Source organism: Saccostrea echinata, unplaced genomic scaffold (assembly GCF_033153115.1).
Source record: "Saccostrea echinata isolate AGI-Se365-2 ecotype Australia unplaced genomic scaffold, CSIRO_AGI_Sech_v1 ptg000054l, whole genome shotgun sequence".
Taxonomy (NCBI): domain Eukaryota; kingdom Metazoa; phylum Mollusca; class Bivalvia; order Ostreida; family Ostreidae; genus Saccostrea; species Saccostrea echinata.
This window is the reverse complement of record NW_026889803.1, coordinates 50,917,704-50,982,500: the sequence shown is the minus strand read 5'-3', so window position 1 is coordinate 50,982,500 and position 64,797 is coordinate 50,917,704. Positions and strand designations below refer to the sequence as shown.

Here is a 64,797-nt window from a genome sequence, read left to right as displayed (position 1 = left end):
TGCTATATGGTATCTGCTTTGAATTTGCCCTGTCTTAAATTCACCCATTTATGACAAAGAAGAAAGGGGCAAAAATTTCTCTGTATACAATATCTTTAAAGTTCTATTCTATATTGATTTTTGAAAGCCATGGAACATGTGGAGCATGCAAATTTATTCGAAAAAAAAATGAAGATTGTGAGCCAAAGCTCACTAGTAATACCCTGCACTAATGTGAATATATGCTCTCATGAATCCCACCATATGGCATGCCTAAACTGTGTGCTAAAATTTCAAGCATCTGCGATGAGTAGTTGTTGAGAAAACTGTGATGGAAATTTGGTACAGATGTATTCATTGGATTTGTACAAAAATGAATCCCACTATATGGCATGCCTAAACAAAGAGTGTGCCAAAATTTCAAGCATCTGCAATTTACAGTTGCTTAGAAAACTGCAATGAAAATTTGACATGGAAAGACACGCAGACACAGACACACAAGGTAAAACAGTATACCTCCCTCTCCTTTGGAGCGGGGGTATAAAAACAAATTTTTACACACTAACACTAAATTTTAACTGCAGCAGACACTGGCTTCTTACTTGAGTTTGCTGATGTCAACACCAGACACAAGATGCTGAATAAGGATGTCTAATTTACTCTGATCTGTTGGTGTAAAGTTATCTATACACTTGTATTTCCCATCTTCGGGGAGACACCTGGTGGCCCAGTGGAGGAAAAAAGAGTCAGTGTACTCTGGTGATGGGGCTGTGATCTAAAAAAGGAAGGTAATCAAGGGAATTATTCTAAAATCATAACATAAAATGGTCAATGGTATACTCTTTGTGTGCTTTTACTCAGTGTAATTAAATAATGCCCAAATTGATTCAGTTCTTGAGAAAAATATCTGCCATACATTATCATTAATTGAAAATGCAGTCAGTTTTGTGTAATGGCTTCAAAGCTTTACCTGCATTTACATAAAATTTGCAACAATCAAAGAATTTATAAAGATAAATACTAATATTTGAAGGACATGTTACCTCCAGTCCATACAACTGTGAGGCATGACAAAGCATCAAGAATGAAATGTCAAAGAGCATGACTCGAGTCTGTGCCATTTTCCCAGTCTCCCCTTGCATCTGCTTGGCAAACTCATTTATCCTGTAACACATAAGATTTATAACCCTCCAGTATATTGAATTTTTACAATGTTTCATCTAAAGGGCACATTACACATTGTAGATCTTAAGATAAAATTTTTTATTTCTTAAATCCATTTGTAATTTATTATTGTACTTGTTGCTATTGTTTTACAAAAACATATTTTACGTTACTCACTTGTTGGTATTGTACTATATAAAGCCATACTAAATGTTCCTCACTTGTTGCTATTGTACTATATATAGCCATACTGAATGGTACTCACCTGTTGTTATTGTACTATATATAGCCATACTGTATGGTACTCACTTGTTGTTATTGTACTATATATAGCCATACCGTATGGTACTCACTTGTTGTTATTGTACTGTATATAGCCATACTGTATGGTACTCACTTGCTGTTATTGTACTATATATAGCCATACCGTATGGTACTCACTTGTTGTTATTGTACTATATATAGCCATACCGTATGGTATTCACTTGTTGGTATTGTACTATATATAGCCATACCGTATGGTACTCACTTGTTGTTATTGTACTGTATATAGCCATACTGTATGGTACTCACTTGTTGTTATTGTACTATATATAGCCATACCGTATGGTACTCACTTGTTGTTATTGTACTATATATAGCCATACCATATGGTACTCACTTGTTGTTATTGTACTATATATAGCCATACCGTATGGTACTCACTTGTTGTTATTGTACTGTATATAGCCATACTGTATGGTACTCACTTGTTGTTATTGTACTGTATACCGTATGGTACTCACTTGTTGTTATTGTACTGTATATAGCCATACCGTATGGTACTCACTTGTTGTTGTTGTACTGTATATAGCCATACCGTATGGTACTCACTTGTTGTTATTGTACTGTATATAGCCATACCGTATGGTACTCACTTGTTGTTGTTGTACTGTATATAGCCATACCGTATGGTACTCTCTTGCTGTTATTGTACTGTATACCGTATGGTACTCACTTGTTGTTATTGTACTGTATATAGCCATACCGTATGGTACTCACTTGTTGTTATTGTACTATATATAGCCATACCGTATGGTACTCACTTGTTGTTATTGTACTGTATATAGCCATACCGTATGGTACTCACTTGTTGTTATTGTACTATATATAGCCATACCGTATGGTACTCACTTGTTGTTATTGTACTGTATATAGCCATACCGTATGGTACTCACTTGTTGTTGTTGTACTGTATATAGCCATACCGTATGGTACTCTCTTGCTGTTATTGTACTGTATACCGTATGGTACTCACTTGTTGTTATTGTACTATATATAGCCATACCGTATGGTACTCACTTGTTGTTATTGTACTGTATATAGCCATACTGTATGGTACTCACTTGTTGTTATTGTACTGTATATAGCCATACCGTATGGTACTCACTTGTTGTTATTGTACTATATATAGCCATATCATATGGTACTCACTTGTTGTTATTGTACTATATATAGCCATACTGTATGGTACTCACTTGTTGTTATTGTACTATATTTAGCCATACTGTATGGTACTCACTTGTTGTTATTGTACTATATATAGCCATACTGTATGGTACTCACTTGTTGTTATTGTACTGTATATAGCCATACCGTATGGTACTCACTTGTTGTTATTGTACTGTATATAGCCATACCGTATGGTACTCACTTGTTGTTATTGTACTGTATATAGCCATACCGTATGGTACTCACTTGTTGTTATGTACTGTATATAACCATACTGTATGGTACTCACTTGTTGTTATTGTACTGTATATAGCCATACCATATGATACTCACTTGTTGTTATTGTACTATATATAGCCATACCGTATGGTACTCACTTGTTGTTATTGTACTATATATAGCCATACCATATGGTACTCACTTGTTGTTATTGTACAATATATAGCCATACCGTATGGTACTCACTTGTTGTTATTGTACTATATATAGCCATACTGTATGGTACTCACTTGTTGTTAATGTACTTTATATAGCCATACTGTATTGTACTCACTTGTTGCTATTATTCTATATAGACATACTGTACTGTATATTACTCACTTGACCAGTTTGTTTGCCAGGCTTTGCAGTTTCCCTGTGGAGGCAGCCCCCGCTAAAATAAAATCCAAGTTCCTCCCTGACATTAACAGGCACAGAAAACTCATCATGTCCCCTGGGGTCTTTGAAGAGTCAGAATTATCCAGGGTCTGATACAAAAACAAAATTAAATCACTTTTTGTCCTGAGTTCTCAGTTGACAGTGTGTTGAAGAGGAGTTTTCGGCATGCAAAGCAGATAAGGTGAGATTGTTAGTGTCAAACTAGAGATCGTTAGAGATTACCACACAGTAGAGATGTTAGTTAAGATCAACATCTACATACATGAATACTTGACAAAACAACTCTAGAAGCAGGATAAATTCCAGTAACAAAATGAGCAGCTGTTAGTTTAAAGGAAGTTCATGTTTCCAAACATGATTTTGGTTTGTACACCTACTACATTTGTACATACAGTAATTTACCACAACTGGCAAAGATAATCAAATGAATGATTTAAATCAATATTCGGAAGGTTAGAGAAAAAAACTGAAGGTATTCTAAAATTTAAATTAATACATGTACCTACAAGTAAAAGTAACCCAGCCTTCACTGTATCATACTAAATAAATGCTATGGTAGACCTCTACATGTAGTATAAAAAAAAAGAAGTGCTCTTATTTTGAACCTGTGAATGACAGACAACCTACGAACAGCTCACCAATAAAACATGCCTTAATTTTTATATTGAGCATGCCCCATTATATAATATGAGTGAATAAAATTACATCAAAGAATTCACAATGTTTAAAATGTGGTTTCCATGTTATTAATTTTTCTTCATTTTTTTTCCATTTACAAAATTAGTCAACAACTTTTTAAATTAAAAAAACAATAAGAATGACAGAGAACAAATGTTGATCAGAAGAACTCTCTTGCCTAAGGCTTGGAGAGCTGAAAAGCTAAAATATATGAACGTACAGCAGTTTCCTTTCCTGAATCAAGGTGTGAGAAATTACTCAGGCCCTGCAAAAAAACCAAAACAATCACAGCAAGCCAACCACTGACCATCCATTCCATGTCTACACTGCAGAGCAAACGTTAAAACTACATATAATTTTATCCCCCTCCCCTCCATCCAAAGTAAATACCTAGAAATTGAATACTGTAGATTCCTAAATATACACGAGGAATAAATTATCGCATAATTACGCAAGAAGCATCACTCATGAAATAGAAAAAAACGCTTTTATTTTTATGGTGCTTTAATGTATGTAAAATTTCTAGATAAATCGCCCATTCGCGAATTATTTTTCTCGCGATTTGACGCCCTTGGGCCATTTTGTGATATTAAGTACTCACGTAAAATAAAGAATCTACAGTAGATACTGAAGCCGAAATCTATGGAAAATTATAATATTGGTTGGATTGTCTGTTTTAGTAGCAACAACTATTGACTTTAAACTGCAAGTAATGGAGACTGATATGAATGGTCACGCTGAATCATATACAAGTATAATCAAAGCTGCCTACATGTCAACAAAGTTAGGAGAAACAAATTGTGCAGAAGCCACAGTCAATAGCTATAAGCATTCAGTTGATCAAGAATACAGTGGCAAACTAGGTCTCACTTGTGCTTGTAAAATAGAACATGTATAGATATTGGTATAAATCTCAGTCTATCACACATGAATAAACTTTCATATTTCTCCTATATAAAACTGTCCTTCATTTTGTGGTTATTATTAAGCTAACAGATAAACGTAAATACTGTAATTATAAAATGAAATTTAAACTTTGTACTTTACATCTAGATGTAAAACTGGTCACTGTTGGGATTCTTTGAATGTACCAGCCCCACAAACATCACACTTAGCACCATATTATAATGAAAACATTAAAGACAAGTTTGAAAAGAGTACAAAGTCAAGCTCAAGTTACATCACACTTCATTATGGCTGACAGCAGTAGACCTCTAAAAGTCTAACAAGTAGCACGATTTCTACAAAAACCTTTATGATTCTCGGAAGCTGTTGTTCATTCCGCAGGATTAGGATCGGAGATGACTGTCCACTGGTCTCAATCTTGTTTCCAGAGTTAGTATTCCTAAAAATTTATTTCATGACAAAAAATAAATTTTACAAAATCAGTACATGAACAGAGGTTATAAAATTTACACAGTACAAAAACTGTACATATAAATGTAGTTACAAATGCTCTTGAATACTTTATACTTGTAAAATGATAGTGTAAATTTACACTATAGAAGTTTTAGCTGTAATGTCAGTTACATGCAAAGTTTAAGATAAAAACCATGTCCTCAGTTTACTTTCAAATACATGTAATACTTTTTAGCTTGCTTTCAAAGATCTTACCTTCTGTTCAGAAGCAACTGTGTCTGATTTTTATCCAGTAAATCATTTTTGCTGAATTCCCCAACTAAATATTTCAGACATTCACACCTACAATTTAGTAAATGCTAAAGATTAGTGCAAGAAAGACTATATGGACTTGAAATGATGAACATGTACCTGTGCTTCAGTCATGACTTTTGTTTTAACCTTCTGATATCAATCAAGGATATAATCATTAACTTTGATTCTTACAGGGTCAAGGTCACTTACTTAAGTTTGATGTCCACAAGGTCAAGGAGAGGTACAGAGTTCATGAGTTCACTCAATCCCTGGAACAGATCCTCCCCAATGTCCTGACTAGGGGACTGCTGCTTCATAAACCGCAGAATCTGGGGCAGCTACGTAATCATATATTGTCAAATACATGTACATGTGGTTACTGATACATGTGCATGTGTCATACAAATCAATTAATATAAATTACACATCAAATAAATCCACTGTTCTATATTTGAACTTTAAAGACTTATTGTATGCACAAACAGCTAAAAATTTTACCAGACATTTTTCAGTGAATGTACCTAGAAATCTTTGTACTTATAACATGCCTCAGTGAATGACTTTCCACATAAGTATTCCATTATAAGCTTTAAAATATGCCTATTTACCTTAAGATATGTAAAAGCTGCCCACTTAATTTCTTCAGGAGTGTCTACACAATTATTTAATCCCATAAAACATGCCCTGATGATTTCACAATACAAGAATGGCCTTGGTAGATGCTACATGTATAATAGGAAAATAAAGGAAATGAAACCAAACAAAAGATTATCTTTGAAGATTATCACAAAAATATTATAATTCATAACTTATAATACATAATACAATTAAGAAACATTGGAAATATACAAAAACATTTGAACATGCATTATTTCTACTGTAACTTTGACCTGAAGAGTCAGACCATGTGGATAAAATCTTTTTGATTAAATAAACCACTGTAGTTTACATGATCTGACTCTTCTGGTTATTGTAGTAATGATGGGTTTATTAGATAAGTTCTATTCTTTTGGAAAAAAATTAATAGGTTAAATTAAAGCTTTTGAATACATAAAAAACATGGAAATTATGTATGTGTATTTAAATGAATTTATTTTTTTTTCCTTCACTGTGCAACACTATCAGTTTGTATGTCATATTGTGAGGCAGTCATTTAAGAAATGAATTTAATTTTTAAAAATTCATGAGGACATAAACTAAGTTTTATGGTTGGATATAAAATCTATTTCACAAGTGGGATAGGATTTTTTTATTTTATATTTTCATGAGCAAGAAGAATGCAAATCAAATTACAAAACATTGAATCTTCTGTTTATTACATTTTCTTTCGTTTTCTTTTTGGCTCTGTCTTTTCATAATGCAGTGTCAAAGGTTGTGAGTGGCATATGTAGGCAATTGTGAAATCAAAAATTATAAACATGGATATTAAAAACAATTTGGAGAAACTTTCGCTGTGTCAGGTTGGTTCATTTACTCTCGCTATCTTATATAAGAAAGTTTTTTTCTTTACAAGGGAATAAAAATCTCGAGTTTTGCTGCACTTTTGATATTTTCAAAGTAAAAAATATCATTTTTAATATATTTCACTGTGAAAAATATCACTTTTATTCAATGGATAAATTACAGTATTTCACTGTTGAAAATGTAATAAAATACTACTACTACTGATCATTATGAATTGATTTCAAAGATCTATAAGGACATCAAAGGATGAAAAAAAAAAAACTGGACATATAAAAAATCAAACTGTGTTATTAAAATGTCATCAGTGTCAGTGAATGTTGACATGGCTCTAGAAAACCACAGATTTTTTATCCAGACAGTCGGATCAAACTCTGTGAAATCAGCAATATTAAGAATGGTATAACAAATATTAATAAATTCTTTACCATTGTACTCAGAGGTTTATGAATTCAATTAACAAAGAATATAACTGTATAAATGATTTTATTACCAGAACTCTCTCGGACACACATAGTTGATCAATGAAGGGTTGAACATCACTGGTGGGATTCAATATGGCCTCCAGGGTTACTAGAGTGTTAATGGTGGGGCAGATACCAAGATGTGAAACTTCACACAGAGCCTGACTAGGAAGGGTCATGTCCTGTACCCTACAACATAAAGGATAGGGATGGGTATCAATAAATATTTTGTATTATGATATATCATGATTTTTTCCAAAACTATTACGATAATATCATGAAATTTTTACATGTTTTTAGTTGAATTTCCAAAATTTTTCTAACAGATATATTGTGAAATTATAATTTTACCTCTTTAATCTTTAATTTATATACATCTATAAATAAAGCATATTTGAATGCTAGGATGTCATTGTTTTACTGTTTTACAACATTTTTACAATTCTGTTAATTGGACATCAAAAGTTTGAACAAAAAAATTATTTATTTCTGGAATTCATAATTACATATTAAATTAAGATAATATTTAACTTTTAATCTTTTTAAATTTATTTCTACACTGATCATTTCTACAGTAGTGAACTTCAACAAATGGTCATACTTTGAGAGTGTCTGCAGAGCTATCCCTACTTTCTGTTTTGTCTGTGACGGCAACATATCTGATAAGGATTGACTCAATGTACCCCGCACATTAATAACTGTCTGCTCATACTCTCTATAGTTATCTGTAAAGAAAAAAAATCAGTCAATATCACAGCTAATCTTGACAATGCCGTGCACAAATACCACAATACATTTAATTTATGTCCCAGGATAATTAGTTGAGAGGTGCACCTTATGATTTTTATAAACATGGACAATATACATGACACTGTTGAAAATTTTCCTCATTCTTTTTTTCTTATCTTGTAAGAATCCATTATGCTTGAACTAATTTCAACCAATTGAATAAAATTTTGAATTAAGAAATAAGTACAGTCAAACCTCATTATCTCAAATTGATGTATCCAGAAAAATGTCAAAATATCCAAGGCTTCAAGAAATTGAAGTTAAAATACATAAATATGTGTGATTTCCAACTCACTTTGAGGTATCCATGATGTTGGATATATATATTTATTTCAAGATATCAATGTTAATCTGTATACAGTTAAACTTTGGTATCTTGAAAATCAATTTGTCATAGGGAGTAGGAAATTCAAACCAATTTTTCTTTATGTTTATTTATTTTAAACTTAATATCTCAAATTCTCTGATATCCTGATGTTTTTCCTAGCCCCATCAAATATGAGATAACAAGGGTTGACTGTATACATACAAACCACAAAAACTTCTACCTTGATCCTCAGACATGGCCACATACAGTAAAGCCTGGACAGTGGGGTTCTCTGCAATCTTGTGGGCCGCCACACTTGCACTGTCAATAATGCTGATGTACTCCTGTTGTTGCTGCATGTCTTTCATCGTTTTCAGGGACTGAAGTACACACATCATCAGCCAGTGGAGGGTCTTCTGTAGACATTTACACAGAACCACACTAGATTCTAATCCACTGGTGAAGCTGAAATCAATGAATACCAGGGGCTAAGAATAATATTGAAAAGTCTAACCAATTTCTAGTATACACAAACAAGAGGTCCATGGGCCACAACGCTCACCTGAGTATATTTGGCTATGCTGTTTTTCACCAGATTTTCCCCCTAATAATACCTATTGTGGCCCCGCCCTTCCCCCTGGGGTCATGATTTGAACAATTTAGAATATCCACCACCCCAGGATGCCTCCACATAAGTTTCAGCTTTTCTGGCCTCGTGGTTCTTAATAAGATTTTTTAAAAGATTTTTCCTATATATATTTCAATGTAAAACTTGGATTCCCTATTGTGGCCCTGCCCTAACCCCTGGGGTCATGATTTGAACAATTTAGAATCTAAACTACCCAAGAATGTTCCCACATAACCAGGGGTCAAAATTAAAGGGAAATACTCGCTAAATGTGAGTTAAAAACAGAAATTGTGGGTTAAAAGTGATTTGTGGTCACCAACTTTTGCGAGTATTAAAAACGTCTTTTTCAGTTTTTTTTGTTTATCCCAGGGATGTGCAATTGGCATCGCTCCATGCCCGGGGCTACCATTTTTGGGGGGTCGGAGCAGCCCCTCGGGCTAGTAAAAATTAAAATTACCCAATGGCATGTAAAACACATGAAAAGCACTAAAGGTATTTTCATTCATTCTTTCTTTGCTATTAAATTTCCAAACAATGAAAAAATTCCAGGCAGTATGCTTCTATAAATAGTTAGTAAATCTCCATAATCTTGTCCATTTTGCAGTACTACCTGACTTACCTACTTCCAAGAAAACGATCGTTTTTTCCTAATCCAAATTTCCTCCATTCCCTGTTTATGGTAAATACATGCACATATCCCTTTAACTTATTTATGATCACTCAATCAATTAGAGGAAAAGTGTTATTTGTTTTACAAAAAATATATTTCCAGTGTATTTAATGATTCAAGATGAAAAAAAAAGATTTTTGCTTCAATTTAAATGAGTTAGTGCAATGACCAGAAAAAAGGAAGGTAATTTATGTAAATTCATTTTTATTATTTTCAATCGTAATTATTAATTTATACACAATTCAATTTTTCTACTGAGAATTAAACTTTAATTATAAGAAGAATGACCCTGACTTTATCAACGATAAACTATTTTTCTTTCGGTGTAGTTGTTACTTTTTTTTCCTACATAAGAACCAGTGACTTTTTACTTGAGACTAGTGATTTTATCGCTGCCAATAGTCTGTGGACTAGTGCTTGAATTTTTTAATTGCACACCCCTGTATCCATTCAGATTTGAAGCTTACCCTAATTTTGTTTTGTGCAAAACGTCTTGTATAAAACGACCTAAATGCTCTCAAGGTGTATATTAGTTTTCTATGAAATTATTCAAATAATTTCTATGTTAAGACATTACGTTGAGAAGAAAAATGCTAGTGAAAATTCAATATTGCTAGTAAAAAAAATTCCACTAGCTTAAATTTGCTAGTGGTCAAAAAAGTTAATTTCGATCCCTGATAACTTTCAGCTTTTCTCGCCAGTGGTTCTTGAGAAGAAGATTTTAAAAGATTTTTCCTATATATTTCAGTGTAAAATTTGAATTCCCTATTGTTGCCCCGTCCTACCCCTGGGGGTCATGATTTGAATAATTTAGAATCTACGCTACCATAGGATGCTTTCACATAAGTCTCAGCTATTTTGGCCCAGTTTTCTCATATATTTCAATGCAAAACTTTGATTCCCTATTGTGGCCCCGCCCTAATCCTCGGGTCATGGATTGAACAATTTAGAATCTGCACTACCCTAGGATGCTTCCGCACAAGTTTCACCTTTTCTGGCCCAGTGGTTCTTGAGAAGAAGATTTTTGAATGACCCCACCCTATTTTTGTCTTTTCTTGATTATCTCCCCTTACAAGGGGGCTTGGCCCTACATTTTAACAATTTAAATTATTCTTTACTCATGAATGCTTTGTTTGGTTAAAATTGGTCCAGTGGTTCTTGAGAAGTTGAAAATGTGAAAAGTTTACAGACGGACGGACAGCTAGACGGATGGACAACAGACAATGGGTGATCAGAAAAGCTCACTTGAGTTTTCAGCTCTGGTGAGCTAAATAAAAAAATAATAAACCAATATATACCAAATTGTGTAAGCTACATATTTTTGAATAACTTAACTGCATACTAGTATAAAATGCAAACATCAACCTTACAACATTAAGATATGAACTGATTTACTCTCTATTTGGTTAAAATAACAGTGTATTATCCTGATGTTACGATAACAGTACATGTATATTATACCTGATGTTACAAGCTATGACTTCTGTAACCTCAATCAGCCCAATGGTGCAGTATGGTTTACTGATATCATCATACTTTTGTACCAAACTCAGAACAGAACAAGGTGGTATCATCTGACATGCATAATAAAGCTTTAAATTGTAGAATACAATTACACTAGAGATTTTAAAAAAATCAAGGTTATAATATTAATTAAACCTCTGTGTTGATTTACCTGTGACAATACAGTGTGTTTTAGATAACCTATGATGAGAACATTGGGATTGGGTCCAACTAATGCCTGCTGTAAAAGGATTTCTGAAACAGAAATACAATAAACTGGTATATGTAGTTCAAACTTACGTACTGGTTCATTCACATAGTTATTTTCCACTCAATGTACTGTAAATGTATTTTACTTTAAATGTACTATATTTGTTGGAAATTGATTTTTCAATAACTAAGTGTAGATTTCATTAAGCACTTTCTGAATGTGCTTTAAATAAATACAGGTAACTCTCGATACCTTGAAGTCCACGGGACTGAGAAAAAACTTCGAGAGATCAAGAGTTCGAGTTTTCAAGAGTACGGAATTTTCTGGGTTTGTTGACATGTTTGAAAATTAGTCTTACTGGATGTAATGATTTTCATGCAGTGCTAACCTTTTACACGTGGTTTTTATAAAACAACGATATTTTTTCGTAATTAAGATGAATATTTCATTACACTGAGTAAAGCAAAAAATGTGTATCGTCATTTCATGTATAATTATTTATTCTTTGTAATACGGACATCATACTACGCATTCGTTACATGAAAACGACATTTTACAGCGGCGTACATAGCATTGACTATTCCAAACATTATCATTGAACGCCGTTCTGTAAGTATTTGTCCAATAACAGTCGTCATATTGACATTGAGGCTGTTTCTGCTTTTTCATATTTCGTTTAACTTTGACACAGACTCGAAATAAAAATTAAATTAGTGTTTCATCTTTTAATCAATTCAGTACTACTTTTCACTGACACAGTGTGTCTAAATTATCGTAAGTCAGTCGATGATAATTATTTTAATTAATAGCATATAGGCAAAATATGATTAATTATAAATCAATCAACACCTTGCAGCATAAATGTCACCTGGCTAAACATCCCGTTCCTCGAGACCCGCGTCTTCTGCCTGGGGCCATTTAAATGTCCAGGTATAGGTGATAATTACATAACCATGTATACATATAGCCACTTCGAGGTATCGAGGGTAAATTCTAATAGAATATGCATAACGGGACTACATTTTGACTTCGAGGGATCAAGGGTTTCGAGAGATCAAGAGTTCGAGAAATCAAGTGTAAATTTGCTTAATTATATAGGGAAAAAAATCGGGACCGGAGACTCACTTCGAGCGATCAAGAGCTTCGAGAGATCGAAGTTCGAGCCATCAAGAGTTACCTGTATATATACTCAAGAAATTTAGCAATGTACATGATTTAGTCAAAGCTGCTTTCCACAAAAAGTGCTAACTGAAATAGAATACACAGCCAAATGTAATATATTTACAGTATATGATAAATTTCTCATATCAGAAAGTTCAAATACTTAACAGTGTGGAAGTGGTACTAACTCTTATATCTAACACCATGTAAGTTGAAACTGACCTGGTAGCTCTTTAGTTTCTCCATTACTGCTGTTGACCACAGCCTTGAGATGGAGTCCCCATTGATGTTCTGTCCATCTCTCTCGCCATGCTCTCATCAAAAGTGCTTTTACCTTACTTGCAAAACTTGATGAAACTGTTTTATTAGGAGAAGAACCAGTAGTCTCCATTCTTATGTTTTAAGATAATGTAAACATCTTATTTTTCCAGCAATCTGAAAAAAGAGCACTAAATAAAATACAACAGGTTGGGGCCAATTGCCCAAATGGGATATAATAGCCCGTTTGGGATATAATATCCCAAATGGGATATAAATTTACAGTGCCAAAAAATAAAAATTTTTATTTTGGCTATAAATTTCATAAATCTGCATCAAAAAACTTATAAAGGAATAACTTTTGGTTAACAAGTTTTTCTGTATGCCCACTGTTTAGGAGATTGATCCCTTGGAAGTTCCTGAACTTCTTAGGGATCAATCTAACAAACTGTAGGGTTGCAAAAAAACTTGCTTGCCAAAAGTTATTCCTATTAAGTATTTTGATGCAAATTTATGACATTTACAGGGCTCGACATTAACGCTTGTCTGCTTGCCCGGTACCAGTGAAAAAAAATTACGGACAAGTGAATATTGCTGGGCACTTGTCCGATTGGACAAGTGCATTTTTATGTAAAGGAGTCTCTAAATAATAATAAGAACGACTGTGAAAGATAATCGGTAGTTTCAAGACGGAAGCTGTACATAAAAACCGGACTTCGATCCCGATAGGGATCGCTACTAATTGTGTTCACATTGATTCGGGATCGAAGTTCACTAATTGCATACTACTGAAAAGGCATGGAACTTACGAACTTAACGAAGTTTTGTTCACTTGTGGACATTTATGTTGTCAGGACAGAAAGCCTCGATAAAATTTCGTTTTATGTGTTTGTTGTAAATATCAATAACATCACGAATCAATCAAGCACATGTCATGTGTAATGGACTTATTTTAGTTTTCAACTTGACAGTATTAGATCTTTATTGAAAAATTTTCGGACAAGTGAAGTTGAAGTTCGGAAAAGTGAATGTCTTGGTCACTTGTCTGAATAGACAAGTAAGAAAAAAAGTTAATGTCGAGCCCTGATTTATAGCCAAAATAAAATTTTCATTTTTTTGCACTGTAAATTTATATCCCAATTGGGATATTATACCCTAAACAGACTATCATATCCCATTTGGGCAATAGGTCCCAACCCGTACAACATGGCTAAGCAACAGATTTAGTCAAATGTTAAAGCTTTATCACAAATTCTTCCTTTTGTTCGGTTGATCTTGAAAAAAAAGATTTATAAACAGACATGGACACAAAAATGGCAGGATGAAAATTTCCTTTTTTGATTTAAATTCCAAATTTCCTATAACATCTATGAATTCAGGTGACGACTTAAACCAAAATAAGAATGCACACATTTATGATTCCATACATAATGATTACCTGAAAACATTTAGCCGAGGAGAGAGAATATGAATTAGGAAGTGATTTACGCTACATAAATTTAAAACCGAGAATGAACAATTTTTATCCGAAAATGATCATATCCAGTATTAATTTCCCCATATTTCAGTTTATCGAGAACAATCCTTTAGGCCTAGCTCAGTATATTTGGAAAGTTCACACTTGAGGTAATTGACGGCATTCTTCTTTAAAAATAAGATTTAGTTTCATTCTTAGGAGTTGCCTCTTCATGCTCTCTATCTTACATGTAGTAATACAAAAGCAGTGGTGGCTGGATCTGTGGAGTCTATGGCGGCATGTCAAACGTTGCAATATTCGATCTTTTCCAATTGTATTGTATAATTTTCCATGTGTTTTGTATAGTTTTTCATTTGTATTGTACATAATTCTTATTTGCATTCTGAAAAAAAAAAATACAATTCGTAAAAAAAGAGGAAAATTACACAATACAAAGGGAAAATTATGCAATACAAATGAAAAAATGATATTATGCAAATGAAGAATAATAATGAAATAATAATTATAATGGGAAATTATAAAATACAAATGGAAAGTTATAAAATACATATGGGAAAATTATACGATACAAATAAAAAGATATAATATACATGTAAATGAAAAATTGTGGAATGCAATTGGAAAATTATAGAATATAGAAATAAAGATTTTACAATACAAATGGAGAAGATAGAATATTGATATGCCAAAGGAGTCGGCTGCAGAATTATATATAAAAGTATTAAAGACACGGCTTTCGTAGAAAATAAACGTTAAGATGGTGCTTTTTATTTGTTACGCACGGTGTTGGTGTCACATTTGGTAACGTTATAAATGACGTTTAACGTCACGTAAACGGGACGTAAAAATTACTCATATCAATCAGCGACTTAGAAAAACTTTCATAAAGGTTTAACTGCATACTGAAGAGTTCTAACTCCATATGTTTTATGAAGTTAAAGTGATCTGCCCTTTTATGTAAGTTGGAATAAATGGAAATCTTCAGTAAATGACACAATTTGAAATAAAATGAAAGTAATATTGACCAAAAAAAACCTGAATACATTAATTGCATGTACGTAAACATGAGCGAATACTTCATTTTCTTTAAACATCTTTATATATTTTTTCTTGGTGAATGTTGTAGCTAGGTACTAGTACCCTTGTTGAAATTGAAGTATCTACACGTTTATATAAAAGATCTCAAAGTAAAAAAAAAAAGTTTTCATTAGAATTTACAGTTCCCTTAAATCCATTTCTTTGTTAAAAGTAAAAAAAAAATGAAATGAAAAGAAACTAGAAGTTTAATGAGTGAATATGTTTATTATGTTGCGTGAAAAACGTTCATGTCAAAAACAGGCAAAACTGTTCTTTACCGTATTAATTAACTTTCTTTAAATTTGTTAAAAATACAGGTTTAAAATCAATTCTAAAAAATATTTAGATGCCATTTAATATCAATTTAGTGTGTTAACACGCACAAATCGACGCATTCCAGGATATCTTCATTTTCCTCTTCGGTTAGGTGAAGAATTTCGTTTTGTATAGATACATTTTGGCATATAAACAGTACAGATGCACTTGGAACCATGGCTACTGGGCGTTTTATTAGCTTATAGTCCAAGATGAGTTTTCCTTTTTAGCAAAATATTTTCCGTGGATGACTGTTGACCCTGCAACAAACGATCCACCCCACTTGTCTGTTTTGGCTTTCCGTAGAGTTTTGCTCTTTGATGTGGCTTGTAAAAGATAAAAGTCATTGTCGTCATCCCCTGTGCACAGAACAGCAAACACTGTTCCTTCAGTAATAAAATCTGAGAGTGTTTCTGCCTCGGTATATTCTTCCTCAGAAATGTCAGGATCCTGATATGTAGATTCGCTATTCGACTTCATTTTCATTTCTTTGGAAAGTCCAACTTGAGTTAAATTTTCACACTTTTCCCCTTCTAGACAATTGTCGCAGTAACACGACATATTACGTTATATGATTTTCCCGTCTTTAGATGTTTCTGCTCGATGTACGGCTCGAATTCCTTTAATTGGCTGAAAGTTCTCTTCAAACCTCGGGATTTCTTCAATATATTGAAATATTCTTCTTTTGCAGGCATGAGATCGCGGTGTCCTGAGATTAGCCTCTGCAAAATTAAATAAATCAAGCGCAGATCTTATTTGAGCTTTCCCGCGGATAACGGCCATATCAGCTTGGTTCTTAAGCAAACCTCCCGCTGCATCCTGTGGTCCTTTACCATGGCTACTTTCAAAATAATTTCGTATCATTTTCTGATATCCAAGCTCGTCAACGGAATGAACGAGATTTCCCAAACAGTTCCTGCTTTTATATTGGCTTTGACATCCGTCACAAAACTCATGCATTGTAGAGAGCGGGTAATTGATGGACTGCAAATATTCAGATATCAATTTCCGAACACATTTAACAAAATGATGGTCGTGCTTTTCGTCAGGAGAAATAAGAAAAAATGTTCACAAATAATATAAGGGTCATCGGGGGTGCTCGATACACCGTCAACTTCTAAAATAGCATGTCTATAAATCAGTGAAATGTGAATGGAAACCTCAGTTCGTTGAAAATAGTTTGACTGGATTTCAACCTGCTCACTACATCGGTAGTTTTCCGAGAAATCATGAACTGTTAAACATTCGTTTTCCGGTAAGTTTTCGGCAAGATTTTTCAGCTGATCCGTTTGCCATTTGGCCCTGAAATGATGACCTGGGAAAAACCCCAACACCTTCTTAAAATACTTTATCATCTCACCGGACTTTGTTATTTTGTCTACCAATGTCAGTTTCTTCTTGGTACCATTTTTTGTTTTGATGTCAACATACTCGAATTTTTTCCAGTTTACATCTGGCGAATCGTCAGACATATCTAATTCAGCGTCACAAAATTTCAGCAAATGAACACCGCATTTTTCACAGTTTCTTTCTAAACAGTCTTTCAAATGTAAATTTCCATCCTCCGTATGGCACATCGTATCTTCACATAATTCCGAAATTGTTCTGTAAACCTTAAATGTGTTTTCGTCCAGCAACCCATCGTTTGCCAACTGATTTCTACGTACCTTGAAAGCGTTGAACAAAAACTTGCTCTCTAGATGATACCTGCAGCAGCATGTTGTTCTATCCTTTTTCCTTGCAGATCGGACAAAATATGGCTTACATTTTTCAAATGTTCTCTGTGAAATCTTAATTTCAGGATACTGTTGGTTAAAAGACATGAACAGTTCACTCTTTGTTTTTTCTAGAATTTGAATAGCATGGCTACAGTAAGTTTTTGGACCTATTCGGACACGCTTGACATCAGTTTTATTTCCAGTGTGCCGCGAATTTTCGGGTAGACACCAAAAATCATATACTGTTTTTTGAACTTCTTCAGTTAGTTTATCTGACCTTGTTTTCCTTTTTGTAAACTCAAAGGATGATTGTTCTGAATGCAGAACTCGTTGTCGGATTCGAACACCCTTTGAGATCCTTCTAACTGGCATTCCGAGTTTTCTCGCAAGGTCAACTTTGGCCCTAGATTTTTGAACTAATGGTCCTGATACAGATGCAGCTAGAATGTCGACGACTTCCCGCGACTTATCACTTCTCTTAAATTTCACCGAATTCAAGAAAGATTTCACATCCTGTATAACCGATTCATTCATTTCCAATTCTTTGCGTTCTTTCGGTGATGGTACAACCTTTCTACGCTGTAGTTCCTTAACCGTGGGTGATTTCTTTGAGGACAAGTACGCCTTTACAGTTGCAATACGTTTTACAGGTGTCCTAGGAAGTGCTTCCTTTAACTTTCTTATTGCACGGGATTTACTCATTTTATTTTGAAATATTTGTTGTTCCTCTTGTGTGAGCGGAAGATTGTTGCTTGAGTATTTTTTTCTTTTCTCGCCATCGTCTTTGTTTCTCTGTGTTTTTCTTGCGTTTTTCTTCCTTCTTTAATTTCTCTTGAATCTGTTTACTCTTAAGGGCTGCCCTACTTTTCCGCTTTCTTTCTGTAGCTTGTCCTTTTTCACGTTCTTCCTCTTTTTTCCTCTCTCTCAAGCCTCTCTCTCTGCTGCCTCTTCTTTACAGCAGCTATAGATTGAGACAACTCCTTTGCTGGTCTCAATAATTTTTGTTTTTGTTTCCATTTTCTCTTTTGTTCTCTGCGTATTTCCTCTCTCTTTTCTTTGATCGTTGAGCAATTTGACATACCTGTACCAATATATGATACAAATTTTATAATTTATATGTAAACTAATATATTAAGGAACGGTAAAAATAGTTATCAAACAATATATCTATACATATGTCATCCAATAAGGAATGAAATTTGAATTTATTATTGAATGTTTCATAGACAACATAATGGCTGGGGGGTCCTCTTTTAGGTACATGTGAAACAATATCATTTAAGATTACCCCACCCCCCAACAAGGGGAAAAATAAGGAATACTTTTAGATCAATTTTGTTTAGGGCCAAGAAAATTAAATTTACCAAATATGTTTAGAAAAAAAATAAGGGTTTTTTAATTCTTTTTTTTAATTCTTTAAAAAATAATCATGTAATCCTTAATTTTAATGTATAATATCTATGCTATCAAATCCAAAGAGCCGTAGGCACACCTGGCGCGGATTAAAATGGGGTCTCTGAGGAGACTTCACCCCGAAATATTTTAATGTAAAAGACTGAATAAAAGAGAGAGAGAGAAACTATTTTCTTCCCTTTACTAATGCATGTTTTTGAATGATAATAATATACTTTATTTCCAAAACATTTTTTGTTCTCGTCGAATTTTTCTGTCCTAAAAATTGTCTTAATTTGATACCTTTTTACCCCCCTCCCTAAACTTTTTAAAGCCGATTCTGCATCTCTGTATATCGTACTGAATCGAACGGGACGGGAGCGTTGCTAGCAATTCAACATTGATAACACCATTTCTTTTTCTTAAAACACACTGAAGAATTAGTATATAGGCCTTAGTTTTGTCGACATGAAAAATTGCGCTGGTATGCATAATATATTGTTGTTTTAAATTGATTACCTTTTAATGAAAGCTATACATGTATTTCTTTGATTCGCTCCCTTCATATTGTCTATGACAACTGTATACAATAACCCCTTATAAACTGTTCATTTGCCACAATTCAGGAAAAACATACATTTATATCTAATGTAATCAAATTCATATTTGATTTAGATAGCAGAAATTTTCGGTATTTGAATTCAATTTGCCGACGGTAATTGGCAATATAAAAAAGATATGCATACCACGTATTGTTCCGATTTTTTAAAATTTAAAGTTTGTCCCATATCGTTATCTGTTTATAATCATTCTGTAACATGTGCGTCATTCCAAGGGCGGATCCAGAGGAGGTGGTCAGAACCCCCCACCCACCCACCACCACCACCTTCATCTTTTTGCAGACAAAACTACACTTGAGAAATGAACAAAAGCCTTCATAAAAATAAGTATGTACTGATGAATAGCAACTTTCCCATGTCTCCCAAAGAGGAAAAAGAAATGTAAATGGGATGTAGACTGTAAAAAACTGTCTAAGCAGTCAGGTTGTGAATTCCCTCTACCCCCCCCCCCCTCCCCCTTTCATTTTGTGCATCCCCTCCATTTACAATTTTCTGGGTTTAACAATGAATGTGTTGATGTGTCTTAATTAAGGTGAATCTAAACCGTGAACATCTGCGCTTTTTTGTGGCGAGACGTCATAAGTGCAGATCACGTCAAAATCCTGTAGATGAGACAAATTAGTAGAACAATTAAACTTCTTCATTAATTCATTGAATATCATTTCTGTTGCAAAACAAAGAAACAGGAAAGTCTAATATGGGTATAATTTTTAGAGAATAAAGAGTTTTTTTGAAAACTTATCAAGTGTTTGAAATAATTGTTTTCAAAGAGTACGAGTTCGGTACCATAGCATTTAAAATCACAGAAAAAAACATTAGAAACACTGTCGAGGACATTTGAGTAGACAGAGATTCAGTTAGAATTTCCTATCATATTTTGAGACAAAAAACGTTTTGGAACCAATTAACAAAAAGCATAGTAGGAGAGTATAGACCATGAGTAAAATAATAGGAATTGAAATATAAATAAGTCTTATAAACTTGGACTAAATAGGGCTAGTTTATATTATGAGACGCCATGAAACCGTCAAAGATTTCCTGTGACGGACAAGTAAAAACATGCGAAATTCCACATGAGCTATTTTTATGCATTGAAATTCATAAAATAATGTTTAAGCAGATCCTTGATACACTCCTTTCAGAATTAAATTGCATATTTTTTCTGAAATTTATACGACGGATAAAAAAATCAAACAGTAAGGGTTATATGGAATCACAATGTTTAAAAAAAAACATAACGTGACATAGTGGTTTTATATGGTATGAGTTTCAAATAAATGCTAAAATGTTTGAAAAGGATTTAAAAATGAACCTAAAATTTTTCAAGAACTCTTGTACATGTAAGCATCTGTTTTTGATAGATATTTGTGTAAATCAAATTTCCAGTACTTTAAAAATATATAACACATCTCCATAAACACCCTTACCTGATCAAACTTTGAATTTATCCCCTCTTTTTTCCGAAGTCTACCTTCTATCTTCATGCGTTAATAGAGGATATTCAATGTTTTGTAGATGAATATGGAATTTATTTCACGAGTGGGACAAGATTTTTGATATTTTCACGAGTGCGAAGCACGAGTGAAAATATCAAAAAATCTTGTCTCACGAGTGAAATAAATTCCAAATTCATCTACAAGCATTGAATTTTCTGTTTATTACATTTTCTTTGATTTTCCCTTTGCCTCTGTCTTTTCTTAACACAGTGCCACAGGCTTGACGTCATAGTTGAGCGGTTGAGACGTCATGCATAGCTTAGCAGTTGTGTGATTGAAAACATTACATAGCATGTATTTTAGCAACATATTTGTGAAGGAATTTGCAGTTTTAGCTCTATCAAGATGCTTAGTTGCTATCTCTATCTTATGTCAGGCCAGAAATTATTTTTTACTTATTTTGATATCCTTTCACACTGTGAGAGAATATCATTTTGGTATCCTTTCACACTGTGAGAGAATATCACTTTTATTCAATAAATAAATCACAGTATTTCACCGTTGAAAATGTAATAAAAGGGCGTATTCACTCAGATCTAACGATTTTTACGTCAAATTACTTATGATGTCATAAAGACGATGCTTTTTCCCGCCGACTGATATAAAAACTATCAATATTACAATTTTATAAATCGCTCATATATGTATTACAATTTTGAGTATATGCCTCAAACGTTACCAGTCTACATGTGTGTCTATGCATAAATATCAAAGGTATTAATATCTTAATGTAGATAAAATAAAAAATAATGACATATTTCCGAGTTTCAATAGATTTTCTAATTTATTTTGAAGCAAAGTACTCAAGAGGTATTATTTATTTACACAATTATAGAGTAATCCATGCCGATATTCTCTGTAGAAGGAAAATCAATTCAAAGCGTCACCAACACCGTGCGTAACGTGTCTGTGAATGAATAGGTGGTTTTCCGTGAGTTTATTTGAACGCCAAAATCTAGTTCTTTGTTGTTTTGCAATATGTGTCTTTTTTCATATTCATGAAATACATGAAGCGATAATGTATATGCGTGAAGTAGCCTAGAATATTTCTAAAATGTGTGAAGCTTTGTACAAATGTACCTTAAAAAAAAATTTTTTCAACTTAAGTTTTAGGCGAAAATACACCACAATATTCCAGTTTTTAGGCGAAAGTGCACTATAATCGGAAGTCCTTTATAATTAGTTTTTAGTCGAAAATACAGCATAATACGTTAGTTTTAGGCATGGATACACCATTATACTTCAGCTTTAGGCATAAATACAACATTATACTTGAGTTTTTAGGCGTAAGTACATCATTACACTTTAGGTTTAGACGTAAATACACAAGTTGAGGCGTAAGTCCACAATAATACTTTAGTTTTAGGCATAAGTATACCATTAAACTTTAGTTTTAGGCATAAGTAGACCATAATACTTTAGTTTTAGGTGTAAGTATATCGTTTTAGGTATTTGTTTGCACAGTTTTCTACGACATGTCATTCCTAAAAGAAAAAAAAGATAAAGTTTTCTTAAAATTATTCAGATTTTGCTGCATGGGTGCCTAAAATACATGCATTTATAAGCCAGTTTAAAGTTCTGTTTCTGTTTTGTTTGCTAGTTTGCTTTTGCGTCATGCCTGTATGCGTGTGTTATGCGACCGTTTTGTCATAAACATGTACAATGTATTTTTTATTTGACTCTTTTTGTTGCTGTTGCAAAGGGCTGCTATGCAATGCATTGACTTGACGTATTCTCAAACATTTTACTAAATTTTTAATTGAACCTTCCTTGTATTTATTTCAGTTTGTTACTTAATTAATATTTAACGGACACAAAGAGACACTGACACACAGAAACAACGCACTTCTCTTGCTACATCCTCTTGTGTATGCTGCAAGTCCGTTACATAAAGCAAGGTTATGTATTTAAAGTCAACAACCTATTATATAAATTTGAAATGTGTACTTAGAATACTTCTTATTTTCCATATGTATCATCTTAATTAATTGTTGTAATAAATAGAAGAGAGTTCCTGTTAATTTTATTCAAATGATTGACATTAAGAAAATAATTTGGCTGGAGATGGTTTTAAACACATACAAGAAGAACATTTCCTTCTCTTTTCTTCCTCGTTATTTCTCACTAGCTGACGTAATCAGACGTATTATATCGAAAATGTGCAGAAATAGTCTAGCATTTAAGATGTTAAAATTTGATGCAACGTGATCTGTGAAACGATCAAATTAAACGGAGACAGGATACTGACACATAAGTTGATGTCACAGGGCATTCAACAATCTCTTTTTATATCAGCATTTTGCAAATTCTATGGTCGTTACAAAGGCCTCTTTTGCAAATACCGTCGGGTTACAGGATGTACGATGTATAGCGCCCTCGATTTATCGCGCCATCGACCCTTTAGTCGATGATCGATGGTGCGATAGTGAACTACGTGGTCCTATCAGGATTCTATGACCGTTATCTTCAACCTTTTTTTTTTTTTATTTCAGTAACAACAATCATAAATGAGTTTATCTCTTCATAATATAAGCTTAGTAGATTTTGCAGTTACCTCAACCCAGTCAATTCAGAATTAACAATTTTCATGTATATTTCAGTCAAACAAAATATGCGCACACGACCTTGTTTTATCAAGATTATAACACTTATCATGAATGAATACATCTACTTTTCTTTTAAAAAAAACCCTCTGATATCATCAATCTGAGGTGTAACCTAACATAATCTTTTACAGGGGGACCATTTAAGATCGATATCAGTTAAATTTGTGACTTTGACCTCTAAAACAGAAAATTTTCAATCTAAAAATAAAACCAAGTTTCAAACAAACTTAGAGCTTCTTTCAACTCTGCATATATTTTGTTTGAAAAAAAAAACCTTCCTAGGGTAGCTGACTGTGCATGAAGCCTTTTTATACCCTAAATACCGTTGCTTCTTGCGACACAAAAGTTTAGAACACTCAAGTTTGACATCATGCGCATACCCCCCCCCCCCCTCACCATCGGAGATCTAATTAGGAAATACATGTACTTTCTTTCGAGGGAATATGGTTTATAAATAACGAAAACAATCTAATGTCACATATATACATGTACATGTACTACATGTAATACTTGTCTCTGGCGGTTGGATGGGACTGCATTGTTTTAGGGGACCAAAGTTATGCATAATGCACTTGTATATGTGAAAAACAAGAACAACAGGACATAAATGCAAGCACCTGTCATGTTGTAAAGTTTGAATCTACCGGGTGGCAGTAAATACAAATTTACAACATGACCCCCCCCCCCCCAAGTTTTGCAGATACAAGTTATCTAAAACATGATCCCAAGGGCTATGTTGGGGAATACTATAGTATTTTACACATCTGTGTCTAAGCAAACTTTAAACATATTCTAAGGAACAATTAACAGGGTCACAATAAATCAAATTAATATCCTAGCACCCTCATGTAATGTTGATTCAAGTTTGTTCAAATGAGGCATCAACAGACTAGCTATGCGGTGTTAGAATTTCAGAAACAGGTCAAAGTTTTGCAAAGAAATTCATATATACATAGAAAATGTTTAGAATTTATTATTTGAATTACTTGCAATGCAACGGAGATTTAAATTTTTCAAGCTATACAAATTTTAGAATACGAGGTTACAACAAGGGTCTATTTTCCTAATACATTGTGATTTTTCTCTCTGGGTCTATAGGCCATAAATGTCAAATATTCATGTACATAGTCAGTGTAAGCACCCATGTGCAGTCCGAATTCAAGATATGCAGTCTAGTCTATATATAGATATTTTCTTCATAAGAAAATGTATGTGGGTCTCAGTGCTTCTGACTTTGAGCGTTAAAGGTAGTCCGATCCTCAGGTTATGAAAATAAACAATTAAGTTTTTGAAAATACTCACAATAATGTCTCTGAATTCACAAAGTATTTAGTATATTTACAAATGGCATTTCTTAAAAGTTCATTATTATAGTTAATCATTTCATATAGGGAAAATTATCAATTCTCAATTATACTTTCAGGAATCGCGAATAAATGCACCTGTTGTTCATTGTATAATTAAAAATCGATCAACAAGTATATTTTAAGAAAAAAAAACTATATGTATCCAGGCATTTGAAAAAAAAAATGTGTTTTTTATACTAAGGTATTTTAGTTCTTCTATTAACTTCAATTGTTACATAATACATAGTGTAAAAAGCTAGTGGTATCATTGCAAGACATCACTGATCACTTCCAATTTCATACTACACCAATAAGCACTGGTTTTTAAGGCAACAAAAGAAATTCGATTTCTCTAAAAATGTATTCATTTTTGTACTCTTATTGGGTACAAATGTCAACTTTTTACAATACCTTTTTAAGACTTCAAAAACTGTTTAATCATAATGATATGCATGAAATAAAAAATTATTTCACCGAAAAGATTTCAATTTCAAGCTTTAGTTTGACACTTATTCTATTAAAAATGATGAATGTTCCAGACTGATGTGTGAACAACGTGACCCACAAACCAACTCAGCTCATCCACCGTTTTGTAATCTTGTTTACCGATATTGATTTACAATTCCAGTACTCGCAGCTAAGCATAAGAAAGCAACTTAAAAGGGCGTATTTAAAAAAAACTAATACTTAGGTCTTTATGAAAAACACCCTGAAGGAAATATGAAAAGATCATATGATCTCAAACGGTTGTGTGACTAAGTAGGCCTTGGAACTCTAATATCCAGGCCGTGGTACGCTAATAAACAGGAAGTAATACATGGCTGAACAGAATGAAGTGTCACATTATAACATATATAGGGGTTCGGTTTCAGGATGGTGTATTGTGTGATTTTTCTATATTTGTCAAAATATACTAATCGAAAAACATTGATACTAGCAGTAGCAGACCCTGAACCAGATGTATATAAACAGCTAAAATATTTGTCAATGAACAATAACGAAAGAATTGAACAATAATTGATTTATTTGAATTTATCAATTTGATTTATGTATTGTAATGACAAAGCGTTATACTGTATATGTTCTATATAGGTACAACGTTATTTAGTAATTTTAGTGGTTAAACCCCGCTAACTTACAAATCAGATATTAATTGTGACGTTATTGGTTTCTGATGTTTCTACGTCATCATAACAACTTTTGTCTATAAAAGACAGCTGTTTTGTGTTTAGAAGTCAGTCTGCAGTGGGTAGGGACTCCGTATACTTCGGATGTAAAACAGTGGTATGTACAAACAGTACCAAGTCTATGTATACGAAATCATTAGTGAAGAGTCATTTAGCAGTTTAGAGTAGAAACGTCCTGGATTGACCATTGGTTCTTCATCTTTGTATTAACCAAATAATGTTGTACCAGCCAAGTGAATCATTGTGCTTATAACTGAACCATTTTTAAACATCATAAACTTTACAACGTGTTATTCATCACGGTTCTAGTGCAGATATTATAGTGAACTAAAATTTGGTCATTTCGCCAATTATTTAGTGGACAAAAAATTGGTCGTTATTCCGATTTTATATAAATTTTGTGGACAACCATTTCATCCTTGACCAGTTACCAGAAACCAACAGCGGCCCACGTTTAACTGATTAAGTAATAACCTTATACCCTCGGTTTCGTTACAATACTAATCGAAAAACATTGATACTAGCAGTTTAAAAAATCTTATTTCAATGTATATAAAAAATATTTATGATATATATAATAGTCTTCTTAAACGGGAGTTGGATTTTGTCAAAATGATACACGGGGGTATAAAAAGAAAATGTTAAACGCAGAGAATGATTCGATATCTAAATACCCTGTTTTTCTATTTACCTCTCAAATCTAATATCAACCCCAATCTGTCGGAACTCCGATGTGAAATTTAAGTTTTAACTTAATTTACCTTCAACAATACTGTGAAACAACGACCGAGAATAGTGGCTACATCATTATAACCTCATAAGGGTATAAAGCTATGACGTATAAATTATTTAGATCATTTGTCGGTAAATACATGCCGCAGCAGGGTGACATATTGATTTTGTAAGCATCTGGCTCTTTTTTCCATTATCTAAAATTGGATCATGAATCCTTCCGCAACATCACTAAGTTCCTTTTACACTCACAGTCACAGTGGTATGATTCAGCTTATATCGCAAAGAGGAAAAAAAACAACAAAAGTACTTTTTGACTTGTACACGTCAATGCAGGCACATAGTATCGAACCTTTTTCACAAACAAATTTTATTGATATATATATCAAGGGATGATTGACTAAACTGCAACCAAAACTGAACATTTTTCAACAGTAAAAGGTTATGTTTGGGAAAAGGTGGGGGGAGGAGACCCCCCCCTCTCCCCAGTACTACGTGCCTACGATGTCACTTATATGCACCGATTTTGTACGGTGTAATAAAGTTTTTATATAATATTTAATGATTCACAACTGCATTGAAATTTTTGTAAACGCATATCGTGCATGTGGGTATTTCATATCGGGGTATTGTTGATTTCTATACAATTCAAAGGCGTCATGTTGTATAAGTCATGCTGTGACCTGAACAGTCATCAGCCCGGAAGAGGACACGTATATAAACAGGAGAAACCAAATAAAAACTCAGACGATTGCGTATAGTGCAGAGAGGTCAATCATGGACATCATCAGAGGCTTGGGACTTATTTTAGTACTAACTGTTTCATACGTATTGTCTTCTACAACCGAGTCTACAGAATACTCTTCGTCAACAACGCAGCCGAGTCCTACTGTTCCCCAAAATTCTTCAGATGAAAATGGCACAGAGTTATCGCAAGAAGGAGTCTATGTCCGTGTTTTGGGACAGTCTGGGAAAATTCTCATGGGGAGGACCAGAAACCCAGCGGAGGATCCCAACGGCCTGAAAGTGACTTTCGATGCTATACAAGAGACAGACAAAAGTGGAAACGCCATAGGCACAAGTGGGCGTGTCAAACACAGCTTCAACACGTTTGCCAGCCAGAAATTTACAGTTTCTAACATCACAGAAGACCAGTACCAGAATCTGACTGCCAGAAGACTGGACTTCAATGCTAGCCTAGCGTCAGTGGGGGCCACATTAACGGTCCAAATTTACCTGTTTAGTGAGGAGGGAAATATCACTCAGGGTGACGAAGTTACTCAAGTATCAAAAGGGACATTAAAATTCAACATTATCATTCAAAATTGGTCATTTTGTGGAACTAATGGAGAGGAATGCAAAAAGGGACAAACAACTTATGACGGGGAATTCATTGATTTTACGATATCAATAAAGGGCAAGAAATCGGCAAGCAAAAAGGATGGTAGGAAAAAGAGGACGAATGCCCAGGAATTCGACTTGGGTGGGGAAGCTTCTGTTGTACTCTCAGGCAAGGTAAGGATGTTATTTCTTTCAAAGTGAAACGTGTATGTTGAAAAAAAAATAGATCATTAAAAGCCATGTAATAAAGAAATTGCATTTTCATACTGAACACTTGCTTTAAACAAATTGTTATTGTTTTTTGATTAAGGAGATGGGCGAACAATGCGTACAAAATGCCTAAACATTGGAGCTTCAAATGTGTAAAGATCATATTCAATTTGTGAATTTAGTACTTAGTTTAAAGTTCTTGTTATTGAAATTTATGAAATTTTGACAAACAAAACTTTTCTGCGGAATATTCTTTCGGTAAAAATTATTCCATATTACAAAAAAGTGGTATTCTTGGGGTTCGAACTCAAGCAATAAAAATCATGAGTATCATTTTTTCCTAGAGACTAACACGTTAACTACTACGCTACACAACTCATTACAAATATTGACATTTAAATCATGTCTATGATATCACCCTTGACTAAACGGACTTCAAATGTTTCTCTGAAAGATACGAATGTTGTGTCTTAAAAGCGTGTTTTTAAGGTATAGTTGGTTCCATGTTTTTTGTAAATGCATGAATAAATGTTGTTTTTTTTTTGTAAATGCGTAAAATGTACATTTTACGCATACTTCGAGGATAAAGTTTCAAAAACAAGGAGCGAATACCTACTCATATGGAAAAATTGCGCTTTAGTATTAAGAAATGATCATTTTTGCCTTATTTAGTGGGTGTATGCTATTTCATAGACAACTAATTTAAATCTTTGTGAGATTGAACTGCAAATTGTGGAGATTTTACATAAAGCATATGATAATGTTCAATGAAACGTCAAAGAAAATTGTGTCATAATTGAGATTTAATTTTTCACTTTCTTATTTATCACACCATAAGCATTTTGCTAGCCTTGTTCGCCCAACTTCTTTTCTACATTTGAAAAAATTATTATATCATATATAAAGAGAGCAAATATTCATATATAATTGAATTGTGATTTTTCATATGAGGTTGTTGCTACTTCAAATGATATTTCAATCAATGCTTTTACATGGGTGTTCGAAGTTATCGTATCAAACGAACATCAACGTTACAAATTATGTACAAGAATATATTAGGTCAACAAAACGTTTTTAAATACATTTCCTTTTGATATATATATATATTTACTATATTTCATTAATACTATGTGCTATGCTTAATTCATCTGGATCTTTGCGTGTCTGTGTGTGCTTGCGTGTATGTGTGTCTGTGTGTGTTTACCCGCATTGTAATATATATATATTCACTCAGTCCATTGTATTTTGTAACTTTGATTCTTGTATAGAGAGGGTATTTATAGGCATTGCCTGTTGCCCAATCTATTCATTATTTTGAATAAATATTGTTTAAATCAATGCTTTTTGACCACATTTTCAGGCCCGATACGATGACAGTTCAAATTACGATAATCTGCCAGAGGGATTCCCCAAAACTATAACGAAAGGGTCAAGCCAGTTTTTTGTATTCCGATTTAAGAAATTCAACTCCTCCGTGTTTTACGACCCTCAGTTGAACTTAGAGGGAAATGATACATCGGAGGGAAGCCCGACCGAGACTCCTTCATCTGAAGGAACTGTGTCTGCTGCCCAGATAACAACCAAGATTCTAGGAAGGTCCGGGAAAATGACGATTGGGCAGGGCGTCGACCCCAGTAGAGATGGCAACAGAGTACAGGTGACGTTTGATGAAGTGAAGGAAATCAGTAGCACTGGTTCACCCGTCGGAACAAATGGTGCACAAAAACACAGCTTTAACACCTTTGCAAGCCTTGACTTCACATTTTCTTCAACGGAAGACGTTACATATATGGGTCTTTCGGCAAAAAGGTTGAACTTCACCGCCAACATCGTGTCTGTTGGGGCCACGCTTACTGTGCAAGTTTACATATTTACAAAGGATGGGGAAATCGATGTAGATGGAGAAACCACGAAAGTCGCTTCAGGAACAGTGAAATTCAACATTAAAATAGACAACTGGCAATTCTGTGGATCTAATGGGGTCACATGTAAAGCAGGCAATATTAATGAAGTTGGAAGTGCAATAGAATTTACCATTTCAATCAAAGGCAAAGGAACGGGACAGAAGAAAATGGAAAACAAGAGGACGGATGGCGAAGAATACGACTTAGGTGGAGGCGCTGCTGTTCTTCTGTCCAGGAAGGTAATAAAGTTACGAGGAATCATGTACCGACTTTTAAACTCATATACTATACATATATGTCTGAATTATTTTGTTTGAAACCTTTTTCCTCATTATTTGATTTCTTTGTTTTGACAGATACAAGTTGATGGTGGAAACTACACAAACATGGAAGAAGGTTATCCCAAACTTGAGACGCGCGGCAGTCAACAAATGTTTGTTTTCCGCTTTCCAAACTTCACGTCATCAGTTCTGTATGACCCGCAAATTGTCCTGTCTGTCAGTGATACGAGTGGCTCTGGTGACGCCACTTCCTCCATCTCCCTCTCCCTCTTGTTCACAACTGTAGTGATCTTAATATCAACATTTTCTACCTGAATTTAGATAAAATATTTCAAACTTGACAAATCCATAGACTCGTTCACTCATTTCCATAAAAGATAGAACAAAGACCAAAGAGAAATAACAGTTAAGGACTCTTTTCTACTCTTTTTTTCAGTATCGTAAATGAGGCCTGCTATTTCATTCGCTTCTTTATTTAGACCATATATGTAAATAATACGCATAACCATTGTATTTTTAGCTCACCTGAGCCGAAGGCTCAAGTGAGCTTTTCTGATCAAAATTTGTCCGTTGTCTGTCGTCGTCGTCGTCGTCGGCATTGTCGTTGTAAACTTTTCACAATTTCATCTTCTTCTCCAGAACTACTGGGCCAATTTCAACCAAACTTGGCACAGAGTATCCTTGGGTGAAGGGGATTTAAGTTTGTTCAAATGAAGGGCCACGCCTTCTTCCAAGGGGAGATAATCATGAATTCATGAAAAATTAATGGCATCATTTAAAAATCTTCTTCTCAAGAACCACTGTGCTTGAAAATATGAAACTTATATGGAAGCATCCTCAGGTAGTGTAGAATCAAGTTTGTTGAAATCATGATCCCCGGGGGTAGGGTGGGACCACAATGGGCGATCAAAGTTTTACATAGGAATATATAGGAAAACTCTTTTAAAATCTTCTTCTCAAGAACAACAAAGTCATGATTGGTCATATTTATATGGAAGCATCCTCAGGTAGTGAAGATTCAAGTTTGTTCAAATCATGACCCCAAGGGGTAGGGTGGGGCCACAATGGATGATCAAAGTTTTAAATAGGAATATACAGGGGAAACTCTTTAAAAATCCTCTTCTCAAGTACAGCAAAGCCATGATTGGTTAAATTTATTTAGTAGCATCCTCAGGTAGTGTAGATTCAAGTTTGTTCCAATCATGACCCCCGGGGGTAGGGTGGAGCCACAATGGGCGATCCAAGTTTTAAATAAGAATACATAGGGAAAATCTGTAAAAATCTTCTTCACAAGAACAACAAAGCCATGATTGGTCATATTTACATGGAAGCATCCTCAAGTAGTGCAGGTTCAAGTTTGTTCACATCATGACCCCCGGGGGTAAGGTGGGGGCCACAATGGGTGATCAAAGTTTTACATAAATACATTGGAAAAATTTGTAAAAAGCTTTTTCTCAAGAACAGCAAAGCCATGATTGTTTTTTTTTATGGGTGCATCCTCAGGTAGTGTAGATTCAAATTTGTTTAAATCATGACCCTCCAGGGGTAGGGTGGGGCCACTATGGGCGATCAAAGTTTTACATAGGAATACATAAGAAAAAGCAAGCCTTTTAAAATCTTCTTCTGCAAAGCAATAATTAGTCATATTTAAATGCAAGCATCCTCAGGTAATGTAGATTCAAATTTTGTTCAATCATGACCCCTAAGGAGAATAGAGGGGCCATAACAGGGGATCATAGTTATACAAAGGAATACAAATGATATATCAATAAAAATTGTCTTCCTAAGACCATCATAGCCATTATTTGTCATATTAATTCAAAAGCATCCTTTTGAAGTATAGATTCAAGTTCAAATTAACACCCCCCCCCCCCCCCCCAACCCCCTCGAACCACTTTTATATCAAAACTTTTCAAGACTGAACTGATTTCTGCTTTTTCCTAGCCAGAGTGCTCAGGTGAGCGATGCCCCTGGGCCTCTTGTTTTTACCACTGTATCATTCTTAACTCCTAAGAAGTCTGTGCTCATTAAGAACTCGAACTACTGAATGCGAGACTGTGTGAGAGACAGATGTCAGAAAATGCAGGCGTCTTTTGGATAAGACTGAGCAGTGTATAGCATAAGAATCGCGTCTTTCATCAACAAAGTTGATTTTTTTTGCCATTTTTCAAATCCAATTGTTATGTTGAATTATGTTGTTACTATTAAAAAAAAAATATAATATATTGGCATTTCTCATTTGTTTTTGTTTTTTCATGATTTTTCTTTTGTTTTTATTATTTTTTAAATTTATTTTTGTTTATTTTTTTATTTTTTGCTTTAATTTGCTTTTGTCATTTATACATTATTTACACTTATTACCAGTCTGAGAATGCTGTTATTGCTTTACATTTCAAAACGAACAAAGTACTGCACTGTTACTTGTATAAACTCAACACCTAAGTAAAAGATTAAGGACAATTTAATTATAAAATAGTTCATTTTAGATTCTAGGTAATGAACATCTTCATGTACACGGCTTAGTTATGAACTGTGAAGGCTTTTTTAAATTCACAGTTCCTGGTGCATTAAATACTTTAGGAATACATACATGTATATATTTTCTGTTATTAAACATGAAGAGATTCTTCCAGTGCTCCCAGATTTTGTCAAAATTTACCTGGTTATTATTCTTATAAGCAATATACATGTTTGTATCATACATATTTTTGATGGAGGATATCAGCCCGTTCAAGGACTTTTTTTGTCTATAGATAAAATATTTTTATTTGAAGAGCAATGGGATGTATTTAAAAATACTGTTCCAGCTAGCTTTACCTAGAGGCTTGATGACATTACTTTTCAAAATTTCATTAAGATTTCTGGGCTTTTCATATAGAAATACATGTAGATATGATAAACAACCCCAAAAATTGTGAATTTCATGGACCCAGGGTCGGGGGTTCTGGTGAAAGGTGGGGTGGCTCTATTGATTATATAGTGAAAAAGCATAATTTCTTTGAATTTTCTTAAATTTTCCTTTTCTTTCTGCTCCTGGTTATAAAGCAAAGAAACTAAGTGAATAGTTATGATGAGCAAGGCTGCCTCTTCCAGAATTGTGAGTTTCTTAAACCCTGGGTCAGATGTTCTGTTGTAAAGATAGGGCTCTATTGATAATATTATAAATCAAGACACCCCACATAGTGTGATCAGAAGAATATCTTACTATTCTGAGATGACACTATTCACGCAGGATTTTAGATTACCAACGACTCTATCTTTCTGTAGAATATACATGCAGTTAAGAGCTTTTTTTGTTTTCGTCAAAATGTATTGCAATAAATGCGTAATTTTTTTTGTAGGTTTATGAAAAGGAAAAAAATATACAAATTAACTTAAGTTATCGAATTGTGTGTTACAAAGTTGGTTATTATTATTATTTTTTTTTGTGGGTGTGGCATTTTGTTGTGTTTTTATCCCCTTAGGAATAGAAATATTGATTTAAAAAAGAATAATTGTGGTTCATATTTGTACAATGTATTTGAACAAGATACATTCAGAGAGGTTACATGTATTTACGTATATGGAAGTTATTTGAATAGAGATGGGCGTGAGGGTATAATTAACATTAAAGAAATAGCGAACCCACCCTTTAACCGTGTATTAATACCTGCAATTTGTACATGGGGAGTGCGTCAGAGTCATGCGCTCTTAATGCCCCATTGAATACGAAGAATGTTTACATTCACGTATGTTCAAAATCTACGTAAAATATTTAGCTATTTCATCCTGAAAGAAATTTAGATACGGTAGTGAAAGTGGGCCATTGTAGAATGTGATTTAAGTCATCTTGTTCGTTCACAGTTGACCGTTTTAATTTCTATATTTCGTTTAATGTTTTTCATTTTAAACAGAGTTTATTTTTAAAATTTAATGAGCGGATGTAACTACAGCAAACCCCGCTCCTAAATGAAAATCTCATTTTGTTTAAATAAAAAGACAAGAAAGGAATTCACAGATTGAAATTTCATATCTTTACAAAACATTTTTGCTCTTTTGTTAATACAAGGCAATTTTATGAATATCTATTTATTAGGAATTTTTAATAATACGTTTTAATTTCTTATTGATTTTTGAATATTTTAAGTGAAAGAAGATGCCTGTGGGCCACAACGCCTACCAAGTCATCTTGACTCAATTTTACTGTAAAGAATTAATCATTTTCAGAAATAATTTTGACCCAAAATTCTGACTCCACCTTAAATAGGGAACATGACTTAACCGAATTGGAAATCTCACAACGTGGGATTTTCATTGTTAATATGACTAGCTGACTGATTGGAAAAGAATTTTCACCCTGTATACAAGCATTATGTAAAATGTGATCCCCAATTTAGTTCCAACTAACCGCAAGGTAAATATGATTTTAGCAATCGTCTACGAGTATATTAATAGCCTGAAAAAGACTACATATATCTTTATACCAAAGTAAAGACCAAACAAAGATTATCAAGGATATCATCAGAGGCCTGATGGGACTGAGTTTTAATGCTACATGTACCATTTAATCGAGGCAAATTCTCCAAAAGAAAAAAAGCAAGCAGTTATCACAGGAAAGAGTTTACGTCCGAGTTTTGTGACAATCCAGGGAAAATTCCAAAAAATAAAACAGAAACAGAGGTTGATCTCCTACAAAAGTGGAATTGCAATTGGTACTTTAGGACGTGTTAAACACGGCTGCAGTTGGGGGAACACTTACATTGTACGGTCAAAGAAATCGACCATCAGAAAAAAAGGCAGGAAAAAGAGGATCAACGCTCAGGAATTCGACTATCTAGGGTGAGAATGATTCCGATGTGCTCTCAGGCAAAATCGATGTCTTGTGTTTGCTTGTTTTTTTCCCCAATATATATTTGTTTTCCTCTTATTTTTTTTTTCTAAAGTCAAACGAGTAGGTTAAGAAAATCTGAAATATTAACAGGCATAAAATTTAGATGAAGAAAGGATGAACTAGCATCGGGAGCTGTGAAATTCACATTTAACATAATTGATAAGACGTCTGGTAATTCTTCGGCTCTAATTCAATTCAATTCACTTTATTGACAATTACCATGTCGGCATACAGTCATGACATAATAATGTCATATGTTGAAGAGGCAATTTAATCATTTCAATCAAAGGAACAGAAAACGAAAGCCCCAGGGCCTGGGAAGGGGCCGCGCCATGCGCCATATGCGCATACTGTCGAAAAATGGCGCAATGAAATAATGGTGCGCAGCGCCATGCGGCGCACCCCGCAAAATGCGGGTATGCATGTTTTATTACTTTGTAAGTTTATCGCAGTTCGCGCTGTATTCTTCATCGAAGTTAGATGGAATCTGTGATATATTATAAAATAAAATCGGAACCATCATTCGGCATATTGACATCCACTGGCAAAGAAACAGTTTTTTTTCATGTTGTTCGATTCGTAAGTGTCAAGTCGTTTTCGATGGTTGACCACAGCTTTACGAAAGTCACGCACATGGAAAATTTATATACCTTACAATAAACCTTTACAACGAAGTCCACTTTTTTTTAGCCTGTCCCGTGATCTCTAAATCGGCATCGTTAAAAAATGGTGCTTTTGGTTTAAATGCAATTTTTCTAAATACTAGTTGGTTAGAATCTAGATGACAATTGACGGAAAAATCATTTGTACTAGTCAATGTCATATGACTTGTCAATTCCTATCGCATTTTTCTTTACAATTTTCCTAAATTTTATTGTCAGAGATATATGTATTATCCTATAGCATCATACTATGATTTATTTTAGAATGGCCCCAATATATTTCCCCTCGGCCCCTTAAATTTCAAAATGGCCCCATCATTTTACGAACAGTGGGGCCATTGGCCCCACCTGTTGCTTGCCCTTCCCAGGCACTGAAACCCAGTTGAAAAATATGTCACCTTGAGTCTTGTATTATGATTCTTTGTCTTCATCAAACTTCAATGTGAAACTTGTTATGCATATCTCACTGTGTTTGTGTCAGCTCTTGCATTGAAACTTTGAAATCACATTTAGTTTCAGCACGTGTTAGTGAGGTTTATTATTTTATGGTGGGTGTAGCATTTTGACGGATTTGTATCATTTTAAAAAAAGAAAAGTTCATGGATAAGGAATAATCTGTGGTAAAAATTAGGAAATAAATTTAGCTATGATCCAAGGAATCATTATCAATTACATGTAGGTACGGTACATGAACTTACATTCATTCCATTGCATAGAATGAGTGTCGTGGATATTACTAATCATTAAGATAATGGTTAACCCACCCATTAAATGTTTGTCGTCTATAAATACCTGCAGTTTAATTGTGTCGGTTGTAAATGGTTCAGGGTTGTGACCCATCGAAAATGAGGAATGTTTACATTTACGTGTGTCCAAAATCTAGGTAATTTAAATATTTCCATAAGGAAGGAAAATATACTGAAGTCAAAGTACATGTAGATGTTTTAGTCAGAGTAATGATAAGATAATTCTTATGAAAATTTAAAAATGAATGAGAAATGGACCTTTCATGACTAATAAATTGTGTAAATTATTAGATTGATATTTTTTTAACACTAATTTAACCTTAGCAGAGTTCTGGCCCTGGCCTGATTAAAAGTTTTCAAAGGAGTTATTTGGGAATGCACTGTAGCTTACACGGATAAGCTTTATTGTGGGAGTGATACATTTGCTTTTGGGAAGTTTGTTTTGGATAAAACTATGCAGTTTTGGATTGAAAATTGGTTTGCTTTTGTGCATAGCAAATTCACGGATCGAGTTTTTAATTCATAGAATTCCAAAACTTTTTGAAGGATCAATGGTCCTATATGAAAGAAAATCAACTTAAACAAATCTAATTGCTTTTAATCTACACAGAGCATATATCTAGCTTCTTTTTTTTTAAATGTTTTTTTTTTAAATTTATAGAATTCTAAAACTTTTTGAAGGATCAATGGCCCTATATGAAAAAAAAAAATAAAAAATCTTATTGCTTTTAATCTACACAGAGCATATAGTAAGCATCTCTTTTTTTTGTTTTGTTTTGTTTTTTGTTTTTGGTTTCTTTTGTTTTGTTTTTTTAAATTGTCCACACTTAAAAAACCTATTAAAAACCTATTTCATTGGTGAAGGGTAGGTTCGAACTTTTTCGACTAGAACATTTTTGTATACCTTTAAATTGGTTAAAGTTGACTACTGAGTACACTGCACAAAAAGAAACGCTTTGTTTAAACGCTTCCTTAAGTAAAGTATACAAAACCTTGAAAATTTCTGATATAATTATAAGTATTATACAGGAAATTCAGAATTTTTACTCAAATGATAAAAAAAACTTCTTTTTGTCCGAAAAAGAGGTTTTGTTAATAAAAATCATGAACCAATGCAGGAATTATTATACAGTTAAAGTATATCATTGATAGGTTTGCTCTTGGGGAACTGGAATCTTGCTGATTCCCTCAATGACATACTTTTAACTGTTTTATTATTCCGATACAAAAATTAGACCACAAACTAGCTAGTAAAGTTTTGCAATTTTATTTTGCACGCAGAGCAATTATAAGGTGTGCAATGAAATAATAGAAAAAGGCATTGCATTTAAATAAATGATAAATTGAATACATGAGTCTGCAAGCAATATTCTTTTTATTAGGCCTCGCTTCCTCATGTAACTTTAACTGAGCAGCGTTATGAACTTTCGTGATTTTATTTGGAACATATCGAAGCTTTTCATACGATTAAAAGAAATTGCGAGGTGTTCCGAATGGATGTGAATCAGTTCATCAAACTGACAAAGTTTTTTGTAGGGAATCAGTCTTTTTACTGTGATTTTCAAGGAATCAGCAAAATATGTTGATTTAGTCTTATTTAGTGAAAAATCAGTAGACTAAGATAGCTAATAAAGAGACTATTAATAATAAAAACTACTAAAAGTCTAGAGAAATTTAGCGTTCAACGTGAGGAAGGGTGGGGCCACAAAAGGGAATCCAATTTTTACATTGAAATATAATGGAAAAATCTTTTTAAAATCTTCTTCTCAAAAACCACTGAGTCAGAAAAGCTAAAATTTATATGGAAGCTTCCTGAGGTAGTGTAAATTCTAAATTGTTCAAATCATAGGATGGGCCACAATAGGGAATCCAAGTTTTGCCCTGAAATAATATAATCTTAAAAAAAAATCTCAAAAACCACTGGGGTAGGGTTGGGCCACAATAAGTATTACAAGGGGGAAATCTGGTAAAGAACAACAGGGCCAAAGTTACTCAGGTGAGCGTTGTGGTCCATGGACCTCTTGTTAAAATATAAAAATTACAGTCCTTTCACGTAAGTTAAGTATATGTACGTTCTATATTGAAAAGCCATATACTAAGTACATTGTATGGCGGACAGCTAATGAGTATATACAAAGATGTGTCTTGTGTTTAATATGCAATGTAGCAACCGATAATGATATCAATTAAGCGGTTGCAAATGTTTTATCATTAGCGGTTGCTACAATGCAAACTTCGATAAATAAAGACAAAAAATGTGTTCACTTAAAAAAACTCAACGTTTTAAAAAACAAAGAATAAACAAACTTAACAATATCTATTTTAAGAACAAAAGACAACTTTTGACCTTCACCTTTGGAGTGCGGACATTACATATGACTGCTTTGTGCTGTCAATTGTATTCCTACACAAAATACAATAAAACAGAGTCGTACACTTGACACCATGTTGTTTTAGTCGATACCAAGTACACTGCGGTTTTGTAAGGAAATATGCAGGAAATATTTTGAATATGTAAATGTAAAATAGTTAAAGAAGTGTTTCCTTTTACAATGGCGCCAGTGTAGCAAAAGTGTATTATACTCGTAAAGTAAAATGGCTTTTTTTTTAAACATCAAAACAGATGAGAAAAATTATGCAGCTAGCTGATAATTCATAACATGTATAGAGTAGACAAAAGGCAGCTTTCAACTCCTGGCAGACGACATTCGTTAAATATCATCTATCAACAGTACTTCAAGCCTTGATTCAAGTTTAATGATTGTAAAAGCACAATAAAACAATTAAAATTTATCATTTTCCATATAACATTTAGTTCAAGTATATTATTTAAGGAAGTAAGCAGGGTACTTCGACTTCTAATGGATCTGATTTCGGGTAACTAGAATCTTTCCTACACACTCAGTAATACATGAATGTATAAATATTACATATTAAGTGAAGAACTTCATCAGAATTGAATTATTGATAAATCTATTTATCAGTCTTTATGCGGCCATTTGGAAATTCACCTGATGACATAATGTAACGTCTGCCAAACCCCCCTCCCCGCGATTTTGAGTCTTAAAATACATGAAAATTTGGATGAAAATTACTTCTCCTCTCTACAGAAAAAAGAAAATACTTCATTAAATCTTAAGAAACTGTATATGAAGTAAAATAGTAAGCGAAATATCTAACACCCCCCCCCGATATTTCTGTTAATTTTTTGGGGTTACTGGTATAATACAATTAAAGTATCGTCAATAGATATGTTTTTGTCATTCATCATCAAATGAACACAGTGACAATAGTCACTGGATGTTTTAGAGCAGCATCATTCATCCCCACTTTCTGAAATTTTGGTTAGTGCCCCCCCCCCCCCCCCCAGCCTTTGTGCCATCTAGATCCAGACCGCTTGACCCTTCTGCTGGATCCAACCTAAGGCATAACGTTAGGAAATCGGGGTGATGACAGACTAAATCACGCGCTGCAATTCGATGATTGACTAGTATGTTGTTTTACATCCCATTCGAAAATATTTTTTTCTCATAATTATAGAGAAAAAAATTCTCTAGGATATGAATTTTGTCATGAGGTGTGGTACAATTATAAAGTATAACTTGGGTAGCTAAGTAGATTTTCAGCATGTAAAAAATGACGTCACTATCGCATTCGTTTACAAACAGCGCGGAGTTTCCCGAAAGTGACAGAGTTAACGAGGTTGGATCCTGATATTTAGTATTAAACTTTTTTTGTCAAGTATATTTTTAGTTTCTACACACATGGCTTAATTAAAAATCAAAACAAAAAACTGGGGGTCAATACGCTTCTTTTGGCGCTACAGTACATTTAATATGACCTTTTTGCACTGAAATTTGTGTCTTAATCAAAAATCACATCTTCGACGCTTTCCCGCCAATGTTTTTATCCAAATATTAAACTATTAGTCTATTTAAAAAAAGACACTTCAAAATTGTGACTAAGAAAAAGTTTCAAATTGCTTCGCATAATCAATTATTTGACCTTTCTGCACCCAAACATGTGATTTTTCTGGCATTAAAAATTTAACAAGTAGGAAAATTATTTTAAAGTCTTAAACTTTTTCTGAATTTAGGCAGATTGATCAAAGTTACCTTATATATTCAGAAAATAAAAACAAAAGTGGGGGTCTATGATGTAAATTTTTAGATATTACTAAAAAAGTGTTAATTTTATGTTAGAATTGGCTAAATTTTTTCCTGGAGTTTCAGAATATATTTACTATAGTTGTCACAATATAATGAAAGAATTCATAAGAAATAATTTAATAGATATTTCAGAACCAGCATAAAAGGTTTCACTGCAAAAACAGCTCTGTGTGCAACCAGCGTGGAAAAATAGGAATCTAAACTTAGCAGTACTGTATATATTTCAAAAGGGGACAAAATGATCATTTTCTCCTAACCTTCCGTCACAAAATATAGTTCCTGGCTTAATTCTCTTTGAATGGAATTTAATCGCGGTTTTTCCATTGGATATAGTTTAATTTGCATTGTAGAATTCAGATTTAATGTTTGAACTTAAAAATGATGCAGAATTTTATAAATAAAGGTCCAGACCAAAATCTGCTCAAAAGCTCAGGATCGAACCTCCTTAAGGTATTCAATGTATAACGACCATATTCTAATTAATGAATGGTCAATGGTTTTTGATTCTGGTAGCAATATGAACGTGTTATTAAATAAAAATGCTCCACCAAAGGAATTTGCCAAATTTTGATTATTGTCCAATCAATTGCACCTAGAATTTAACATTGAAGTCTATGGGTAGCGCATGTTTTTATAAGATATTGTAAATAGTAATTTGAATTTGAATCAGATCTCTTGGTGAAAATATGCATAAACTCTCTCTTTATTTAACTATGAAATAAAATGAAACATTTACCGCAGATATTTCGACAAATTAAAAATTTTCTCTTTTTCATCAGGGGCAGATAACTCTTCAAAAACTTTTAAGGAGCAAAATGACCGGCTTCTTACATGTTATCAGTCTTGTGAATTTGGTTCATTTCACTTTTATTGTTATATAGCACTGCATTTTTAACTAGTTTAAAATCATTCAAAATTGTTCAAAATCCCTTCATTATACATTGAATACCTTAAGGTAGTGACGGAGTTTGGGGATTTGGCGATAATTATGATCTAATTATTACTTTAGTCTTTTATCTTTTGTTAAATTAATACATACAGATCAAACTGGATTTTTAAAAGGAAGATATATTGGAGAGAATATTAGATTGATTTATGATATAATGGATTATACAGAATGCAATCAAATTCCAGGATTACTTATGCTTATAGATTTTGAAAAGGCTTTTGATACTATCTCATGGAATTTTATTTACGAAACACTTGATTTTTTCAATTTTGGAACCTCAATTAAAAACTGGATAAAGACTTTTTATAGCAATATTAAATCCTGTGTCATACAAAATGGTTTTATATCTAATTATATATATCCAGAAAGGGGTTGTAGACAGGGGGATCCTATATCACCTTATTTGTTCTTACTATGTGCTGAAATTTTAGGTATTTTAATTCGCAAAAATAAAGATATAAGAGGTATAACAATAGACGGAGAAGAGTACAAGATTTCTCAATATGCAGATGATACATCACTTATCTCTGATGGATCACCTGAATCTATGGATGGAATTCTTAGAGAATTAGACTACTTTGCAAAGGTGTCAGGACTCAAAATAAATTTTCAAAAAACAAAAATGATATGGATTGGTAGTAAAAATTTTTCAAAGGATGTATACCACCATTCTAGATGGAAGTTAGACTGGAGTAGCACAACTTTTGATCTTTTAGGGATTAAATTTTCAGTAGACTTACATAATATGATTAATCTCAATTATACATCAAAGTTAAGTGAGATTAAAAAAACATTAAATCAGTGGAAAAAGAGAGAAAGTTAACCCCCATTGGTAGGTTAACTGTAATTAAAACATTGATTATCCCTAAATTAAATCACTTGATACTTACTCTACCTAATCCATCATTAGAAATTGTAAAAGTATTTGAGGATGAAATTTATTCTTTTCTTTGGGGAAGTAAAGTCCATAAAATAAAAAGAAATACTATCATTCAAGACTATAGAGATGGTGGCCTTAGAATGGTAGACTATTCAGAGTTTATGATAGCATTAAAATCAAGTTGGATAAGAAGATTAATCCATTCAGATTCCAAATGGGTAAAATTACTTCAAGCACAACTACATACAGAGATTAAAAATCTTTGGTTAATGGGTCCAGATTTTATTGCTAAATTATGTAAGAAAATAACAAACACTTTCTGGATAGAAGTCTTTAAAAGTTGGCTTAAGATATGTCTTGTAGAACAACAGAAAGATACAAATTTATTCCAAGAACACATATGGTATAATCCAAAAATCATCATGGGCGAGTCTTCTATCTTTCTTAAAAGTTATTTTAATGCTGGTTTTGTTTTCATCAGTGACTTGTTTGACTTTGATAATAATTTTTTAAGCCTCGACACCCTTAAAGATCTCGGTGTAAAAACAAATTTTGTTGAATATTCTGGCTTGAAACAGGCAGTGTTAGATAGATTTGTGAACAAAAACCAAATGAATATGTTGATTTCTTATGGCCCAAATATACCCAATTCTGTGAAGATGTTTTATATTAATGTGAAAGGATGTAAAGATATGTATAACATTCTTATTAATAGAAAGAAAGAAACAAGTACTTCAATTTTAAAATGGAATGAAGATGGATATTTATTCACTTTGCCTGAATGGAGTAAAATTTTTGAACTCCCATTTAAAGTTACAGAAGAATCAAAACTTCAGTGGTTACAATTTCAAATTTTACATAGAATAGTTCCAACAAATTCATGTCTTTTTAAACTTAAGATAAAGGAGTCCCCAGCTTGCAGTTTCTGTAAGAATGACATTGAGTCAATTGACCATCTTTTTGTTGAATGTTATTTAGTAAAAGAGCTTTGGAATGATATTGAAGAGTGGTTTCTGTCTAAGTTTAACATATCTGTAGTTTTTGACAGAACAACAATATTATTTGGTAAATATAAGAACAGGGATACACATAAAGTGCAAAATTTAATTACTCTGATAATTAAAAATTACATTTTTTCAAGTAAATATAAAAACCATCCACTGTTAAGTACAATAACTCTAAAAACAATTATTGTGGAAAGAATCTTGATTGAGAAATTTTTACTATTGAAACAATGTAAATATACAGAGTTTGAAAATAACTGGCAGAGAATATGTGAAATGTTATAATTTATATGTATATATGCAAATTTTTTAAGGAATGAATGTTGCTCATTACCACCTTAATGTAAAAAAAATACTATGCCCCCTTCTTTATTATATTTATTTATTTCTTTTCTTTTTTTTTTTTTACTTTCTCCCTCCTTTTCCTCTATTTCTTCTTTCTTCTTTTTCTTCTTCCTTATTAGACCAACTTTCACATAAGTGTATGTGTGTAAATGTATATCTAGGTATGTAAATGTACTCTGTATATGGTATTCTTAATATGCCCATGAGTGAAGATATACGCTTATTTGATATAAATGTGAAAGCTGAAATAAATATTTAAAAAAAAAAAAAAAAAAAAAATTCTCTTTTTCATCAGGGGCAGATAACTCTTCAAAAACTTTTAAGGAGCAAAATGACCGGCTTCTTACATGTTATCAGTCTTGTGAATTTGGTTCATTTCACTTTTATTGTTATCTAGCACTGCATTTTTAACTAGTTTAAAATCATTCAAAATTGTTCAAAATCCCTTCATTATACATTGAATACCTTAAGGTAGTGACGGAGTTTGGGGATTTGGCGATAATTATGATCTAATTATTACTTTAGTCTTTTATCTTTTGTTAAAATGATATTCCCAGATAATTTACTTTGAATATATTATATGATATTATCGAAGGAAGCGCATGAAGAGTTAATTTATCTTTCTCAAATTAATTCTTTTTATTTAAGACAAAGATCCCAACTAGGGTACATGAATACAAATGAACACCACAAAGTACATGTAACATAAAAACAAGAATGCATAAATGAGTGGCACAAATGTTAATTACTGTATACATGTATATTTTAGAACATCACAGTATGCAAGACCTCTGCAGGTATAAAATGTAATATTTTGATTTTTTTTAATACCAATTTTGACACCATTATAGTTTCTTTGGCGAATACTGTTGCAACCATAACTCTGACATTCCACAATCACTGAAGTGTTGTTTTTTTTTCAACATGTAGTTAATCCATTTAGACTGTATCAAGTTATGTTCTCTAAGCTTTGTTATCGCCCTTGCAAAAATATCAATTGATTATCGCCCTTGTAATATGAGGCGCTCCAGTATGTTGCAGCATCCCGCATCAACTTGGGTCGGTAAAAATTTCCATCTTGCTTTTGTGTATTTTTATTTTTTAAAACAAGCATTGAAACCATTATCTGACTCGAAAAAAATTACTCATTAGAGTTGCATTTCCAACTTTTTACGCATAGGATTAGACATTGGTCTGCTATTGCCCCCGATGTGTATGGATTTTTTAATTTAAAGAAAACGCGTGATGGAAACTCCAAGAAATGTATGAGTCATTGTCGGGCGGGGGTGGGTGAGTGGTATAAGTATATTGAAAATAAATAACAGAATAATGGGGATTGTGAATTTCATACACAATATGTAGGCCTATAATCTATCCAGTAGCTTTTAATGCCCCCGCCATAAAATGGCCAGGGCATATAATGTTATACCCTGTTCCGTCATCATTCACTTTCCGTTCATTATCTCTGCAACAGTTCACAGGCACTTGTTTCGTATACGGGGCACCCTCTACTTATTTTTACCACAAGGTACCTAACTCAATTTCAGGCGCCCCCGCTTCAAGTTCGTAGTTTGTTAATATATTAATCATTAACCTACTTTAAAACGACATCGTTCGCTTCTAGAGTCTTTTTTCTTGTCAAATTAATCGTTTTGGACGTCTCTGGTCGATCCTCTCTATTGTAAACCACTCATTTATTCCTCGGAAATTACCTCGATTCATAATAAGACTTTGAATGGGATACAAAAGCTTCCGGATGGGGTTTAAAATGTAGGTTAAAACCAGAGACTTCAGAGTATTCCATTCCGAGGTCTCTGGTTTTATCTTCATTTATAACCCAACCGGAAGCTTTTGTATCCCATCCAAAGTCTTGCAACCGTGCAAGCTTCAGCTTTATTATGGCTGCAGCAGGCGATTGTTCGCATACTGCTTGTAAAGAAATATCCATTCATGCACTTTGTTTCTAACGTTAACGTTTCCTTTCTTGGTGCAAGTGCGATGCATATTCAATAGTGGAAAGAGGTTTCATTAGCTTAAAGTGTATTTTCACAGTGTAGGAAATTAATTCCAGTCCTGTAACCTATATCGTATATATACTTTATTTGGTACCACCATCAGCTAACAGTGTATTTTCACGATGTTGGACATTCCAGTTCTGTAACCTACATTGCATACATTATGTATATACATGTACTTCATTTGGTACCACAATTAGTACTATAAGTTAACCTGATAATAATGTAGCAGAACCTCAGTCTTTAAATCTGGATGGGTATTCGTCACAAACAGAAATAACCCTATACAGATTAATTCCGTATTGGAGCATTTGATATCTTTTTCCTGTTCCCTATATACTTGGAAATGATGTTTCATCTGTTTTTTTTCAATCAAAATTGATGGATGAAAGCTTGCACCACTTTGTAAAAGCGTGGACCTTAAATTAGAAGTGAATGATTTGTGGTATGCATTTAACAATTTGCATCATTAAGTGTATTAAGTGGGGTATGTATTTCAGGAACAAAATGTCAATGGAAAGATTTTTCGTGTAATGTTTAAAGACGTTAACTTGCACATGATTATTACCGCGTGTTTCATTCGACTTATTCCTGTACAGATCCCGCAAATTATAAAGATATATGAGGGCTTTAATACTTTTTCATGAAATTTTTAACTTTAGCACATTTTTGTGAAGAAAAACAAAAACTAAATAACTCAGTTTCAAATGAATAGGATAAAGATCGGTGTTAACATTCAGGTGGGCAATTTGGGGGGGGGGGGTGAAAACAACATGCACACATATTTGTTTAGAAGGAGACTCACATGTGTTTCATGCAAATGGGCAAACAGTTTACGTTTACATTCTCCTTTCATTCATTCCTTCAGTTGGTCGACATAAATAAGTTACATGTCAACATAAATAAGTTACATGTCAACATAAATAAGTTACAAAGAAAAGTTACATGTCGACATATTTATCTCTTATGTCAACATAAGTTGCATAACTTATTGCATGTCAAATATTTATGTTACATGTTTTCAGAACATCCTGCATGTCGACATAATCTATAAAAAAAATAACTTGCATACTTGGGGAAGAAATATGCCATCATATATTTATCAGAAAGATCTTTAGAGTGTTAGTGACCATGCATGGGCATTACGAGGGCCGTTCAAAAGTTACGCGTAATTTTATACCCTGTATATATTATGCAAATTTATATAAATTTCATTACTTTTATATTGAATATTTTCTTTTCTGTTGAATGTGTACATGGACCGAAAAATGGTTAATCTGATGAGCCATTTTAATAAATTTGAAACTGAATCAGTGTATCAAGAAATTGAATCAAGTGTTTGACCTTGAGAAAATCCCGCAAATCATTTTAAGTTGGCAAGGTAGGTACATTCATATAATTTATGGCAAATGTGGCATGTTTCTTCTAGTTAAAAGGGAACCTGCCCAACCACATATGCAGTTTGACAGTTACTTGTAATTAATTCGTTATTTATTTTGTTCAAACCCTTTTGGTTCATTTTATTTCTGACTGCATGTTTATCATTAGAAATTACCACTATCTGGGCATTTGTTTTATCAAATACATTTTATTCATTATTCAACAAATCCCTTACGGCTGTTGTATTGTTATCAAAGAGAAAACAGTTAATACTACTGAATGTAAATAAAGGTAAATATAGGAAATATATAGGTTTTAAAATAATCAAAATTAAAGTTGATCTATTTCATGGTATTTGCATATTTTAATACATTTTTTAATATCAAGCTTAATGTTATTACATAAATACGGAATGATTTTTTTATTTATGGAGTCGATAGGGCCAAAACTAATTTAATTCTTGAACAAGTGTTTGTTTCCGAATGAAAATTATCTGGGATTACTTTGTCATTTTCATTCAAAACCTAACGTATTCAGCTAACAAGGAAGCGATAAGTATACGTGCATCTTTTGATCTTTTCCTCCATGGGTCTTTTAAATCATAAATAACCTTAAGCGGATTATGTAGAGATATTGGGCTATCTCTTCTGAAATGTTATGTAAAATTTCGTTTTTGGCTGGCTTTACCAGTTTTGTGTGAACGTTCGATGTATTGTCAGAGAACATGTGAATGTCCTACAAGATAGACTTAACGAAATGTTACTGCTATATAGTTAGTTGACCAGCATCACGCGATTTCTGACTAATTAAGTGCAGAAAGTACACAACCTTACAAATCACTTCAGACGTGTATGGCACGCCAAATTCACAAAAATGAGCTAATCATAGTTTCACAGTTGATAAACTAGGTTTATCGACTGTAAACTATAGTTTACGGACCGTAAACTACAGTTAACGATGATAATCTATATTTCACATCTGTAAACTATAGTTTACACGATAATCTATGTTTCACAAGCGTAAACTATAATTAACACGGAAAACAATCATTTGCTACTGCAAAATATAGTTTATCTGATAAATATAGTTTCACGATTTGTAAACTATGATTTACAACTCTAAACTATACTTAACAAATGTAAATTATAGTTTAGGGTTTGTAAAGTATACTTTACAGACATACAAAGCGCCAAATTCACAAAAATGCGATAAACATAGTTTTACATTTGAGAAACACAGTTTAGGAACAGAATCTCTTATTTTGTATCGGAGATGCAAAATTTTCTGTGAAACTAGATTTCACGACTCTAAACCATAGTTTACGATCAAAACTACAGCTAACAATAGTTTTTTTTGTAAATTATACATCGGCTAAGCCTAGTTACTGCATTATAAGATTTTGCTATGTAACGACAATTGTTGTTAAATATATATGCATGTATATTTCTTGTTGGCATTAAAAGTAATTGTTCTATTATTTTAAAGCAAATCTAGTTGGAAATAAAAAGAAAAATGACAGGAATATTATTGATTAAAATTTTATTTTTTTTAATTTAAAAGAGAAAAATAGAGAGAAATGCATGTTAACGGTCTGTAACCAAATTTGTCTTCAGCAACGGAAGAAATCGCTGATATCTATCCTTGCCGTCTTTCCAACCTTCTGTGCTGATCAAACAATAATTAATGAACAAGAAACATATTGACGCAAGCGTCAAAAATCGACCGCAAATCGGCCAATTGTTCCTTTTATGAGGCAACAAATTGATATGCGTGATCTGTTATTAATAAAATGCATGTATATCTTATATTAATCTGTAAATATAGACAAAACACAGTGCATATGTAACATTGCAGGCGCGGAATTTATTTTTCAACAACCGAATTTTCTTCATACATGAATAAAAGTGGTCTTTTACGGAACATTTACTTTAGTAAAACACAACAAATATTTGGGACTTCTCTCTCTCTCTCTCAAATTCAAAGGAGGACGTTGAAACCCCTACAACCCCATCTAGATCCGCCACTGCATTTCCTCTCTTTTGGTGGCGGGAAAATGCTTGGCACATTGTAAAACGCGCTTCACCCTCCTCTGCTTGAGCAAAAATCGCGTAATATTCTGTCTTTTAAGAAATCAAAATTTTATCATATTTTTAAAAATTTCCCATAGGAAATGTATATACACGACATTTTAAAACAAATACAATTAATCCTGTTTAAATAGAGAAAGTAATATTGATTATATATAACTCGGTCTTTGCTTTAGATAATGCCCAACACATGTCCTTAATCTCTGCACTGATCCCATTATTCCTTCTCGCGATTGGTGCCGCGAAATTTTGAATTAAAAACTATCGTTAACAAGTGTTTAGATTCATAAACTATATTTAACAGCTCTTAACTATAGTTTACGAGTGTGAATTATAGTTTATGACGATAAACTATGATTGGCAAATGTGAATCATAGTTTAGCTCTCAAAACTATAGTTTACGATCGACAAGTATAGTTTACGTCTGTTAAATATAATTTGTGAGTATAAATGACAGTTAACTATAGTTTACGACCGAAAACTATAGTTAACGAATGTAAAACATATTTTATCTGGTAAATATAGTTTCACGATTTGTAAAACTTTGATTAACAACTCTTAACTATGGTTAACGAATGCAAATTATAGTTTACATATGAGAATCTATATTTATCAGCAAAATCTATTGTTAACGTTTATTTACAGACAGATAAACATAGATTAGCATTCGTAAACTACACTATACAACCGTTAAATATAGTTTTACAAATGCAAACTACAGTTAACGAATCGTTAACTATAGTTTACAGTTCGTAAACTATAGTTTACGATCGATAAACCTAGTTTATCAACTGTTAAACTATGTTTATCTAATTTTTGTGAATTTGGCGTGCCATAGACGTGCTTTTTAAAATATTTCGAAGTGACATACGTGAATATTATTTTTGAACGAACAAGGCTAAATTAAAAACTTGCATTGCAGCAAATTTATTTGTTTTTTGTTCATCTTTCAGAGAAATCAATGTATCTAGATTTTCTTTCCTTCGAACGTCAAACACTGATAGGAGATGACTAAGCAGATGAGAACCTTTCTGCTCTCAAGACGAATCGTACACTGACCACATAAATCATCAAAGCTAATCACCACCATTGAATTTTCTGGACACTCCTCGTCGTAAATTCCGACCATAGCGACCTTGCAAAAAGGCCACCAAATGGTCGTTAAACATTGTCACGTTGCCTTATATTGATATAACCAATATTCTCACACCTTTTTTATGACCCTTAGCACATTTATTTACAAATAAACGCCACACACTATCTGCATATCCATGGTTGTGTTTTCTTGCACACACCAGTGATCGCGAAATACATCTAATCAGGAGGATGCACGATCGATAGAGACTGCATTATACCTTACCTGTGGTGCTCAGAGGGTATGTGAACCGGCTTGTGGCAGAGGGCTCTAATTTGTTTACGGCGGATAGAAGATAGAGAAGGTTCAGCGGTTTCACCACTTAAAAGGACGTTCCCTCACCCAAATATTGCATGCGCAATAAAAGACACACGTGGAAGAACTTGACATTATATTACAAGCGGTCCACAGAAAACAAGTGTTATTATAAATTATGATCACGCAGGTTTGTTTCCTCATTTTGCTGTCGGCGAGTGCTTTTTACCACACCCATGCCGCTGATACAGAGGTCAGTGCTGAGGGGGTGTTTGTCAAAATTCAGGGTCAGTCTGGGGGAATGACCATTGGAAAGGCAAAGAACCCTGATCAAGACAACAACGCAGTGAAAATCAAATTTGACGCCATACAGGAGAAAGATTCCAGCGGGAACATAGTTGGAGCCTCGGGAAATGCTAAGCATAGTTTCAACAATTTTGCTCAACTAGACTTTGTGTTTTCTAGTTTGAGGGACACAGAGTATGAAAATTTAACAGCAAAAGCTATAAACTTTACCGCTTCTATTAGTTCAGTTAATGCTAAGATGAGAGTGGAAACATTTCTTTTTACGGAGTCCGGAAACATTACTGTTGATGGAGAATCCACGATGGTCGAGAAGGGCAGTGTAAAATTTAACATAAAGCTGGAAGACTGGACATTTTGCGATAACTCGGGGAACTGCAAAAAGGGCCAAGCAACCGAAATCGGAGAGTACGTAGACCTGACTATATCTATCAAAGGAAAAAGCACCCCAAGCAGAAAGACGGGGAATAACAAAAGGACAGATGGCGAGGAGTACGCATTGGGAGGGGACGCATCTGTAGCTCTGTCTAAAAAGGTAAAAATTATATCGTAATCAAGGACTATCCTTGTTATATTGTTAGTTGAATAACTTGCTGGTTTTAATTTTATTTCAAAATATTTTTTCATTGTATATTATTGAGAAAAATATACGGAACGAAATTTAATGCAGCATGTGACCGGGAATCTTGTGTAGCGATGAGTTTTCAGATGATGACTCAGACCATTGTGTATTGATGCGATCTGTTCTAAATCTTGTCAAATTGATTTTTATGCAAATTGTACATCCGTTTATAAATTAAACATTAACTAGTCAATTTTCTTTTTTTCTTTCTTTCCAGATTTCGAAAGACGGCGGTAGTCCCGAGAATATGCCGGGAAATTACCCTGCCTTCGAGACCCAGGGTAGCAAACAACTCTTTGTTTTCCGCTTCCCCAAGTTCACAAACAACGTGTTGTATGATCCGATCATCTACTCCGGCGTCGCCGATACCAGCAGTGGAGCAGCTTACATTAGTTTGGGATTTCCTTTGCTTTTTATGGCTTTGTTTGGTGTCTTTCTATCATGCAAATCAGTTTTCTAGATATTTATTTTTTTCTATGCTCTGCAGTTAGTAAATATTGAAACGTTCATGGCACTTAGATATTCTATAAAAAACAAGGCTATTAAATCAAACATTTATATATTATTACTGTCTCTTTAATTCTCAGAGGTATGTGTAATAAATATATATGGATGAAAAAGCACTGTTATTAATTTCCTTAATCAGACAAAAAATACTTAATATAGAAACGAGAAATTAATTCTTGTATTGAACTAGTGTCTTCCCACAAATTTTTAGCAAATATATAGAAAGACTATTTAAAAAAAATAAATAAAAAGAAAGACACTAGTTTTAATAGGTAATTGAACATCTGTTTGTAGATTTTTCTGTAGCTATTTTTATGTCATAGTTTGTGTATGCAGAATTCTAATACATCGAAGATAACAGTCATCACATCGTAAATCATGATACAAAGGTAAATACATGTAATGTTATGTATAAATGCGTTGTTGAATTTGCTTCAGTTTTATTGGCGTATGATTGTAATTATTTAAAATACTCTTCAAGATCGTAATAAAATCATTTTCTACATGTATTTTTTTTCCTTTCTCGTAAAATATGATCATATATAAATAAACCATTTGACGAATGATTGAACAAAGCCCATGATCGAATTTTCAATCTACACAGGAACTATTGTGATGAGCGCAGGCATTATAGGGTCTCGGTAGTTACTGTGCATTGTCGGCTCATTAAGATAATTATCACTTGCACTAGGTTTATTCCTCAATACTGTCGCAATGCGTGTCCTAAGCATTTTCCGATTACATTTTCTCGCTGATTTTAGCTCTCGATGTATAATGCACGTCTGGCAATCTATATGTAATATAAATTACTTTTGACTGAATATTGATATTCAATTCTTATGAAAACATTTCAACGAAATTTATAGAAATAAATAAGAAGAGTGAAAGAATTCACGTGCCCTAGAGTGAAATCCGAGAGAGAAATAAACTTTTATAATGTGAAGTGGAAATGTTTTTTGAATACAACGTACCTTTCATTCATAACATGGCTTCTGTCGGTGATGAGGAAAAGAGGCAATTTATTGGTTATAAACATAATTTCAACCATAGGAGTATTATTACTGTAACAGGGTTTCTGCATTTGATGGTATTATACAAATAGATTGTTATAGATAGTTTTGAATTTCTTAAATTGCAAAACTTTAATGTAACACAAATTCAAACTCCTGTTAGGGTTCGTTTACTGTAGTTTATTTTACAGATAAATAATATATAATAACAATATTGAGAATATCATAAAATCATTAATGCACAATCCAATGTTATACACAATACTGCACAAAGGGAGATAACCTCTTGCATTCATTAAACATACTCCAATACTCCCTATGAATTACACTTTTTGCATACAATTAAAAATATTTTACAACAAAATGTATATTACTATTTAAGCTTATAATATCTTCATAGATATTATATACCTTTTGTAAATAAATAATAGATCATAAAAACAATACCATAGATTCCGAGGGAATATGCAAGCTCCCGCATATTAAATGCATCTACATCATGACTGGGAGTCCAGATGATAACAAAAAATTATCATAGACTTTATATAATTCTCTTATCATAAAACATATATGTACATATTTTCTGGACCATGAAATACACTAGCTTTAATGCTAATAGCTTATAAAAATCTGACTTCCAAAATATCTTTTTTACTGTGCAAAAGTACTATGGAAATTAATATTGCCAAAATTACAGGTTTCACAATTAATTGAAATATGTTATAGATACGTTAAAATTAGTAAATAAATATTACCTTACCAAAAGTTTAAGATATTGTCACAGTCAGTTGGTCAAATTGTCAGATACAAAATCTACATGACCTGTCTGCTAAATATAGAGTTGCAATTGGAACTTTTTACTTTGTATGTAGGTGTGTAACTTGCTCGTCAATATTTGTTTTTCTTACACTGCGTGATATTTTGAACTTATTCCAACAAGTGACTCGAAAATGTCTTTTGAAAAGTTTTTATGTTTGTAACATTCTGTCTATACACATAACTTTTTGCTTTAATTTTGTTAATATCTGGTGATATAGAAACAAATCCAGGCCCTATTTATGACAGTGTCCTTGATATTTTGCACCTTAATATTCGAAGTCTCAGGAACAAATTAAAATTGACCCACTTGAAGGTGCTTAGAAACAGATTTGAAGTTAATATTTACTCAAATTTTCTGTATAATTTCATGACTTATATGTTGCTATAGCATTTCAAACGAAAATTTGACAAAAATCTTATTTTATCTGAAAGTTATTGAAACTTCGAATTTCTGGACGCATCCTTGCACTTTCACAAACTTTAACTTTATCCTTATTACTTTAGAAAAGTAGCAATTTTGTTGTTTATTAATGAAAATATTAAAACTATAATGCAGAAATTTCAGAGTAGAAATGTAGAAAGCAAAATCCTCTCACCAGTATAGTCAGTCCGTGCTCAGTGGTGTGTGCAGAGTTTAACAATTGAACACACCCGGTGAAACGTAAACATTAACAACAACAGAGCTCGTACCCTGTTTACAAAAACAGTTTACGTATCACGGGTGTATTCAATTTGTTAAACTCTGTATACAACTACACAACACTGAGCACGGGCTGACAATACTTATGTGAGTGGGTTTTGCTTTCGCACATTTTACTCTGAATTTTCTGGATTATACATGTAATATTATTCATTAATACACAACAAAATTGCTACTTTTCTTAAGTATTAAGGATAAAGTTAAAAATTGTGAAAGTGCAAGGATGTGTTAATCAAACGCCTCCCGAAATTCATAGTTTCAATAATTTCCAGATTAAATAAGTTTTTAATTTTATTTTCGTTTGAAATGCTATAGCAACATATAAGTTGTGATATTATACAGAAAATTTGAGAAAATATAAACTCTGTGTCTATGCACCTTTAAAGCCACAGTAAATGATTTTGATATTGTGTGCTTTACTGAAACGCATCTCGAAGACAACATTTTGAATAGATGAATTTCTTTACGTTTTTGAGCATTCCGTTTTACGGAAATGTCCGATCTATTCATAGTAATTATTGCATGCACGAGTGATTTGGCGCTTAGTATAAATAGTGTTCCAGGCGTGTGTTTGGTCATTGCGAAGTTCGTTACAAGACCATTAGGACATACATTATCCCTTCCCATCCCCGCCCTAAGAACTATGCAACGCATTGTATGTATATTTACAATTAATTATTATATACATGTACATGTATATGTTTTTGTCGATGTGGGTGTACATCATTAAAAAATAATGATAATAATTATATAAATGCGATCTTGTAACGAACGCACCTAACCTAACTTATTTGTTGTTGTCTTTCAAATTAGTCAAGAAAAGATTTATTTTCGGAGGAGTTTACGAGGGAGAAAATAATGATATTTATTTAGACGGTTTTAATTGTATTTTTAGCGAAGATCGAAACTCTTTCGGAGGCGGAGTCGTTATTTACACAAGTAATAATATTCGAGCTCACAGACGAATGGATCTTGAACCTGTCAATATTGAAGCTATCTTGTTAGAAATTGATAATTCTACCTCTCAACTTTTTTCTTATGTTGTGTCCACCGTCCTCCGCACGCAGATTCCACTTTTTGGAGAAACTTTTCGTGGTCTTTAGACAAAATAGGTGGGCTTTCAGACAAAATCATAAATGTTGGCGATATAAATGTTGATCTTCTAAGCACTCCTCACACACATATCATATATGATATAATATCCAATTGTAATCTTATCAACAGAATCAGCAAGCCAACGAGAATCACGAATTCCTCTCGAACACTTATTGACCCAATATTTACAAAACAAAGCGTAGACGTAACTGATAGAGCAACTTATGTGTGTCTTACCTTGAACTACAAAATTAATCACGCGTGCAAGCGCAATGTATGGCTGTATAAAGAAGCGGATTTTGAGAAACTTAATTCCTTAATTAACGACTGCGATTGGGACAATTTAATAAATAATTTAATAAACAAGATGTCAACACTGCTAGTGAAAACTTTACTACTCATTTCTTATCGTCTGTACGAAAATGTGTTCCAGAAAAGTAGGTCACTATTCGTCCTAAAGACAAACCGTGGTTTGACTCGGTTCTTCGAAAACATATAATAATATGCAACAGACTACATAAAATAGCAAGAAAACGAAAAATGAGGCTGATAGGTCTAAATATCGAAAACTCAGAAATCAAGTTAACAACATGAAAAAATAAGCGTTATCGAATTATTATGACAATATTGACCTTCAGTTGTCTGATGCGAGTGTTAACAATACTAAATTATACTGGAAGATTCTAAGAGATGCTTTTCATGTAAAACCAAACAAAGATATCCCGACTATACAATACATTTCTGATAGCGGAGGTGAAAATATAGCTTTCTCAGATGAAGATAACATTGATATGTTAAATAAGTATTTTTCTTCTATATCTAATTTGGATGACTCACAAAACCAATTAACAGAACTGTATTACTTATGCAATGATACACTGAGTGATATATTAATTACTGAGCAAGAAATTATTAATATAATATCAATACTTCCTGTTAATAAAGCAATAGGTCCTGATGCAATAAGCCACAAAATGTTAAAATCTACTATGTATTCTGTTTCTAAACCGCTATGTTTGTTGTTTAATAAGTCTCTGGCAGAAAATGTATTCCCAGATAAATGGAAACTCGCTCATGTATTACCATTGCTTAAGAAAGATAATCCTTCTGTAGCAACTAATTATAGACCGGTTACATTGTTGAGTATTGTTGTTAGCAAAATTATGGAAAGAATAATATTTAAACATATGTACAATTACTTTCATCAGAATAACTTATTTTACAAATTTCAAGCAGGTTTTTTGCCAGGTCACTCAACTGTTTACCAATTACTTGAAACTTATCACAGCATTGTTAAGAATATCGATGAAGAAAAATTTTGTTGCATGGTATTTTGCGATCTGTCCAAAGCATTCGACAGAGTGTGGCATAAAGGTTAACTTTTAAATTAAAGACATACGGTTTATGTGGTAACATTCTTACCTGGCTTTAGAGTTATTTATGTAACAGAAGGCAAAAAGTTATGTATAAAGATCTAATTATTATCTTCCTAAACTACAATTTCAATGATGTAAATTAGAATAATAACCTCTCATAAACATCTAGGACTACTATTGAGCCAAAATCTCAATTGGTCTAAACAAATAGACAATATAGTTAAACAGCTTACCAAAGATTAGGCCTCCTAAAAAAGCTAAAATACAACATTGGTAGAAACACACTATCTAAAATGTACATAACTTTTATTAGACCACTACTTGAATATTGTTCTATAGTTTGGGGTGGATGTTCTTTACAAGATGTTGAAAAATTAGAAAAGGTGCAGCTTTATGCTGCGAGAATAATTACAGGGTTACCCATTATAGCTTCAAGAGATGCATTATATTTAGAAACAGGATGGGAACCTCTCACAGAGAGGCGTAAAGTAGGAAAACTAAATGTTATGTTTAAAGTACATCACAATTTGGTACCTGATTATTTAAAAAGTATTTTTCCTCAATAAGGAGTGTTGAATCAAATTACAACACACGTAATCGAGATGACTACACTATTCCTAGATGCAGACTCGAAATATTTAAGAAATCTTTTGTTCCTGATACAGTAAACCAATGGAATAGTTTAAGTATTACCACAAGAAACAGCTCAACTTTTAGTAGTTTTAAAAACAATATACATAAAAAACCAGCAGACCCCCCTCCTTATTTCTGTTATGGTAACAGACGACTTATCATACATACTAAACTACGACACAACTGTATTTTAAATTATGATCTTTATAAAAGAAACATTATTGAGAGTCCTAATTGTTCATGTGGTACACCAGAAGACCCATATCATTTCTTCTTTGTATGTAATAAGTATCAACATGCTAGAGAGGAACTATTTAGAAACCTACTGTGTCTTACTAAACCAAACACTAAATTGACTATTATTGATTGTCACCTACTTCTGTGGGGAGATGAGTCACAAAATGTTGAAATCAATAAATATATTTTTCAATCTGTACAAAAAGGAGATGGGCGAACATAGCGTACACAAAGCCTATAGCTTCAGATATATAAAAATCATGTTCAGTTTGTGAATTTAGTATTTAGAGTAAAATTCTCATTATTGAAATTTATGAAATTATGATAAAGAAAACTTTTCTGAGGCAAATTTTCTCGGCAAAATTTATTCTTTTATTTAAAAAAAAAAAATAATAATGTGGTATTCGTGAGGTTTGAACCCTAGCAAAAAAATCCTGAGTATCATTTTCTTTCGAGACTAGCACGCTAACTACTAGACTACACAAGTCCTGATGTAGAGCGGCATTTAAATCATGTTTGTGATATGACCCTTGACTTAATGGACTTCAAGTATTTCTCGAAAAGATGCGAATGTTGTGTCATAAAAGTATATTTTTAAGTTATAGTGGGTCTTTGCTCCATATTTTTGGTAAACAAAAATTGTATATATTTATGCAAACTTTGAGGATTAACTTTCAAAAAAGTGGAGCGAAGATCCACTCATATCGAAAATAGTGTTATAGTATGAGAAAATGACTCTTTTTGCCCGCTTTAGTGTGTTTATAATATTTCAAAGGCAAATAATTTCAATCTTTGAGGGATTTTTGCAAATTGTAGAGATTTTACTTAAAGTATATTTTAATGTTAGATGAAATATCAAGGAAAATTTTGATATAATTGAAATTTAATTTTTCACCTTCGTGTTTGTCACACTATAGGCTTTTCGCTCGTCATGTTCACCCATCTCCTTTATAAGAGATTCTGGCAGATTCAATTAATTATTACAGCCTAACACTAAAATATGAATGTATGTTTAAAACAAACATGTTTGTATATCAGTATTTTTGTTTTCTATATATAGACCTTGACAGTTGTAGCCATTTATGGTGAGAATCTCGTAAGTTGTTAGAACTTGTGTTCAAACCATTTGTATAATTATTATTTATACAATAAAATATGTTCAAACCAAATATAGAGTGACCAGAAAAATCAAGACTCTTTGGAGGGAATTTGACAAACCAATAAAACACAAGAACACAAAACTAAAACTCAATAGACACAACTTATGGCCAGAACCTTAATTATGACCCTAAAGGCAAATAACAGGGTAGCACTGCATGTTACACCCTAGTGACCATTAAACTTATTTAATAACCTGAAATAAAATATATACAAATAGAATACAAGACATTTTGATGTTTATTAATTAATTAGAGATTAATTAATAAATTCATCACTCTTACATTATGAACTCTCAGATTAATAATTACCATTATGACCTCTCCGGCTTTGACCTCGAAGACTGGAACATGTGACATTTATCCTCTAAGACAGGCATATGTATTTTTGAACCTTTCAAACTGGTTTGAAGACACTAGACGTACATGTACTAGTATATGGTAGTCGGACTAATGACCAAGACAAAACTTAAATATCGCTGTCTTCCGTGCAACCTTTATATTTGTTTTATCACAGGAGTTCGCGTACCTATCAATTTTACCGAAATTTTCAGTAAATATAAAAAATACGTAATACCTATAATAATAACACGTGTTATTATTATAGGTATTACGTATTTTTTAATATTTTTTAATACCTATAATAATAACACGTGTTATTATTATAGGTATTACGTATTTTTTATATTTACTGAAAATTTCGGTAAAATTGATAGGTACGCGAACTCCTGTGGTTTTATTGAATACATGTTCTAAATACCAAAGAAAAAAACCCCCCAGATGTAACTTACATTCCTCCTGTCTCCGAAGCGGCTTCCTCATACATTGACGTTGAATTAATGTAAAAGTCTCTCCCATACTTTTTTGACATCTCCCCCGAGTTACTATAGTACTCGTTGTATATGGTGATAATGGTAGTTTATTCTGATATATCTGTCTTTCTATCAAAAGGACATGGAGATTTTTCTTGTATGTTTTGTTGTTTTTGGTTGGGACTGAAAAGGGGGGGGGGCACAACTGAATCTGAACATATGACACACAGATGTGAAAGGAATGATAACTCTGACATTCTTGTAATTTGAGCTCATTTTGTAGGTTTTTTTGTTTGTTGTTTAACGTCTCTCTCGAGAATTTTTCACTCATATGGAGACGCCACCACTTGCTGGTGGAGAGCTGCAAATTTTGACCTATGCTCGGCAGTTAGGGCCATTGAACAGTGAGGGATCTTTTTCGTGCCAGCACCTACTGCGACACGGGACCTTGGTTTATACGGTCTCACCCAAAGGACCGGTCTCCACGTCCCACAGTGGGATTCGAACCCGAGACGTAAGGATTAACTCCTTACTCCGCGACTCTAGAGCAGACGCTTTACCACTGCGCCACGCGGGCGACCATTTTGTAGGTTATTATGAAAAAATTATGAAAATTGAAATTATACATATTGAAAAAGTACAAGAAGAGGTTATACCTTGATTTTTTCCCAATAAGTTAATTAACTAAAAGTGGATATTTTCCACAGAGATCTGCTTAAATACTGACAAAGGTTGTGCCAGTCATTTTAATCTCTCACTCTCTCTCTCTCTCTCTCTCTGTGAGTGTGAGGATGTTTAATTCAAGGCACACTATTAACAACAACTGAATAGTTTTCCTCCCTTTCTTACCAAAAACGATCGCCATTAATTAATCTATTAACTCTTAACTAGTTAGATCGAGTTTTTTTTTTTAAAGATCTGGCGTCTTCCAACAATACATGTACAACGTACATATCGACAAGTAAAGAACATTTTAGTTACATGTACTTCCACCCACTTTATACACAGGTTTTGTGCCGGTATTCTTCTTGCAATGTCGCAAGCGTTTTCCCCGAATTGACAAAGAAAGCATTTTATCATATAAATCTAAAAACTGTGAGATAAAAAATGGTTGTCATAATACATGTATTGGACACAGAGCTTTCAGAAATATAACATTTCGAATAAAAACTTTTTGCCTTGGTCAGTTTAGATGCTAAGACTACAGGTGGTTTAGAGTAGGATTTTCCCCATAGTAGGATTTCCTCCCTAAAGAAAGTTTCGAAAATTCACCGACCTCTTTATCGTTTGGTTTTCTCAGAAAGTCCTTTATCATCTAAAGTTTCGTTATTTCTGCACTAAACAAGTATTTCTCCTCTGTCATTTGTAGTTTTCAATTAATCCTTGCTTTGATTGACGTCAAGATAGACGTCGTTTATTCGGATTCTTTCAAACGCACAACTAACGTTTTGAGAGAACTACGTATGATCACCTACGAACCGTACACGCATGAATTACATTATTACAACTTACGAGCATGTGACATAATTGTTGTCTTAATCGTTGGCAAGTGTGTTGCTTATAATGTTTCAATATGACATAGTTTTACAAACTGGTTAAAGAGGAAAGTGATCGTACGCTATATTGTTATTCTAATTTAAGGCATATTTTTTTTTCAGTAGGGGGCGGGGAGGGGACCCCCCTTCTAATAAAATATAAAGATAACGAACAGTATTCAATCTCGAAAGTTCAATAAAACGATACAAATTTGGAGCAGATTAAACACGGACCTCAAAATTTAGAGGCGGGATCAGGTACCATGGAGGAGTGAGCATCCCCTGCCGACCGGTCACACAAGCCGTGTGCTCCTTGTCATAATCAGAAAAAAACCGGAAAAATCTGTAGACAATTCAGTGTGTAAATAATGGTCTAACAATTAGTATGAAAAAACATCTGTCAGCATTTGACTCAATGATAGGTTGTATGTGCTGACAAGGTCATTGTATCGACCGTAAAACTTGCGAAATGATGACTTCAAACGAGACTGTTGATATCCTTGTTTCATCAACTTGTTTGTCATTAGTTTGCCTAGTTTTAGAAATTGTTCATACGTAGAGCATGCTCTTGCGTATCGAATTAACTGAGAGACATAAACCCCATATGCAGATGATAAGGTTATATTGCTACGTAAGTAAGGGAAGTTGACGATTGAACAGTTGAAGTCATCACTTTTATCATTAAGCTTGGTTGTTAGGTTACCATTAACGTCTTTTTCTAGTAAAATATCTTAATATGAAACAGATGTGTCAGAATCTGTGATATCTTTTATTCCAAGCTCACTGGGATATATCGAGTCGACATATGAATGAAAGTAACTATTGTTAATTGATAATACGTCGTCGATATATCTAAGATTTTTTTTTACGATTGACACTATATCCAAACCCATTGTTTTATAAATACAAATTAATTACATATATATACTTAGTAATAAATACAGGTTTGTTGCATATGCGATATGCCAGACGTAACAATAGCCATATCAGCTTCCATGGCTGATACGGATCCTGCAGGGTTGTAGCCTTTTTCACAAAAATTGTTACGACTAAGATTAAATTAAAATTTGACAACTCTATCATTTCTTCGTTTAATAAAAAAATATTATTTCAGAAGAATAATTCACAATATACTGTAATGTAACAGAAATATAAGATTTTTTATAACCTCCTTCAATTTAGGTAACTATATATTGAAGAATTGGAAAATTGTAATCTTATTCGTAAGATTTTTTTGTGAAAAGGGCTACTGATACGGATTTGTATGGTGTCCCGATAGGGCCATTCGCAAAAGTGTAAAGCGCATTGTAAAAATGCATTAGCGCAAAAGTGGCAACGTGCTAGCGCGTTGTGAAGCGCATTGTTCACAAAGCGCCGGCGAGTTGTTACTAGCACACTGTTGCACTTTTGCAAGTGACAACGGGCTAGCGCAAAGTGTAAACGCGCTAGCGCAAAGTGGCAACGCTCTAGCGCGTTGTTTACAACACGCCGTCGTGCTAACACACGTCACGCTAACGCAACTTTACACAACACACCGTCGCGTTAACACACAACACACCATCACGCTAACTCAACTTTACACAACACGCCGTCGCGCTACACAAAATACCCCGTCACAACTTTACACAATGTATTGCGTGTTAGCGCGACGGCGTCACGGGGTCAAAAATCTTACTGTATTTGCAAATGTCTTATCACAAATAATATATATGTCAAATATGAAAGCCCTATCTCTTCTTGTTCAAAAGTTATGAGCAAGGTAAAGATTTTGTGACAGACTGACAGACAGACAGACTGACCGACAGACGAATGAGATTAAATGTCCCCTCGCTTTTGCGAAAGCGGGGGACAATAACCGACTTATTTACCGACTCCACTAAAATAATAGAGATTTGAATAACTCCGCCTTAATTTGATTGCGTGACACTAAATTTAAACAATCAAAAATAATGGCGAACAATGAGAACAAGGGGTAGACTAGCGAACACAAGCAGTTTAACAATTTTACGTTCCCGTTCGAGAATTTTTCACTCATACAGAGACGTCACCATATACCGGTAAAGTGCTTCAAATTTAGACCTTTACTCGTCACTCAGGGCCATTGAGCAGTGAGAGTTCTTTATCGTGCAAACGCTTACCTTGACACGGGGCCTCGGTTTTTTAGGTCTTATTCGGAGGACCCGCAACTTTCACTTCAAAGTGCCGAGCGCTTGGCGAAGGAACAGTTGCTACCTATTTTTATTGACTTAGGTCAGTCGCGGCAGTGATTCGAACACTCGACCTTCCGATCACGGAGCGAGCGCTCTATACTGACTTATGCAGATATGAAGAGAAGTAAAAAGAAATTAAAATTAATTATGTAATATGTTTACAATATCATGTACATTTTTACCTCTTCTTCCATCATGGTTATAGTGCTATATGCGCGTGGCGGATCTTGTTAATATATTCAACACAATTACAGAAAGTTTAAACAATTTAACTATAAAAACGTGAAGTTATTCGAGTTCAAAATCGGTAAAAATTTTAATTTGAACGTAAATAACACACATCTACGCTCAATTTCGTATTATTGTTTTTTAGCTTAGATACGCCATTATATAGCTTTAAAGCTATCTCGTTGTTTTCATATTTATACTTTATAATGAACATCAAATATTTCAAACGTTCTTTTGATAATTCTGAATGGTGCGTGGGTGGGCTTTATAATAATCAGTT

The 64,797-nt window shown here is 33.3% G+C and overlaps 3 protein-coding genes across 5 annotated transcripts in view; 2 read left to right on the top strand and 1 right to left on the bottom strand.

The window, feature by feature from the left end:
- The window catches only part of LOC133206321 (mediator of RNA polymerase II transcription subunit 24-like), a 23,416-nt gene extending 10,172 nt beyond the window's left edge, over positions 1-13,244 (bottom strand). Inside the window, exons 1-14 of one of the 2 annotated variants that reach the window (XM_061342274.1) lie at positions 13,039-13,244; positions 11,617-11,699; positions 11,403-11,515; positions 8,885-9,108; positions 8,149-8,272; positions 7,577-7,736; positions 6,231-6,344; positions 5,833-5,960; positions 5,584-5,670; positions 5,221-5,314; positions 4,190-4,234; positions 3,235-3,380; positions 1,023-1,143; positions 582-754 (exon numbers count right to left, since the gene is read on the bottom strand). In XM_061342274.1, the coding sequence (XP_061198258.1) occupies positions 582-754; positions 1,023-1,143; positions 3,235-3,380; positions 4,190-4,234; positions 5,221-5,314; positions 5,584-5,670; positions 5,833-5,960; positions 6,231-6,344; positions 7,577-7,736; positions 8,149-8,272; positions 8,885-9,108; positions 11,403-11,515; positions 11,617-11,699; positions 13,039-13,207 (1,781 nt within the window). In that variant the 5' untranslated portion in view covers positions 13,208-13,244. The remainder of the gene's footprint in view (positions 1-581; positions 755-1,022; positions 1,144-3,234; positions 3,381-4,189; positions 4,235-5,220; positions 5,315-5,583; positions 5,671-5,832; positions 5,961-6,230; positions 6,345-7,576; positions 7,737-8,148; positions 8,273-8,884; positions 9,109-11,402; positions 11,516-11,616; positions 11,700-13,038) is intronic. The other variant, XM_061342275.1, reaches the window with a different exon arrangement.
- Positions 13,245-27,730: 14,486 nt separating this feature from the next.
- On the top strand, positions 27,731-43,826 carry LOC133205231 (uncharacterized). 2 transcript variants are annotated; one of them, XM_061340997.1, is made up of 3 exons: positions 27,731-28,555; positions 29,952-30,734; positions 43,428-43,826. In XM_061340997.1, the coding sequence occupies exons 1-3, from the start codon at positions 27,818-27,820 to the stop codon at positions 43,563-43,565; spliced, it is 1,659 nt and encodes a 552-aa protein (XP_061196981.1). In that variant the 5' UTR covers positions 27,731-27,817; the 3' UTR covers positions 43,566-43,826. The 2 variants fall into 2 exon arrangements, with proteins under 2 accessions (XP_061196981.1, XP_061196980.1); XM_061340996.1 differs by lacking the exon at positions 43,428-43,826 and adding an exon at positions 30,852-32,999 and having other exon boundaries at positions 27,733-28,555.
- A 7,467-nt stretch (positions 43,827-51,293) lies between these two features.
- LOC133172511 (skeletal aspartic acid-rich protein 1-like) lies at positions 51,294-53,210 on the top strand. The gene is made up of 2 exons (XM_061307410.1): positions 51,294-52,111; positions 52,416-53,210. The coding sequence occupies exons 1-2, from the start codon at positions 51,452-51,454 to the stop codon at positions 52,656-52,658; spliced, it is 903 nt and encodes a 300-aa protein (XP_061163394.1). The 5' UTR covers positions 51,294-51,451; the 3' UTR covers positions 52,659-53,210.
- The last annotated feature ends 11,587 nt before the right edge of the window (positions 53,211-64,797 follow it).

Bases quoted from the DNA above. Each gene is read 5' to 3' on its own strand.
- LOC133205231 (XM_061340996.1), top strand. From the start codon at position 27,818: ATGGACATCATCAGAGGCTTGGGACTTATTTTAGTACTAACTGTTTCA. The intron at 28,556-29,951 runs GTAAGGATGTTA...CCACATTTTCAG, and splicing joins CTGTTGTACTCTCAGGCAAG to GCCCGATACGATGACAGTTC. The intron at 30,735-30,851 runs GTAATAAAGTTA...TTGTTTTGACAG, and splicing joins CTGTTCTTCTGTCCAGGAAG to ATACAAGTTGATGGTGGAAA.
- LOC133172511 (XM_061307410.1), top strand. From the start codon at position 51,452: ATGATCACGCAGGTTTGTTTCCTCATTTTGCTGTCGGCGAGTGCTTTT. The intron at 52,112-52,415 runs GTAAAAATTATA...CTTTCTTTCCAG, and splicing joins CTGTAGCTCTGTCTAAAAAG to ATTTCGAAAGACGGCGGTAG.